This window comes from Urocitellus parryii, chromosome 2 (genome assembly GCF_045843805.1).
Source record: "Urocitellus parryii isolate mUroPar1 chromosome 2, mUroPar1.hap1, whole genome shotgun sequence".
Taxonomy (NCBI): Eukaryota; Metazoa; Chordata; class Mammalia; order Rodentia; family Sciuridae; genus Urocitellus; species Urocitellus parryii.
Genome location: NC_135532.1, coordinates 71,977,472 through 72,049,560, shown reverse-complemented (window position 1 = coordinate 72,049,560; position 72,089 = coordinate 71,977,472). Strand labels below are relative to the sequence as shown.

Below are 72,089 nucleotides of genomic sequence, written 5' to 3'. Positions count from 1 at the left end.
CCAGGCCGTATCTTCCACAGAGCTCTTCAGAGGCTTCTGTGCTTCCCTCAGCATTCTGTATCACATAACTGAATGAAAGTAGTGTCTTCTCAGACACGGCAAAAGTTGACACATAATAAATCATTCCAACATTCTTATCTCCTATAATTTTAGATTCTTTCTTCTATATGACAGCAAGGAATTCCAAACATCTCATCTTTATTTAGCATAGATAGCACTAAATTCATTTCCTAAAAGGAAATGATTTCTAGTGGGAAATCATCTATCCACTCTCAACTCATATGAAGAAAAAACAACACAAAATTCAGAAGACATACATATCAACAAAGTTACATCCACCATCTTGGGTTCAGAAAATTACAGGAAAACATGGTCTACCAAGAAAATAAAAATACAAAAAGTCATATGACTCATCAAAGAAAATCAACACAGGGCTGGGGTTGTGGCTCAGTGGTAAAGCACTTGCCTAGCATGTGTGAGGCACTGGGTTCGATTCTCAGCACCACATAAAATTAATGAAATAAAGGTCCATCAACAACTAAAAAAAAAGAAAAGAAAATCAACACAGGAAAATGGTAAAGAAAATACTAAGCCTGATGACAATGGTAGAGATAGAAGCAAATAATTGGCCAACTATAGGGAGAAACTTCCCCAGATTTAAGCAGACCAGAAAGCTCTAAGAGATTTCTTCAAAAATATGAAGTCAAGAGCCAGACACTGTGGTGCATGCCTGTAATCCCAGCAACTTGGGTGGCTGAGGCAGGAGGATGGCAAGTTCAAGACCAGCCTCAGCAACTTAGCAGGACACTGTCTCAAAAAAAAGGATGAGTCAGGGCCCTTGCCTACGGTGCATGAAGCCCTGGGTTCAATCCCCAGCACCACAAAATAAAACAAAAAGAATATAAAATTAACATATCACCTGAACATTTAATGGAGATTTGGGGCTACAATTACTACTAAGTATACCCAAACTAAATCAAGAAGAGAAAAGAAGATATTTAGTGACTCCAGAGAAAATAGCAATTCATTGCTGGAAAGAAAAATAATTATAGTGTATTCTTAAGTGTCATCACCTGTGGCTCGTGTTTACACAACGGTAAGGATGTAAATCCTGAATACTGATCTACCTAAAATTATTATATAACTTCAAGAAGAGATTGGCAGCATGGGAAGAGAGTATTCAGGAGGTGGTGTGCATGCACATTTGTTGAGGATAATAGCACATTACAGAGTTAAGCTTTAGCCTCATCTCCATATAGACAAATACCACATAAAACTACAGGATCAAATAGTCACAGGATAAGATTTTTAAGGTATCTGGAAGTAGATACAAAAAGAAAGAGCTAAACATTGAATTGGTTACCTGCAGCAAGAGTGCAGAGAACCAATGTGTGTCACAAGCAAGCCTCACATAATAATAAGGTTATTTCAATCATAGACTTGAATAAACTTGATATGAATAAATTCCCTTTTGCATAAGGGGAACATTAGCATAAATGAGAATGATATAGGTATCTAAAAGTTGAGTGCCAGGCAAATTTCATTTCATCTAATCTTTACAAAAGCTCTGTGGGATAGGCATTATTTCTATGTTACACATGAGAAAACCGCCACTCAGAAAGATGGAGTAACTTGCCTGATGCCTCTCATTAGTCAGTTGTGGATCCAGAAATCAAACCTGGAATCATCTACCGCCAAAATCCTTTAATTTGTGTTGCAAATGTACTGCCCTCCGTAAAATGTCTTAACAGAATGACTAAAGACGCCTCAGACTGGGCCTAGAATCAATGACCTTTAAATGCATTGCAAGGAAAACAAGTGCATCTCTAGCACAAGGTACAAAGGAAAGTATGCAGAGGAAAGCAAAGGAGAACTGGCCTGCTCCACATGAGGCAGATTGATGGTGGTTGGCTCCGATGTAGGGAGAGCCGAAGGATTTTCTCATTAATATTAGAATTCAGAGAGGAAGAAAGAATACTTTGGCCATTTTGTTACTTCCTTCATAAAATTAGATTTTTCTGACAGTGCAACAAACACACATTCATCTGGAAAACTCATATGTCATAAGAACAGATGTTTAAATGGCCCACAACAAAAAGAGTAAATGCAGAATAACGTTTCTTGCCAAACCAAAGTATTATAACAGGAGCATCAATTTCTAATGGCATGCGCAGGAGACAATTTGCTTAACTGAGATACGGGCATGAACATAGGCCTCCTGTGCCAGACCTGGCCCACATTTATGCCTCAGATTTATCTTTGCAGGGAGCACAAATGCAAAACAAAACAACCAATGAAAACAAATGATTTTATCTTCTATAGAAATTCTAATCTGTTACTTAAAATTATTCAGAGAAGCAACTGAGCTTTTTTCAAAACATTCTTGTCAGGTTTAACTTGAGGTTTACTGAATAATAAAACCATCTGAGTTCCTTCCAATAAGCTCTTACAGCCTAAGAACTGTTTTAAATGTGGTATCTTAAGTCTCTTTGACCTTAACTGGACTCCATGACATCATCTTTATGAAAAAGAATGCTACATAACTGTCAGGTTAGTCTATATTATTTGAGACAATATTCTCTGTGGATATATATTATGAAAACAGTACTTAAATGTGTTCATATAATTGTAACCTAAATGGTAACACAAAAAAACACTGCTGTTAACAGAGCAGCGTCAAAGCAAATTGCAAGAATGGAGAAGCGCTGCAGATGTCCCACCAATTATCCTAAGTACTATTATAATGAAAATCTAATGACTTGGGTAGTTAGGTTAATAACACACTAAAAGAAAACATTTGTTTTTTAAAAGGAGTTAGTTTGAAGTTACATTATACTTTCGTGCAATACCATGATAATCTAACAAAGACTCTGTTTTATATTCTCAGATTCTGACTTGGCACGCTCAATGAGAATGTATTATTCAAAGTTTTTGCCTATGGCCAAGTTTTAAAGAAGGTAATTATGGTTCCAGGTACTTGAGCAAAAGACAGATCCATCTGTTTACATGTTAGACACAATAGGTGAGCTGTTACCTCACTTTGAAATAGAAGTCTCAAATAGAAAAGAAGATGATGTATGTTAGCTAAAAAAACAAAAAGTCATAATTCTGTCTCTACCAAGGCATATGAAGAATCATAACAGCCAAAATAAGTGCACGACAGAGGTGTATTGTAAATTATTGGTTTCTAATAAAAACTGTTTGGCTGTGAAATTCTGTCATGCTGGTAGTTCCACGCCTGCGCAGATGTGCTGTGGAAGATAGAGATGCTGAATGCCAGGGTCATTCAAAGCTTCAGCAAAAGAAGAGAAAAATGAATGTGTCCTCTTCCACCCTATAACAGAACTGAGTCAGGAACATGGAGCTTCTCTTTCACTCTTCCAGGTAATCGATGCACACAACTGGAAGATGATGATGGGTGGATCTTAGTTATGTCTCCAGGCTGACAAAACAGTCTCTGACTCATAAAGAAGTTCAAGGATACGTTTTTAATTTTCCACACCCTTACATACATAACTCATTGGCTGCTCTGAAGATTATATCATCCAGGCTCTTTGAGATGACAAGAAACATAGATAGGACAAGTTTGCCCTAAGTGACAGGAGATTTTGTAGGAAAACACCCAGGAGTAGATGAGTAAAGAAAACCATATCTATAGCAGTACACGGATTTCTGCTTTTTTGTGTGTCTATTCAAGTTTCTAAGCAATCTGCAATCTGGTTAATATGTTTGAAAAATCTTTGTAAGAAAATGTCCAGTTAAGTCAATTAAACAGAACTCACTGAAAAACATCCCTACAGATAGAATTGTAAATCCAGACCACTTTTTAAATCACTAAATTCCCAGGCACCCAGACTGTACCTAGATGCCACTGGCCATCAATAGGAAAAGAATTGACTGTGGCTGCAACAGGATTGTGATACTCAAATACTTGGAGTGATAACTGGGCCCAAGGATGTTATCAGAGGGTCTGAATTAAACCCTGTATTTACTATATCCAAGCTTACACACATAGTCAAAGTTATTTGGTCTTCCTAAGCCTCTGTAAAAGAAGTAGAATAGCATTATGTATCTCATATCTGGCTATACAGATTAAATTGTAGAATCTAAAACCGGAAGTGGTGGCACATGCCTGTAACTCAGGAGGCTGAGGTAGGAGGATCGCAAATTCAAAGCCAGCCTCAGCAACTTAGTAAGGCCCTAAGCAATTTAGCAAGACCCTGTCTCACAATAAAAAATATCTAAAAGGGCTAAAGATGTAGCTCAGGGTAAAGTGCCCCTTGGCTAAATCCCCAGTTCCAAAAATGAATAAATAAATAAATTATAGAATCCATGCAAAGCACCTGGCAGAGGGATCAGATGGTATTATTGCTTAGAAAAAAAATGATGAAATAATGCATAACTATCAATCATCTGATAGTTGATATATTCACTTGTATACCACCAAAAATCTCAAAAGCATACAAAACTAGTCATATATTTACTATATGATCCAGCGATTGTACACCTTGATATTGTTTATCCAAAGGAGTTGCAATCTTATATCTGTACAAAATCCTGCATATGGATCTTTATTACAGCTTTATTTATCACTATCAAAACTTGGAAGCAGCTGAGACACCCTTCTGTTGGTGAATGGATAAATTCAATGTGGCAAATTCAGACAGTGAAATATTACTAAGCACTACAAGATGCCAGCTATGAAGTCATAAAAAGACACTGAGAAAACATAAACGATTACTAAGTGAAACAAGTCAATCTGGAAAAGATACATTCTGTATAATTTCAACTGTATACATTCTGGGAAAGAAAAATAATGAAGAGAGAAAAAAGGTCAGTGGGGGAGGGAAGGATAAATAAGCAGAAGAGAGAGGATTTTTTAGAGCAGAGATTAGTATGATGCTATAATGAAGGTGCAAGCCATTACACATTTACCAAATTCATAGAATGTACACCCCTCAAGAGTGACTCTAATGCAAACTATGTATTCTGCATGACAATGATGTTTCATGGGGGTTTATCAATTATAACAAATATGCCACTCCGGGGAAAGATGTTGATAATGGGGGAAGCTAGGAGTGGGTTAGGCCAAGGGGCATATGGGTACTCCTGTACCTCTCATTCATGCTATGGACTTAAAACTTCTCTAAGAAATAAAGTCTAAAACCAGATGAAGAGGTGCATACCTATAATCCCAGCAGCTTTAGTTGCTGAGGCAGGAGGATCACAAGTTCAAAGCCAGTCTCAGCACTTAGAGAGGCCCTAAGCAATTCAATGAGACCCTGTCTCTAAATAAAATACAAAAGAGGGTTGGGGATGTGGCTCAGAGGTTGAGCGCCCATGGGGTCAATCCCCAGTGCCAAAAAAAAAAAAAGGAAAGAAAAAGAATGTGTGTAAAAAACTCAGGGGCCATCAATAGCACTTACCAACATAATCTTTGGGTGAACCCTGCAACTGAGAACCTTGGAAATTTATGTAAAGCCTTTTGCTAAATGAAAATATTTCTGTGTTTGAGGGTGATCTTAGGGGGTTCTAGGTAAAATTTCTATATATTAGTTTTGTTGAAAATAAGGATAGATTATAGGAAGTCTAAGTAGTTCATGTATTTATAAACAAAAGTACTTTTAAAAACCAACATAAACTGGGCACAGTGGCTCATGCCTGTAATCCCAGCAGTTCAAGAGGCTAAAACAGGAGGCTCATGAGTTCAAAGCCAGCCTCAGCAAAAGCATGGCACTAAGCAACTCATTGAGACCCTATCATTAAATAAAATACAAAATAGGGCTGGGGATGTGGCTCAGTGGTTGAGTGCCCCTGTGTTCAATCCCCAGTACCACCCCCACCCCACCCCACCCCCCAAAAAAAAAACAACATGAAACAAGCAGAGCTAAGGTATACTCATACCTCTTCATATACAAAGTCTCATCTTTCAACATCATTATTCAAAGATTCTTACTTTTGAGGCAACAGAAATAAATAAGAGGCCTTTTACAATGACTCCAGGAGTTTATGGCAAAGGCTGCCCTGTCTCATAGAAGCAGACTATGAGATTCAAAGGTCTATGCAACAAAGTGGACAGATATGAACCTTGGTGTCATATTTGACTGAACCAGGCATTAATTCATACCTATCATCTCTGACATGAATGGAATTACTCAATGTCTAAGAGTCTCAATTTCTGAAGACCAATTCAATCAGATCTTCTAGAATGGGGCCCAGGTATCATATTTTTAAATTCCCAGATGATTCTCATGTGAAGGTAAGTTTGAAAGCCCACATTCTAAAGCTGGCATTCTCAACCTATAGCATGTGCCAGGGTTACCTGGAGGGCGTGTTAAATTCCAGACTGCTGGTGCCCAGCTCAGAGTTTCCAATTCTGCAGATCTAGGATTAGGCATAGGGTTTTGCATTTTTAATAAAGTTCTACATGATGCACCAGAGCCTGGGCTTTGAGAACCATGAATGTAAGCTCATAGATTACTTACTGTCCCCTTTGCATGGCATCTATGAATCCCCAACCACCTCTGCCTCAAGTTATTCAAAACTTCTTCTCTTAATCTTTCACTCCTAATTTCTATTAGCCCCTGACAGTATTAATATCCTCTATGTCAATTAGATACAAGAATAATAATAATAATAATAATAATTTCTTTCACAGAACCAAAATCATGATGTTACACAATATTTATTTATAATTCTGATTCTTCCCAGCCTCTAAATTCTCCAAAGGCAAAAATCATGCTGTATCAATAATGATGCAAAACTCATTTTTGTGTCTCTGACTTTAAGCAAAATGCCTGGTACATCACAAGGATCTAATAAGTGTTTTGTTGAATGCAAATCATCTGTAAGCCAAAAAATATTCTCCAAGTATCAGACCCATTTCTCTGAAAGAGACCAACTTGGATTAGTGATGATGTGTACTTCATCACCATCTATCAGGCCTTTTCCATTTCTTAAAGAAATACATGCAGTGCTTGACTTTGTAAGAAGTGTCATGTATTTTTATAGCCTTATTCTGGTGAGCACCTTTCCATACTTCAGTACCTAAGTCTGACCACACTCATCCTCCCTCATCCTACGCACACTAAACATGATAACCACAAACCCCTAACACTCTAGCACTGAGACTAAAAATACTTAATTTTCCATATGAGGTTTTCTCACTTTTTATAGAACATGAAAACAGAAAATAGCAAGGTAAGGTGGGCCCCGTTTAGAGCTGCAATCTGGGGAAGTAAATATGGATGGAAAGCACAAAGAGAAGTTTGAAATCACTGAGATGGGTGCCACTGATGTCACTAGCTTGTCTGTGGAAGTCTCCTTAATCGAGTGGAGGCTGACACTGAGCTGGCCATCCTTGAACCCGAGGGCCAGCTGGTAACCTCTTCTTCATTAGCCTAGGAATGCTTTGCTAGGAGACCAGATGCTGGCTCTGTTTGCTGTGATGTGCTGTCATCAGTCCTGTTGCTGCTTGTTCCACCCTCCCTTCAAAATATTACCAATGGGCTCAAGCAACAGAAGCCTGCAAAAAAGAGGAAGCAAAGACTGCGAAATTCAGTGTGTCAAAAGGCCAGCAAAGGACTGGAAAAGTCTCTGATGAAACAGGGTCTCGGTCATCGGGTGCCAGATGGATGGAAGGGGAAGGCTCTGTTGTTGGTTTACTTGTTTTTGAGTGTTTATGATGGTTACAGCTGCGGTGAGGATGAGAGGCAAGAATGGGTAGTGGAAACATCTGGGTGAAAAAAATTTCAGAGTGCAAGAAATTCAGAAAAATGTCAAAAAGAGGCAAGTGTCTGAAATAAAGGGCCAGGACAACAACAACAACAACAAAAAAAAAAAAAAAATGTTAGCTGAGTGGCCTAATCTTAAGAAAGAGAATTTTAAAAGACTTACACTTCCATTTAAATTTAGGGAAAGAATGTGAATTTACCTGCTTAAAATGCAACTGCTTTAAACCCTGCCTATTAAAGTTTCCCCTAAAGAACTATACATTAGTAATTCTCATTTGACTACTATTTTTCCATAATCTTTATGAATCCTATCTCTGAATCCCCGGGCATATTTCCTTAGTCTTAATAATGCTTCCATCTGAAGCTTCAGTCACTTGGCAAATATTTTCTGCATGCCTGCTATACTTAAAACTCTAGTGCTGGGGTGTAGTTCAGTGACACAGCATTTGTTTAACATGCAGGAGGTTCTGGGTTCAATCCCCAGCACCACAAAACAAAAACAAAAACAAACACAGATTTTGTTAGGCATTGGTGGTGCGGGCCTGTAATCCCAGCAATTTGGGAGACTGAAGCTAGAAGATTGCAAGTTCGAAGCCAGCCTTGATCGCTTAGTGAGAACCTGTCTCAAAATAAAAAATAAGCTGGGCATGGTGGCATACACCTGTAATCCCAACAGCTCAGGAGGCTGAGACAGGAGGCTCAGGAGTTCAAAACCAGCATCAGCATTGGCGAGGTGCCAAGCAATCCAGTGAGACCCTGCAAATATAAAAATAGGTCTGGGGATGTGGCTCAGTGGTTGAGTGCCCCTGAGTTCAGTCCCTGGTACCCAAAAAATTAAATAGAGAGGGATGGGTTGTATCTCAGTGGTAAAGTTAAAGTGTCCCTAGATTCAATCTCTAGTAACACACACACACACACACACAAGCAATTCTGCAGTGATTAAAGAAGCATGCTTCAACCACACAAACGTGCATGCACACATGCACGTACACACACACACACACACACACACACACACGATTCTAATTCTCTCCTCAAACAGCTGTTAGGTTCCAAAAGACCTGATAATAAAATTTTGCTTTAAATGCTAGATCATCTGAATTAAGACATTTAGAATGAAGATAAAAAAACGAAAACATTAATCTAAGCAAGTTTCTACAATCTTGGGATGCTGAGAGAATAGTAGAGATGCAGAAAGATAGTCTCTGTGTGCTGAATAAACACTGCTTCACAAAGAAGCATCTACGATTCATATAATCTCCTTTGAAAAGAAGTTTCTAACGCCAGTGGAGACAGTAAGAACAAAACTTTAAAGTACTACTTTAGAGTCATGAAAGGAGATAAATTTACAGGGATTATTCCTATGTATGTTCTTTATTTTCATAATGTAAATCAGGATAAGAAATTAGAGAATGAATCTCTTAAGAATTTTTCAAGAATGCTATTTAGACTCCATTGCTTTGTAGACAACAGAAGTAATCTTTTTTTGCTCTCATTGAAGACAATCACCCTCCTTTTTCAAAGTTTAAGTCTGATCTTCACAAATTACTGTATCATCAACCAATTCAAATCTATATTACACAAAAAAAATGTTGCTATAAAAGCAATTTTCGCTCATCAGAAATCATCTGCCTGTGCAGCTCTTTGTAGAGTTGTGCTCTTCTCTTAACCCATTTAGATCACCTTCCGTTCACTCTGAAAATGGGTTTTGGACATTTCTGTTTCACTTTTAGAAAATGTCTGCCTGATCCTAATTATCACTGTGCCATACCTTGAGTTCAGCAGTTTTTTAATGTCACCAAAACTTAGTACACTGTACTCCAGTATGATGCATGTCGAACTATATCATACTATACATAGCAAGTAGTCAAGAGTGGCTTTATCAAAACAGAACAAAAAAAATTCTCTGTTATTTTGGGATATTTTGTAAACGTGCCTCTGAGCACAGGGCTTGATTAATGCATGATTTCCTTTTTAAAATTAGAAACAGGAATTGAGGGTGCAGCTTAATACTTTTCATTTGCTCTTCTTTTGCAAGCATCCTAATTAAGGCCTGGTTCTGACATCTGAGTAAGTGACTCCTACATCCGACTGCAGTTGGCAGTTAACCCTGCAAGACAGGAACTCAAGCTTAGTTTGCATGAATGGAAACAATGGAGGAAGGAAGGACATACTGTGAGAGAGGAGGTTACTTGGTTTGGTTTTGCTTTTGTATTTAGAATTTACCGTGTTCATTGCAGAATGCATCAACAGGAATTAACAACAAATGTCAGAAATGTCAAGCTAAGTCAAAAAACATTAATTGATGATCTGTAGAGCACCCTCTAAGGAATATTCCAGTTCCTGCTGCTTTTTTATCTTTGAATTCCTCAGCTAAGTAATACAAGAGCAAGATATATTTCATTTTTCATTTTATATTGAAATATTCAGAGTATCTGTGTTTTCCCTGTCCAATATTCTTAATCATAATTAATACATTGTACTTGTAAAATTAAATGAAGTACATATTATTTTCTTATTTATTTATTTTTGCAATGCTGGAGATTGAACCCAGGATCTCATACATACTAGGCCAGTGCTCTACCACTGAGCTACACAGCCAGTCCTGAAGCATATGTTTTGCTGACTTTAGTGGGGGGAAAAAAGAATTTAAAAAACAGTAATTGTAAATCATGAAAAATTTCAAAACTTCTTTTAATTTAAAGATAACATGCCTAAATTATTTCAAGATATCAATTTTTAAAACATTAAAAAGTTGGGCGGGGGTTGTGGCTCTATGGTAGAGCACTCACCTAGCACGTGTGAGGGCCTGGGTTCGATCCTCAGAACCACATAAAAATAAAATAAAGATATGATGTCCATCTACAACTAAAAAATAAATACTAAAAAAAACATTAAAAAGTTATGCTGTATTATAGATAACACTCATTAAATTGTTCTTGTTAATATTTGAAAAATATATATTCAAGTATTCCTTTCTAACACAAAAGTAGGGTAAAACCTATTTCTTAGGTGCTCTAGAGACAAATCCCCCACCCCCTCCCCCAATATTTTAAATGAAATTTTTATCTACTACTATTTTTATGTAAGGAAGTTCCAGGACCCAGGACTGTCATATATTTGACTGAATGTGGTGGGAACAGAAGATATGGAGAACTTGTTTTCATGATCTCTCCATATTACTTTATTCTCTGCATTATACCTATTACTTAAATGAACAAATTCAGAATGCCTCCATTCTGAAATGACCTTATCCTTTATTGTTTATTTTTTAGGAAGTGTCCCAAATCCTAGGGACACTTTCAGTCACTAGTAGATCCTGTTCAAATGCCAATTCCAACTCAGTAGGTGTGGAGTGGAGCCTGCTGTGACACCATCACTAATAGTACAAGAACTACACTTCAAGAAACAAAGCTTTAGAGATATTTTCTTTTTGTCAGAGAAATATAGGTCTCAGAAAGAGCTTATGTAAAGGGCCAGGAAAGAGAATTATATAAAATAAAATGTTCCATATATGATTGAATCAGCTTATGAGCTAGTTCATTTCAAGAATAGCGCCTGGCTAATTGATAACTTCATACCCAAATATCAAAGAATTGTCTGTGTCAAAGTGAATGAATGAATCCAAATAGGACAACTCAAATTTCTGAAACCATTTTCAAAAGTGTTTAGATGCTCTATAAGGCTCAATACTAGCCCAAATAACAGCCAGACTTTGAATACTGTACTTCTGTCCTCCAGGGCTGTGCAACAAGTGTTTATTTTCTTTTCCTCAGTCACTGCTCTCCTGTCTGCAGTGATCCATGAGCTGGATTCTCTCCATCTGTTCCACTACCTGGTGCCCAGCACCCTGGAGTCAATAGTAATCCTGTCTTGTCTTTAATCTCTGCACCGTTTGTAAAGCTGAAATAAAGCACTAAAAAGTGCTTGTGGTCCTGGCATCTAGGGATTATATGTTTTTATTTAAAGCACATTGGTGTTTTAAGAAAATCATATTTCTAATTTGTTTTCTGTATGGAATGTTGATGGAGGTCAATAATACAACAGAACAATCTTTAAAGTAGGCATAATGATAGCTCTTAATTACACTCAGCAGAAAAATAGATGGAAAGTGAAACCAATCTAATTTGCACATTGTTTCAAATACAACATTATTAAATATATAGCATTATTTTTTTAGTTTATTTTCATGATAAAAGCTTGAATCCTCTGAACCCTGGGGACCAAACAAGGCTTTTTATCTTGTGGAAGATAGATTTAGTACTTCTGTAATTCTACATAAATATAATTCAGGTTTTATATAATGGAAAAACATTATTGATAAAATAAGCATTGCCAAATAATTTTCATACTTCTTTTCCATGTATTTCATTGTATTATTTAATCAACCATAAAGCCTGCCTATTATACCACATCCACATAGGACATGTTTAATCCACTGAGTTTTGGGATTTTTCTTGTTTTGAGAGGGGCCTTTTGGAGGCTTTTTTCTGATTGTTTACCAATTGCTGGGATTTTTTTTTCCCCATCTGCTCACTTCCAGCTGGGGGTGCAATGTTTGTGTGTTTCTGTAGCTATTCTTCATGGTCTTGTTCTATCTGGTAAGAAGTACCCAATTTCATGAGGGCATGTGGAAAAATAGAATTGGCAAAAATTTGAACCATATAACAAAGGAAGAATATTTTGTCTGATTCTTTCTGTTCATATTGTATCTGAAGTCAAGAGAAAGAGAAGATATCTTCCTTTTCCTCTCTTAGATTCTCCAAATGCCTATATTGGAAAATACAACAATATGTTGGTATGCCAAAAATCTCAAAAGGCTAAAGACTTGCTCAATGTTGCACAGCACTCAGCAATTTTACCATGAAGACAACTTGAGGAATATACTTGTCAACTTTTATGAGCCTTCCTGAGGAAAGATATAAACTCACAGTCAATGAGGATTCCCCAAATTGCTGCTTCTATGATGACTGCAAAATTTAAGATCCTTTCCTTTCTAAGGAGGGTAACCTAACATGAAGCATGGGAGCAAAGTCAGATTCCCTAAATACACAGAAGAGATGTAATAGAGAACAGCAGCATCTTACACCCAAGATGGCGACATCACTATGGAGCTACATTTAAGAATTCAAACCCCAATTAGGAAGAGAATACCAAACATAATGAGCGTTGTACATTTGTTTTAATTTGGAGAAAAGTACAGTGGTTGACCCTAAAACCTCTCTCTAAAATATGAATCAAGTTAATTCTATCACACCTTCCTTGAGGTTATTAAATTTTAAAAAATCATCTTCTAATGGCGTCTCTCCTTCTAGCAGCTTCACAAATTTAAACCATTCTCTATCAAGTCCTGTCTTTTCATTATAATATGCATTCTCTCTGGGAGAGAGTAAATCTTCATAGAATTGGTGGAGAAGAAAGAGTTGAGGCAGTGGAATTTTCCAGCACACACATCACACCAGTGTCACTCCTCAGAGGCGGAGTCCACCATCAATGAGCCCCAGCAACAGAACCTCATCCCCAGACATTGAGTCCTACCTCGGCCTCTCTTCCTGTGCTACATTCCAGTGCCCAGCCCCCTTCTCAGGGACCACACTCTTGCTTTCTGGAATTCTCCTCCCTTGCTATAGGAAGAACTTCCAAATCCTTTGGTGTTTGTTTGTTTGCCTCAAAAAAGACAGTGAACCTGATTCTAATGTTTCATGAAAGATTTTCTCCATTATGATACAAATGTATTCTCAAGTCTCAGTGGAGGGAAAATAGTATAGTATAATCCTCAGAGCATGAACCACCTCTCTCTGCCCCTTAATAGCCATGTTACCTTAGCCTGTCTTTGCCTCAGTTTTCTCAGATGTAAAATGGAGACAGCGATAATACCTCCAGTGTGTGGGTATGATAGATTAATATATGTAGAATTCAAACTGTTCTTGACACATGAGAAGTGCTATAGAAATGGGTGCTGTCATTGTTGCTTCCAGCACTTTCCCTTTGATTATGCCCTGTCCTTTACATCTTCCCTTTACTCCTTTTTACTCATTTCAGACACATGCACATGCTTACATGCACACTCACACACACACACACACACACCTCAAAAGAAGTTAAATACTTAATTGTTACCCAATTGGCATTTTACTGCTAAATAGTTTTCTGCCACCTTGAGAATTTGTGTGTTTGTGTGCTTGTGTGTGTGCGTTTTACCAATAAATCAAAAATTCACACATTTAAGAATGTTTTCTGGGCTGGGGATATAGCTCAGTTGGTAGAGTTTCTGCCCCGTATGCACAAGGCCCTGGGTTCAATCCCCAGCATAAGAGAGAGAGAGAGAGAGAGAGAGAGAGAGAGATTTGTTGGGTTATTATGATGTTAAATTTGGCTCTGTTCTTTTAAAGAGGAAGACAGGAAGGAAAGAGAGAAGGAGGGAGGGAGGGAGAGAGAGACAGAGGGAAGAAAATAGAAAAAAGAAGAGACAATGCTCAGGAAAATCATGAAACAACATTAAAATTCCTTGTAAAACAATCCCATTTCGTATCCTATTGAACTCCACAGGAAATGCCATCTGCCACAGTAAGCAAAACGGATGATGGAAGGAGAAAAGAATATAAGACTCTTTGAAAACTGAGAATAAAAATACCACTGCTGACATTTTGGGTTCCTCTGACGTGTTCCTGTATCGGGTTATAGCCTCCCTCCGAGACAGTCCCTTTCTTTCTTATACACATGCCTTCCAGCCAAAAATAGTTTCACAGAGCTTCTAAAGTCAGAAATGAGCGGTGCTCTGGGTGTGTGTTTGTGCGAGGTTGCATGTGAGCTGGTGAGCAGGGATGGGAACAGTGAGGGTCATTCAGACCCGTGAGACAGGCAACCCTGACCCGCGAGGCCTCGCCAGCAGCACAGTGATTCATCTTCCTCTCAGGCACAAGCACATTAAGTCCTCTCTTTTGCTCTTAGTTCACATTTGTCCTCTTTAAACCAATGAGTCACAGGTTGGAAATATGCATGAAATAAGCAAGAAGAATATGTCACCGAGTTATTTCTGGTGGTTCAATATACACATCCTAGGACATCATGTGTTTGAAAGGCAAATTTTTTAATATGAGAGGCTGATACATAGCAGATACAGTTGATTACTGTGATAAAAAGAAAATGGGAAAGGGAACAGGAGAGAGAAATAAATAAACCAGGTGCAAGAAAAAAACAGATCTTGGTAAAATGATTAAGTTTAGGTGAAAGGGGATAAAATATTTCTTCCTGATCTCTAACGGATCATTTTATTCAGAGGAAATTGCATAAATTATTGGTCATTCCAATTAGTAGAGAATTATTCTTGCCAAAGTTTAGTCCTGGGGAACAAATGGCATTTGGTCTGTTGTAAAGCTGTCCCACCTCTCCATGGCAAACATGAGTTTCATACCTGGGAGCAAACAAAACGCTTCTATTCACACTTCCTCAGCCAAATCTTAATTACCTGAGAAATAGAAGATGAAATAATTGAGGAGTTTTATTATGAGAAAATAGGAACCTGAAAACAGCCACCTATAACCACTGGCCAGATAATTACCCAGGCAGGACCTTGTCACTCATTCATTTGTTCAGCAATTACCTCTTGGGCACCTACCATGTGTCAGGTTGTAAATACCTGAGACACTGAGGAGACAGCAGTGCACAAAGGCAACACTGCTCTTCTCTTTGTGAAGCAGTGGGGCAAGACGGGCATTAATTAATGAAGGAAGCAAGACAGGCATTTACCAAGTAGTAACAGAAATAACGTCTGACAATCAGGTGTATGAGGAGCAGGAGGGGGGTCCTTCCTTGCCTGGGGTCTGAGGCAATGTGGGATAGAGACCTAAAGATTTGAAGTTCAGTGGAGACCCAAGGAACTGAAGGAAAACAAGGGGGTGGCAAGAACCCTCTCAATGTCATTGCCAAGTCCTTCCTGAAGCAGGAAAGAGAAGAGAGCTCATGAGGTTGTGACAAAGAGAAATAACTGGAGCTCAAAGAGTGAGAAGAATAGGAACTGAGGAGGGGAAAGCAGAGGAGAAATAGGAAATGGTTTCTTAGCCATGTTGAGAACCAGGGCCTTTCTACAAAGAGTCATCACTGGAAGTCACTGGAAGTTGGGGACAGATGTGAACAGATGTACACCGTTAGCAATAACTAGCTTTTATGGAAAGATAAGGAGAAAGAGAAAATGTTCAGGGGCTTCTGAAGTTCTCTAGCATAAGGGTTATGGGTAAAGGAAAGGTAGAAATGGTCGGAATCAATTGAGAAAGACTTATCCGCAAGACAGTGATTGCTTTCAGGCATAGGTGAGACAGAGTCGGATGAAAGAGGGGACAGTAATAGAATAGGAGGGGAAGAGGGTCTCTATGAACCTCCTTTGTGAATTATTTGTTTGAAAAACTTCCTCTTAAGCAGTAACGGATAATGTGGCATATATACACAATGGAGTTGTATTCAGCCGTAAGGAAAAATGAAATTATGTCATTTGCAAAACAAAAAGAAAGAAAGAAAGAAAGAAAGAAAGAAAGAAAGAAAGGGATGGAACTAAAGACCATTATGTTAAGAGAAATACACCAAACTCAGAAGGTCAAATGTCACATGTTTTTTGTTTGTTTGTTTGTTTTTTGTTTTGTTTTGTTTTTCTCATTGTGAAAGCTAGAGAGGTAAAGGAAAAGAAAGTTGGCAGGTGGGAGACCTCATGAAAATCAAAGGGAGATGAGTAGAGGAAAGGAACCAAGGGACAGGAGGCTAGGTGGTGGAGGGAGTGCTGGGGAGTGATATTGACCAAATTATGTTGTTATGTTATGGGCACAAAGAAATATGTAACAACAAATCCCATCATTACATCTAACTATAATGCACCAATTAAAATGTAGAAAAAAATAATTAATTCTTTTAAAACTACTTCTTGGTATCACATGTCCACTGTACACTTTAACTAGTTTTCCTCTTATGATTCCCTTTTTTCCCTCCTATTCAATATAAAGTACTTCCCTTCACAGTGGAATTCATATTGAAAGACTCTGATTAGGGTCATGGCAGAATGAAGGGAGGAACTGATACCACCCAGAAAATGTGGTCTGGACTAATGCAATGACTGATAAGATTTGGGTTATCTCCCTATTGGCAGGCAGTAAGTGCATTCTCCGTTTTATATAAAATAATTTATTAGGATACATGGAAATCATTTTCTTCGGGAAGGGCAAGGGTAAAAGGAAATCTATGTTGGTTTCAGGCAGCCAAAGGATGGTATGCTATTACAGACATTCATCATTTTTTTTGGCTGCCCAGTGTCTGACCTTCTTTTGTACATTTAGGATATTTCACAAGACCTATCCTACTACAGAAGGAAAAGATGTTAAATACTCACTATCCCAGATTTTCTTGCAAAGAGGAAAATGAACTCATTTTCAAGGCTGAATCAGTTCAGATGCACCCACCCGGTATTATAAATAAAAAAATTAATGACAAAAAGAAGAGTCAGATGAAAGTGTGCTCTGATGCTAGGGTGGCAGCTGTATTCACATCTGCCTTTCAGGAATGGCAGAACACACAGTCCCAGCTGCTAAATACAAGGATCACCAGCAACAGGGCAGGGAGAACACACATCGAATTAGAGTTCTCGGAGTTGTAGCAACTGTGTTTTCTCCAGAGCAGTCATATGACGTTCTTTGGGGTTGTGGTTTTTTTTTGCTTCATCAAATCTGAACCTCTTTGTTCTGTCTTCTCAGTAATTCCGGGACTTATAATAGTCATTCAGTAGATTTCTTTTCTGATTTCTATCTGGCATTTAAACTAAAACCCTTCACTAATAATCACTCTGTAGCAATAAAAGATGAGAAAGTGGGAGAAGTTAAAGGGTTGTATGGCTAAGCAGAGTGTAGGACAGTGGCCTGCAAAGGGTTTTGAGACAGACAGGGTGTCACTGAAGATGTAGACAAAGTCTAAACAGCAATGAAAGGAGAAAAGTTAATGTTCCCACAAGCCAAGGTGGAGAAGACCAATCCCACATAATTCCAGGCTCCAGTTCTCACATATTCCTCATGTGATTCTCCTTTGATATAAAACAAAGGTCCATCAGCGAGCTGGACTTGTCATCCTCCATGAGTCTAGCCTAGCTGAATAATCCTGCAGGTTTTGCCACAAAGGGTTTGACAGTCAAGGCAACCAGCAGTACGACCTTGCACTGTTAATGCTTTTCATCCTCCCACTCTCTTCCCAGGAGGGCAGCCATTAAAAAAAGATTTGGCAAAACTTTATAGCAAGATTTTGGCCCTTTAAAATTACCTTCTACTCTCTGTAACCAAATCGATCGCATTTGCTCCTGAACTAGAACATTTCTGCAGTCCATGGGTTTTAGCTCCAGTGCATACTGGGTGCCAGAGGTATCATGGGCTCCATGCTGATCTCACATGGTTGAATCAGTCAGATGCACCCACCCTGTATTATAAATAAACCACCGTGGTTGACATTGCTGTGTCTCAAGGCAGCAATAGGAGTAAACTGAGAGTGAAGAATACCGGATTCAGTGGGACCACCTCTACTGGAAAAAAAAAATGTACAGGGATAAGGGCTCAGACTTATTAACTCATTCATGGACTCCCTACTGATCTCACTCTCTCCTCTCTCCTCTAGTTCTATGACTTTCAATATCATCTGACCACAGCCAAATGCATATTCAAAGCATGGATTTGTCCCTTAAACTCCAGAATCACAGACCCACTTACTTTCTTGAAGTATATGCTTAGAGATCTAATGATTGAGTGATACTTAAAATGAGCACAACCGAACTCCTGATTAGCCTGACATCTCTCCTTAAGTGCATATCATCCAGTCATTGCGATTTCAGTTAATGACAACACCACCCTATCAACCTAGAATTATTTTTTTTTTACCTTCTCCTTTCACTTCAGATATATTGCCCTCCTTGCTTTCCTTATACATTACACCAGGGATTCTTCTACATAGAGCTCTTCGCATATTTTTGTTTCATTTTCCCAAAGTGATCACTTTCAATTATAACCTGTAACCTCCCCCTTCCTTATTCGTTCAAGAACGTCCCTGATATCTACATAGAATGCCTCCTCTACTGAGTTATTCTTCTACCCTCTCATCATGCCTTATTTCTCTTCCTCCTTTTACCTTTATTTCTTTTGGTGTGTATTTTCAGTTGATTCCCACTAGATTGTACTTCATTTAAACAAATTCTGCTTTTTTTGGCTCACCACTACATCCCCAAACTTTTGTTAATGTCCTCCTGTAATAAATCCTTTCTCTGTGTTTGTGAAACACATAATGGAATGAAAGAATAAAGAAGAACTCTAATGAGAGATCCCTGAAGGAACCATCATGTTTAGGAATTAAGAATACAGAACTCTGAGTCGTCTCAAAGAAGACACAATTAAACCAAAAGAACTGGAGTCGCTGAAGCCAGTGGAAGCAACTGTTTGAAGCTAGAGGAAGTGGTTAGCACTGTAAAATGCCGCAGAGGAGGGGCCAGTGAAGTGAGAGGACAACAGAGAGTGGTAAAGAATCAGGGTCAAGTGAGGAAAGAGTTTCCAAAAGCAGACAGTGACCAACAATGTCAAACATATTTGAAGAGTCAAGTAAGATCAAATGGCCATTGAGCTTGTGAAACAGAGATTAACAAGAGCAGTTTTGGTGGAGTGTCGGAAACGAGAATCTAATTGCAATAGGCACAAGGAGCTGCAAAGAAAAGAGGGAAAGGAAATAATGAGTACATAAAATTCTTTGAAGAAATTTTTCTCTAAATAGAAACTGAAATGGAGCAATTGGAGTGGATATTCAGATACTTGGGGCATTTTAGTTTTTCAGATAGAAGATATTATACCATCTTGGTATTTGGATGAGAATAATCTTGTAAGTAAGGAACAGTGATTATAGAGGAAAAAGACATAACAGTAACAGTAAAATATATATATATATATATATATATATATATATATACTGAATTCCATCCCTCTTTGCATACTCTTGCATACGCAAATACATGATTCCTATTTTTGTCTCATTTCTTAATATTGTGCTTTTTAAATTCAGGAAGAAATGCAAAATAATACTACAAAAACTTGCCATTCTGCTTTTTATCTGCTTTTTCTCCTTTTCCAAATGTGACCAATCGTAAATCCTGCATACAATCAATACAGTCAATATAGAAGCCATTTTGGACACTAAGCATCTGCTAAGCATGCTGGTATTGACTGTTACATTTCCTTGAAAAGAAATGCTGTTTATGACAATTGGACTGCTAAAGAGTCATGATAGAAACACAGCAGTTCAGGGTCTGCCAATGGAAAGTGGGTGAAGGATCTTTGGAAATGGGAAGGTCAAGAATTTGAGAGTCCAAGGTAGAGAAAACACACTTAGTAGAAGTATATTATTACCATTTGGATTTTAAATGTCCCCCAAATGTTCATATGGTAAAAGCCTAATCACCAGCCTATGGCACTATCAAGAGGTGCTGGAACATTTAATAGGTGGGGCCTACTAGAAAAAAGGTAGGTCAGTGGGGCCATGCCCTTGAAGTGCATGTTGGGACCCTGTTCCTCCTCTTTTTTCCTTCCCTGCCAACATCAGAAAGGCAGCCTCCATTGCCATGTACTTCTATCATAATGGCACTGTACTGCCATAGTCCAAAGGCAACTGGGGCAAATGTTCACAGGCTGAAATTTCTAACACTGAGCCAAAATAAACTTTTTCTCCTTTCAATTGATTTTGTCAGGTATTTTGTCACAGCAACAGAAAGCTGACTAACACATATATTGAAATCACCAACAGTTGGATAGATTGATGAACCAAGTGCTGAGCCTTTAGGTTGCATGGTCCAAACATCCACAAGAGGATGAGTGGAGGAACCTATGTTTGAGTTTCACTGGAGTTGAACATTCATACTTCCCATAGCATTCCTGGGCGATCTCAATAGCTCCTGCCACTTTAATGATGAGATATATTTTAGTGTATACATTAGTAACAAAGAAATATCTACCTTTAGACTCCAGACTCTCATAGCCAGCTACTTACAATATCTTCACTAAGGTAGAAATTAAAAATGTCCAAAATTAAAAGAATTTCTCATTTCTTCCCAATTGCTTAAGAAAGAAGTATCAATAGCCACTTTAATCTATATCATCTGACACATCTATAAATTGAATACATATTGTTTCTACTTCCTATCTCTCTGCCAGCTCTGACCATTTCTTCAAACTCATCTGTTATAACTCTATTTCCAAAGGCCATAATTTTTTTTTCATGGATGTGTCCAACAGCTTCCTGATTAGTACCTACTTTCTTTCTTCTCCTTGGTTTCCACACACACAATTGATTAGAGAGGAGATGGCTGGAAAACACTACCGATTGAACATTCTTTTTTATTATCTTTGTAATTATCATTGTTCTTCTTTTATCCAATTCTTTTTAAGTATTTTCAGCTTAAGAGAAATGGCCCATTGTGTGAAGCTTGAGGAAAGCAAACTCCATTCCCCACTATAGTAACTGAAAGAGAACAGAGCCTTCCGTCCCCCATCTTCTGGTATCTAAGACACCAAAGTCCAATGTAGGCTTGGCCAATTTGATACTTGCACTCAGCACTTTGAATCTGGAGTAAATGATGCTAAAGATCATGTAGCTGTGTTACTTAACAACAGCTCTCTAGAGTGGGTAGAGTATCCCAAGGGCCAAAGGAGGGAACTGTTCACCTATCAGAAGTGCCACCCTAATAGGTTGTTCTGATCCATCACCTTGGCTGTGGCACAAGCTGACTAGACTCCATTAGTTCTCAGATTTTCTGGATCTCCAACTTGTCCTATAAGTATTTCTAAGCCAATGTGAAAAGTTAATATTCTGCTTGACCCAGCCCATATAATGTTCTATTGCTCACAGTGCAAATTCTGACAGGCACAGGTTGGTAAAGAGGTTGTCATAATAGTTTAGGATAAAAGACGAGTGGCCTCAACTAAAATCAGGGCAGCATAATGGAAAGGACTGAAAAATAGGAGTTAAAATTCATAGGAATTTGTTGGATCCTGAGATAAAGAGAAGCCGAAGTCAACAAGAATAGTTTTTAGCCTGAGCGAATGAAGTGGTTGTGAAGTTTTTAGCCTGAGCGAATGAAGTGGTGGTGAGTACTTGGAAACAGCAAAGAATAGAGAAATAATAATTATAAAGGAGGTGGGCAGATGGCTGCGGTGAGTGGGATTTGTGGCAGTGGGAATAATTACTATTTGATAAAAGTTGAGTCTGAGACTTTAAGATAATGTTATGAGAGCCATGAAGTAGACAGATGGATGAATCTGTGGTAAATGTTAGGGATAAAGATAGAGAATTGAAGTCATCAGGAACTGAAATCATGAGAGGAAATGAGATCACTCTGGAAGAGTTCATAGCATGAGAACAGTGGGTTGAGGATGGACATCTGGAGAATGCTATAATTTAAGAGATGAGCTTAGGAAGAAGTCTAGAAAATAAATCAGAGCATTTTGGACCAGTCTGTTTCTTATGAGATAGTTTGACTTTAATTATTCCACCTTCTTGTTTCCTTAGACATCTAATGCCATTTGAAAATCATATTCTTCCTCCCTTCCTTCCTTCTTTCCTTCCTTCCTCTTCCTCCTCTTCTTCCTTCTCCTCCTCCTCCTCTTCTTCTTCTTTTAATTTTTTGAATTTCCTTCCCCATGAGCTACAATTTTGAATAGTTATTATCTACCTCAAGTTTCTAAGCAAAGATTAGAGTTCCACATTCTTTTCTAGAAACCTCTTCCTTTAAGCTCTGAAGAAAAATAAATATCTCTCCATTTTAAGCAAATCTATCAGAGGGGAAAATTTCTAAAAGTCACAGAATAAAGGAATTTGCTTGTAACTAATACTCCCACATAGATCCCTAAGTGCAGGTTTTCTCCATCCCCAAACCCCCAAGCCCCCATAGCCATCCTGAGTTTACAAGTTCTAATTAAATACAGTCCTAATTCAGTCACCAAGTGAGGACCTGTTTGACCTACAAGAAACTCAATCAATTATTCCCCCATGTTTTTAGCATTATTCTTTGGTTTTGATGCCTTATATCAAATAAATGCTGCTGGTTACATAGGGACTGTGTTGACATAAAAAATTATCTTATAGTTAGTTATAAATCCACTGCTCTTATATTCTCAGATTTTACTGTTTCTTGAATGCAGGCATCTCTGATAGTGTGCATGTACGAATATGTAACAGCAAATGGCATCAGTATATACTATAATGCACCCATTTTAAAAATATGGGGGAAAAGTAAATATGTACATTAAACTATATATTAGAAAAAAACTATATGATGAGAATAGTTCATCTTTATTCTTAATAAATAAAAAGGCCAAATTGGCTCTTTAAAAAAATCTCTAGTAGATGGAAAAGAGGTAGTGAAAAAGGAAATAAATATATATGCGATTCCTCCATCTTTTCTTTGTCTTAGGGTTGGGGGAGGATAGAAAAAGGGAATTATTCTATAGTCCCAAGACAGGAAAAGGAATTCCTAACAAATGCCACAGAAAAAAAATTGAGAAAGACGGTGATACATAGCCTGAAGGTAATTTTATACAATATTTTAAACAACTTTGTGCATGAAACAAGAGAAAAGCAGTGATACATGGAGATCCAGATAATGCCAATACATTAAAATAAAAATACCAAGTTCAGAGTATCAGAGGTTAAACTAAAGGTTCAAGTCCCAGAGCAAAGAGTTTAGATTAGAAACAAAAGAGGTAGAAATACCAGGTATGGTCCTGAACCTAAGAAGGGAAGTGTTAATGATTTACATAAAGTTGTATAGTAAGATTTGACTTGAAGACAGGGGAAAAGGGAAAGCACATCAGTGACACTCTGGGAAACATCATTTAACTAAAAGGCAGAAGAAAAAGAACAGAGATTGACCAGAAGCTTTTGAGTTTTATTTTTTAAAGTGTTGAGACAAGGTCTCTAATAAGGCCAAAAGAGAAAATATAGAATAAAAAAAGGAAACTTGTGTCAACTGAAACCAATGGAGACCTTAAATCCCTATAATATTCTCTGGAATTCAATTGAATCTATGAGGTGGTGTGTGCACCATGGAGCCAGTCCCTGGGGAGGCCCTAGGTAAAGCTTGTAGAGGACATGAGCTGAACGGCAAAGCCTCTTCTAGTTTCCTGAGAACTAAATCCATTCAAGAGCTGCCTGGATTCTTAAAATAAGAAACCAGAAGATGAAGGGAGTTTTAAGAAAACAGGAAGCTTGGGGTATAATCAAGTAAAGGAAGAAACTGGAACACATGGTAAAGCAGAAATTATTCTGAGAAAGAAGACCCTGTAATTGAAAACATTATAAATTAGCAGTAAAACATGAGAAATTACCTTTAGGCAGGAGAAAGATATACTGTATTGCAATATATTAAGTAATTAATAATGGAAACTATATCTAATATTAACCCTCACCACTACCTGCCTTTCCCAATGGACTTCTGCCTGCAGATAGACCTCTTTTGGTTTTGAAGGCAATAAAAACTTTACGAAAATAATTGTAGGCTCATATACAGTTTTAAAAATAACAATACAGAGAGATGTAGTGTGTTCCTTACCCCGTTTCACCCAATAGTAACTTTTTTTTTATTTGATACTAGGGATTCAATCTCTGACCTATATTCTCTGAGCTATATCCTCAGACCTTTTTTAGTTTTTTTTTAATTTTGAAACAGGTTCTTGCTAAATTGCTGAGAGTTTGGTAAATTTGGGGGGCTGATCTCAAACTTGCAATCCTTCTGCCTTAGCCTCCCAAGTCACCAGGATTACAGATATGCACCGCCACCACATCTGGCAGCAATCAGGATTGACATTATATCACCATTTTTTTTAAGGGGCGTGTTGTCAAACAAATTTAAAGACTGTGGGATTAATATGCTCTTATCATAATTTAGAAGGTAAAAGCAATGAGTTGAGAAGAGGTTTTAAACGTCTGACAGTGTCAGACCAATAGCATCTCTTCATCTAATGTGAAATTGAGAAATTACAGAAAGTATCATGTTGCTTCATTAAAGGATCTGCATGCATCTATAGAACCATCAGTTCTAGGACTGTAATAAAAATTTTAATGAAATTTTAACTTTAAGAGGAAGTCGAAAGTGCAGGGCAGTGATACTGGCCAAATTACATTGTTATATTATTTGCATATAGGACTATGTAACAAAAAATTCCACCATTATGCACAAGTACAATGCCCAATAAAAGTATATTGAAAAATAAATTTAAATTTTAAAGATAAATTTAAAATATCTTTTAGTGTCAGAATAAAAGATCTCATAACTTCTCAATTTCATCTTTAGAATTCATTTCTAAATTACTTTTAATCACTCAAAAAGTATTTATTGATGTTTATTAGAAGACTGATATTGTTTAAATTCTGAGAACCTACTGGCAAACAAAAGAGACAATGTGCCCACCATGTATCATAGTGTATATATATATATATATATATATATATATATATATATATATATATATTAAAAGTAAGTTTTAAGGGGAAAAAAAGCTTTTCCAAATTGTTGTTATTGTTGTTACTGAGAATGGAACTCAGTGGCACTTTACCACTGAGCTACATCTCCAACCATATATATGTATATGTGTGTGTGTGTGTGTGTGTGTGTGTGTGTGTGTGTTTTGAGACAGTTATCTCAATAAATTGCTCAGGTTGGCCTTAAACTTGGGGAAATCTAGCCTCCACTTTACAAATGACTGGTACTACAGGTATGCACTACCATGTCTGGCTCACACAGCTCTTCAAGGCACATATCTCTGTGATTTCCAGGAAGCCCTAGAACAGAGGCTCTGCACGGTGGTTTCAAAACTGAATTCATGGCATCCTGCTTTTTCAAGACCTATCTGACATGGTGTTGAGCCAAAGATGACTGCCAGACTCTTCCACTTAGTTCTGCCCCCAAAATCATTGAGGAATGTAGAACATTTAACATAAGATAGAAAAGAAAGGCTGAGCGAAGTGGCGTACACCTATAATCCCAGAAGTTCAGGAGGCTGAGGCACGAGGATTATGAGTTCAAAGCCAGCTTCAGCAAACTAGAGAGGCCCTAAGCAACTCATAGAGACCCTGTCTCTAAATAAAATATAAAAAAAGAGCTGGGGATGTGACTCACTGGTTGAGTGTCCCTGGATTCAATCCCCAGTACAAAAAAAAAAAAAAGATTAAAAAGACAAAAGTGGTTTAACATTCCAGCAAAATATTCATTCAAACTAAATAATGCATCTACATGATTTTAAAAGAAGAAGAAGGATGAGGAGGAGGAGGAAGAGGAGGAGGAGGAGAAGAAGAAGAAGAAAGTCTTTTGGTGACCCTAAGAGCTATCATTTCCCCCACCCCCCACCCATGAACCATTTGATTCAGTTCAGAACCCCAGACTGCACCTTGTCTCTGGTCTTTCTTTTCTTATCCCTTTCTCTTCTTTATCAGTCCCTCCCATACAATCCCATGTTCTTCATACTCTTGAGTCCCTTATTCAAATTTGACTTACCAAAACCCAACATCATCTTTACTTCCCTGAAATATGATAATGGCTCTAAATAGCAAATTTCCTTCTCTGTTATTACGTCCTAAGTTATTTTCATTATACTCTGGTTGTATGTGTGAAAATAGCTATTTCAATAAACTTCTGGGTGGAACAAGTGAAAACACATGTTATATAACTATGATGGCATTAGGCAGAGACAGTGGAGAGAGGAAATTACTCTCTGACCATAAAAGTTAAAAAATAGATGAATGGGGCTGGGGATGTGGCTCAAGCAGTAACGCGCTCGCCTGGCACGCGTTTGGCCTGGGTTCGATCCTCAGCACCACATACAAACAAAAGATGTTGTGTCCGCCGAGAACTAAAAAATAAATATTAAAAAAAATTCTCTCTCTCTCTCTTCTCTCTCTCTTTCTCTCTTCTCTCTCCCTCTTTAAAAAAAAATAGATGAATGAAGGACATCAGATGAGAGTAAAATTTGCCTTCACCATGATCCCAGTCACTCCACTGTTTTTTGTGCATTGTGTACCTTTAGTGGAAAATGAGACTAGAAAGACATCCTTGTGTCAGGCAACTCCTCAGAACAGGGGAGGTGAAGATGGGACGACAAAATTTTACAAGAGAACAAGTGACAGTGTAAAAAGAGGTGAAAGCAAGACTAGTGAGATAAGGTTGATCTTAGTTGCAAATAACAGAAAACCCAACAGTGATCAAAGGAAATGGTGTGTGTCGATCAAATAACAAGAATCCAGACCAGGTGCGGTGGTGCACACTTGTAATCTCAGTGGCTCAGAGGCTGAGGCAGGAGAATTTCAAATTCAAAGCCAGCCTCAGCAACTCAGCAAGCCCCTAAGCAACTCAGGGAGACCCTGTCTCTAAATAAAATACAAAATAGGGATAGGGATGTGGCTCAGTTGTTGAGTGCCCCTGAGTTCAATCCCTGGTACCCACCCTGACTCCCCCCACCACCACCAAAAAAAGAAAGCAACACTTCTGAAATACAGATGCTTCTAGTTTTCCTGTTCTGAATTTTACAGAATGGTGAATTTCATTCGTATGGCACAAGACAGTCTCTACACCACTTTGCATTGACAAAAGTAGGGTGAAGGGCAAGGTGAAGGGCAAATTCTCCTTCTTTACCTAGCTGTGCTTTATTTGGCAAGACAAGAAGGGAAAGTGTCTCCTCAGAATTTCTTTCAATAGCTCATTGCCCAGAATCATGTTACACAGTCACTTTGACTTAGAAGAGGAGATATCCTGAGTACTCCCCCCCCTACAATTATAGGAGAAGAAATCAAGGAAGAATGAGTTTGGGTGTTGAGAGAATCAATCTACAATATCTGCAACAACTGGAGTGGAGATGAATGAGAATTCCTAACTGCTTCTAAGATTCAGGGAAGATGGATCACAGAGAAACATTAAGCAATGTTGAGATAATTTGCTGCTCACCAGAACAGCAAATTACCTCAAGGATTTACATGTTTAGTTAAAAATAATAATTTTAAAATATCAGTGATATCAAGTGAGATGAAAAGAAAATTCCCCCTTTAAGTTATTTGAGAAGTTCCTAAGTTAATACAATATCCACTCAATTATTGGTGTGTGTGTGTGTGTGTGTGTGTGTGTGTGCGCGTGTGTGTGTGTGTTTGTGGAGAGAGAGAGAGAGTGAAAGAAAGAGGAGACAAGTCTCACACCAAAGTAGAAAAATTTTTTAAATTTGTTTAGTAAAAAGAGAACTAAACTATATTTCAAATACTTCCAAAAGTATTAAGAAATAGAAACACGAAACTGGGCTGTATTCCATACAAGTTAATCTAGGTAACATGAAAGAATTAATGGATTATGATTTTACATTAATAATCATGTTAGTGTCAACCTACAACAGATTTGATCACACATTTGCTGGTTAAGCAACTTAATTTAGAGAGAGAAAAAAAATAGATTCTTCCAGAAATTTTTTTGATACATAAAGCATTTATCCAAATGGTGAGCATGGGTTAGTGGGTATATATTAGTAAGCATTTTAGTAGTGTATTCCCAAGTATTTTGAAAATTGTCCTGTTTCAAATATTTAATCTTTACATTTAGACTACATGAATCCATGTCAAAACCAAAGTAGAAAAATTGTGTTAAAGTATAAGATTTCTGATTACTTTCTGCTTTTGAAAGAAAACTGATAATAGACCCACAACTCTAAAAAATACTTTTTATAGGAGAAACTATCCCAATTTTTCTTTAAAAAAAATGTTTCAACAGCTCTAAATTTAACCGTGAATCTGGATACTTTCATAATGTCAATACTGGGTTTGGTTTGATTTGGTTTGGTAATGCAGATTGAACCAGAGGCACTTTACCACTGAGCACAACCCCAGTCCTTTTTATTTTTTATTTTGAGAGAGGGTCTCACAAAGTGGCTTAGGGCCTTGCTAAATTGCTAAGACTGACCTCAAAATTGTGATCCTCCTGCTTCAGCCTCCCAAGTTGTTTACAGATGTATGCCACCATGCCCTGGGCCAACACTGTTTTTGATACAGATATATATACAATAACTTGTCATGACACATGAAAAGTAAAGTGTCACACTACTATTCTGGGATCTCACCATTGTGATATCATTCTGTCATTGCATGCTAAAGAGGATATAGCCAGTACCTCGAAGAATATACTTGGTTGTATCCCAGTATAACAGGAGGCAGGCTAGATTTGGTCTGTGAGCCAGACCTCTGCATTAAATATTTAAATCAAGGCGACCCACTGGCAGAACAGGCCCAGAAACCCGCAGAGGGGCAGAGCCGCCCCCCGTGCCTGCAAGGTAGACGGACCTGCGACCCACAGGCAGAACAGGCCCAGCCACCTGCCAGCGTGGTAGACACATCGTCCCGGTTGAGGAAGGGGCAAAGCCGCCACCCGCGCCTGCAAGGTAGACAGACCTGCAACTGACAAACAGAACAGGCCCAGCAGCCTGCACCTACAAAGTAGGCAGACCTGCTACCGACTGGCAGAACAGGCCCAGCGGCCTGCCAGCATGATAGGCATATTGCCCCAATTGGAGTAGGGGCAGAGCCGCCAGCCGCGCCTGCGAGGGAGACTTTCCAACTATACAAGAGCAATATAAATATATAGGGGGAAAATTCAATAACACAACAGTTTCACCAAGCAGAAAGAAACGCAAACAGTATGAAAAGACAAGGAAAGAAAGGACCACAAGCAATGCAGGTCAACTCAACGTTAGAAGAGGTAATATCTGCAGCAGATGGAATGTCAGATAAAGAATTCAGGATATACATGCTTCAGATGATCTGGAGTCTCAAGGAAGACATTAGACAGCAAAATCAGACAATGAAAGATCACTTCGACAATGAATTACATAAACAAATCCAAGAAGCAAAAGTCAACTATACAGGGAGGTAGAGGTTATAAAAAACAAACAGAAATCCTAGAAATGCAGGAAGCAATAAACCAACTTAAAAACTCAATTGAGAATACTACCAGCAGAGTAGAACACTTAGAAGATAGAACATCAGACAATGAAGACAAAGTATTTCAACTTGAAAAGAACATAGACAGCTCAGCAAGACTGTTAAGAAACCATGAGCAGAACATCCAAGAAATATGGGATAACATAAAGAGACCAAACTTAAGAGTCATTGGAATACAGGAAGGTATAGAGGTCCAAACCAAAGGAATGAGCAATCTATTCAATGAAATAATATGAGAAAACTTCCCAGACTTGAAGAATGAGACAGAATCCCAAATCCTAGAAGCCTACAGGATGTCGAATGTGCAAAATCATAAGAGATCCACACCTAGACACATTATAATGAAGATGCCCAACATACAGAATAAGGAGAGAATTTTAAAAGCTACAAGAGAAAGGAAGCAGATTACATTTAGGGGTAAACCAATCAGGATAACAGCTGATCTTTCAACACAGACTCTGAAAGCTACAAGACCCTGGAATAACATATTTCAAACACTGAAAGAAAATGGGTTCCAACCAAGAATTGTGTATCCCGCGAAATTAAGCTTCAGGATGGAAGATGAAATTAAAACCTTCCACGATAAGCAAAAGTTAAAAGAATTTGCTGCTAGAAAACCATCTCTCAAAAAAATCCTTGGCAAAACATTACAGGAAGAGGAAATGAAAAATAACAATGAAAACCAACAGTGGGAGGTAGTACAGTAAAGGGGGGAAAAATAATCAAAGAGGAAAACAAACCATGTTTAGTAACATAAATAAACAAATATGGCTGGAAGAACAACCCATATCTCAATAATAACCCTAATGTTAATGGCTTAAACTCACCAATTAAGAGACACAGGCTAGTAGAATGGATCACAAAACAAGATCCAACAATATGCTGCCTACAGGAGACACATTGGATAGGAAAAGACATACATAGACTGAAGGTGAAAGGTTGGGAAAAATCATATCACTCATATGGACTGCGGAAACAAGCAGGAGTGTCCATACTCATATCAAATAAAATAGATTTCAAGCCAAAGTTAATCAAAAGGGATAAAGAGGGACACTACATACTGCTCAAGGGAACCATACACCAACAAGACATAACAATCATAAATATATATGCCCCAAACAATGGTGCAGCTATGTTCATCAAACAAACTCTTCTCAAGTTCAAGAGTCTAATAGACCACCATACAATAATCATGGGAGACTTGAACACACCTCTCTCACCACTGGACAGATCTTCCAAACAAAAGTTGAATAAGGAAACTATAGAACTCAATAACACAATTAATAACCTAGACTTAATTGACATATATAGAATATACCACCCAACATCAAGCAGTTACACTTTTTTCTCAGTAGCACATGGATCCTTCTCAAAAATAGATCATATATTATGTCACAGGGCAACTCTTAGACAGTACAAAGGAGTAGAGATAATACCATGCATCTTATCTGATCATAATGGAATGAAACTGAAAATCAACGATAAAAGAAGGAAGGAAAAATCATGCATCACTTGGAGAATGAAGAATAGGTTACTGAATGATCAATGGGATCAATGGGTTATAGAAGACATCACGGAGGAAATTTAAAAATTCTTAGAGATAAATGAAAACACAGACACAACATATCGGAAACTATGGGACACATTGAAAGCAGTTCTAAGAGGAAAATTCATTGCTTGGAGTTCATTCCTTAAAAAAAGAAAAAAAAACAACAAATAAATGATCTCATACTTCATCTCAAAATCCTAGAAAAAGAAGAGCAAAACAACAGCAAAAGAAGTAGAAGGCAAGAAATAATTAAAATCAGAGCTGAAATTAATGAAATCGAAACAAAAGAAACAATTGAAAAAATTGACAAAACTAAAAGTTGGTTCTTTGAAAAAATAAATAAGATTGACAGACCCTTAGCCATGCTAACGAAGAGAAGAAGAGAGAGAACCCAAATTACTAGCATACGGGATGAAAAAGGCAATATCACAACAGACACTTCAGAAATACAGAAGATAATCAGAAATTATTTTGAATCCTTATACTCCAATAAAATAGAAGATAGTGAAGGCATCGATAAATTTCTTAAGTCATATGATCTGCCCAGATTGAGTCAGGAGGATATAGACAACCTAAACAGACCAATATCAATTGAGGAAATAGAAGAAACCATCAAAAGACTACCAACTAAGAAAAGCCCAGGACCGGATGGGTATACAGCAGAGTTTTAAAAAACCTTTAAAGAGGAACTAATACCAATACTTTTCAAGCTATTTCAGGAAATAGAAAAAGAGGGAGAACTTCCAAATTCATTCTACGAGGCCAACATCACCCTGATTCATAAACCAGACAAAGACACTTCAAAGAAAGAAAACTACAGACCAATATCTCTAATGAACCTAGATGCAAAAATCCTCAATAAAATTCTGGCGAATTGGATACAAAAACATATCAAAAAAATTGTGCACCATGATCAAGTAGGATTCATCCCTGGGATGCAAGTCTGGTTCAATATATGGAAATAAATAAATGTTATTCACCACATCAATAGACTTAAAAATAAGAACCATATGATCATCTCAATAGATACAGAAAAAGCATTTGACAAAGTACAGCATCCCTTTATGTTCAAAACTCTAGAAAAACTAGGGATAACAGGAACATACCTCAATATTGTAAAAGCAATCTATGCTAAGCCTAAGGCTAGCATCATTCTGAATGGAGAAAAATTGAAGGCATTCCCTCTAAAATCTGGAACAAGACAGGGATGCCCTCTCTCACCACTTCTGTTCAACATAGTTCTCGAAACACTGGCCAGATGAATTAGACAGTCGAAAGAAATTAAAGGCATAAAAATAGGAAAAGAAGAACTTAAATTATCACTATTTGCAGCTGACATGATTCTATACCTAGCAGACCCAAAAAGGTCTACAAAGAAACTATTAGAGCTAATAAATGAATTCAGCAAAGTGGCAGGATATAAAATCAACACGCATAAATCAAAGGCATTCCTGTATATCAGTGACAAATCCTCTGAAATGGAAATGAGGACAACCACTCCATTCACAATATCCTCAAAAAAAAAATAATAATAAAATACTTGGAAATCAACCTAACAAAAGAGGTGAAAGACTTATACAATGAAAACTACAGAACCCTAAAGAGAGAAGTAGAAGAAGATCTTAGAAGATGGAAAAATATACCCTGTTCATGGATAGTCAGAACTAACATCATCAAAATGGCGATATTACCAAAAGTTCTCTATAGGTTTAATGCAATGCCAATCAAAATCCCAAAGGCATTTCTTGTAGAAATAGATAAAGCAATTATGAAATTCATATGAAAAAATAAAAGACCCAGATTAGCAAAAACAACTCTAAGCAGGAAGTGTGAATCAGGCAGTATAGGGATACCAGACTTCAAACTACACTACAGAGCAATAGTAACAAAAACAGCATGGTACTGGTACCAAAACAGGAGGGTGGACCAATGGTACAGAATAGAGGACACAGAAACCAATCCACAAAACTACAACTATCTTATATTTGATAAAGGGGCTAAAAGCATGCAATGGAGGAAGGATAGCATCTTCAACAAATGGTGCTGGGAAAACTGGAAATCCATATGCAACAAAATGAAACTGAATCCCTTTCTCTCGCCATGCACAAAAGTTAACTCAAAATGGATCAAGGAGCTTGATGTCAAATTAGAGACACGGCGTTTGATACAAGAAAAAGTTGGCTACGATCTACATACTGTGGGGTGGGGCTCCAAATTCCTTAATAGGACACCCATAGCACAAGAGTTAATAACTAGAATCAACAAATGGGACTTACTCAAACTAAAAAGTTTTTTCTCAGCAAAAGAAACAATAATAGAGGTAAATAGGAAGCCTACATCCTGGGAACAAATCTTTACTCCTCACACTTCAGATAGAGCCCTAATATCCAGAGTATACAAAGAACTCAAAAAATTAAACAATAAGAAAACAAATAACCCAATCAACAAATGGGCCAAGGACCTGAACAGACACTTCTCAGAGGAGGACATACAATCAATCAATAAGTACATGAAAAAATGCTCACCATCTCTAGCAGTCAGAGAAATGCAAATCAAAACCACCCTAAGATACCATCTCACTCCAGTAAGATTGGCAGCCATTATGAAGTCAAACAACAACAAGTGCTGGCGAGGATGTGGGGAAAAGGGCACTCTTGTACATTGCTGGTGGGGCTGCAAACTGGTGCAGCCAATTTGGAAAGCAGTATGGAGATTTCTTAGAACGCTGGGAATGGAACCACCATTTGACCCAGCTATTCCCCTTCTCGGTCTATTCCCTAAAGACCTAAAAATAGCATGCTACAGGGACACTGCTACATCGATGTTCATAGCAGCACAATTCACAATAGCAAGACTGTGGAACCAACCTAGATGCCCTTCAATAGACGAATGGATAAAAAAAATGTGGCATTTATACACAATGGAGTACTACTCTGCATTAAAAAATTACAAAATCATAGAATTTGCAGGGAAATAGATGGCATTAGAGCAGATTATGCTAAGTGAAGCTAGCCAATCCCTAAAAAACAAATGCCAAATGTTTTCTTTGATATAAGGAGAGTAACTAAGAACAGAGTTGGGAGGAAAAGCATGAGAAGAAGATTAACATTAAACAGGGGTGAGAGGTGGGAGGGAAAAGGAAAGAGAAGGGAAATTGCATGGAAATGGAAGGAGATCCTCATGGTTATACAAAATTATATACAAGAGGAAGTGAGGGGAAAGGGGGAAAAAAGGGGGGTGAAATGAATTATAGTAGATGGGTTAGAGAGAGAAGATGGGAGGGGAGGGGACAGGGGATAGTAGAGGATGGAAAAGTGTTAAGGTCTGTAAATAAGTCAAAAATAACACCTGGTATTTTGCCAGACAAATGTTAGAGTTCGTAAACAAGTCTGGATGGTGCCTGGCAAAATGTCAGAGGGAGTGGTTTGAGAAGTAACAAAAGTGAGCCATTAAGTGTGGAGATTCCTTATTGGCTGATTGATGTATCTAGTTTATGCTAATTAAGATAAGCTGTGCAAAATGTATAAATAGCTCTGTTGCCCTACAATAAATGGCTCCTACTCCTGCTGTATCAACGTACACAAGTTATTCGTCACCCCCCAGCTAGTTTGCTGCAGCGGCCAGCGGCAGAAAAGGCAGCAGAATACAACAGACACTAGTATGGCAATATGTAAATCAGTGGATGTGTAACCGATGTGATGCTGCAATCTGTATACGGGGTAAAAATGGGAGTTCATAACCCACTTTAATCAAAGTGTGAAATATGCTATGTCAATAACTATGTAATGTTTTGAACAACCAACAATAAAAATTAAAGGAAAAAATATTTATATCAAATCATGTTCTTTCAGAAAAAGTAGATAGTAGTTTGTTATCATTATATAATGAATTTATTCTGTACATGGTGTTACATCTCTTTCTCATTAGTAACACAAACAATGAATTATACCAATTTCTCCCTATAAATCTACATTGTTATAAAGATAAAAATATGTATACCATGGTGTTTGAACTAATCATTTTTAACATAAAACTAATATAAAAATATCTACAGGAAACTTACTTCTGCATGACTAATTTCCAAGTAAAAATAATAGACAAAATATAACATACACAACAAAAATAATTGAAACTACCTAAAAATTATGGGTTTAAAAAATATTCCTAACCCTTAATCTAACCATTCCACTTCTAGTATTTTAAGAAAGTATCCCATAACGATGGTAGCCCAATTCATAAACACCTTTACAGCAGTGTGTATTTTTAATTCACTGATTATACACATACTAATTGAGCACTAAGAATCTAATCTTATTCAATGCATCAAGAATATAGAAGTAGCAAAAGAGAAAAGTTTGTGTTCATGGACTTAAATTCTGAGGGTAAAAGAAATAGACATAAAAAAATGTCATGTTAGATGATGACAGATACTGTGGAGATTGGAAGGAAGGAAGGAAGGAAGGAAGGAAGGAAGGAAGGAAGGAAGGAAGGAAGGAAGGGAAGGAAGGAAGAGGTGAGCAGATAACCAGTCTGAGAGTTGAAATTTTAGTGTTGCCATAAGAAGAGTTGAGAAGGTCAAGTTTACTCAAAGATGGAAGAAGGTGAGGGAGCCAACTGTGAAGCTTTTTGGGAAAGAACACTTCAGACCAAAAGCAAGAGCAAATGCCTGATGTACAAAGAGACTAGAAAGTTCCACTACCAAGGGAGAGAATAATCTGACCAAAAAAGAATGAGAAGAGACAGAGTAATAGGAGATGAAATCAGAGAGATTCCCAGTCACCAAATTACATAGAGTTTTGTTGATCATTATTAGGATGTGGACTTATAATTAAAATTCAAGTATAATAAACTCTCAAAATTATGTAAATACTAAATATATTAATGAAGAATTAATACTTCTTTGGAATGATGGGATGTAATGCAGATATTTTAAATATTTATTAATTTTTCCTAGTGAATAGGAAAACCTGGCGATAGAATATCAAGTGAATGAAGCATCATATGGCATTGTAAACGCATGGGTGCCCCTCCACCTAGGATGGCATTAAATCCTGAGAAGCTCATTGTAATTTTCAAATGTAGTGAGTAGGAAGTGCAGTGGATACGCCTCACCTACCAGCATCATCTTCTAACAACCAGTACTCAGTGGAGTGTTGGTTGTTTACCCCATGACCCCGTGGTTGATGGGAACTTCAGCCCATTAGGAACCCTCCACTCTCACCAAAGAGCATCCCACCACATAATGCTAACTTGGGAAACAATCAAAATTTGAAGTGTGATTTCTCTAGTTGTATCACTTTTATATCTTTGTAAAATCAAGGAATAAGTTGTGCCATCATAATTCAAGAATGGTCTGTGGTGAGATTCCAAATACTAAAGTAGACTAGATCATGGAAAAGGAACTTATTGATGTGTCGATCTCAAGTTGTAAAACAGTGGATGTATTGTTTTCATTCCTTTCTTCATTTCTCAACTTTCCTTCAACAAGTGCCTAGATCTTTTATAACGTGAAAACAATTACAAGTACCTTTTGTTAAATTAGATGAATATTTTGAAAAGGTGAAAAACCCAAGGTGACTTCCAGAGCCAGATATCAAGAGAAGCCACTGAGGTGTGGCCCTCACCTTGATGCTCTGGACTCACTCTTCTTATATAATATGCATTGTCTCTCTCTTCCTAGTGACCACCTGTGCTACTGTTTGAGTCTGTAGAGAAATAGCTGAGAGAAAATTTGGAACTAGGTCCTTGGCAAAGATACTATTTTGTGCTAGAGGCAAGCACAGGCTTAGTTCAGAGGCTAGATCTGAGGTAAATGCTGCTTCACTGTTTGGAGAATGCAAGATTCCTGGCATGGAACTGCTTATTTTTCTAAATAAATTGAATTTGTTGTAGGAGATGGTTTAGAATCTGGCACAGACCAAAGGAGGAGGTTTCAAATGAAAATTTTTACCTACTGACTCCGTAGGCTTACATGTGCAATAGCTGTAACCTCTTTGTTTCAGAGCTTTTTGATCTCTGAGATGAGAAGAGTAAGGTCAAGGGCAGTAGAAGAAGAGAAAACACTGAACAGTGTTCCTTCCACGTGCAGATATTGCTCAAATCCAGGGTGTGTTCACATCACCCCAAGTTCAGGCTGGTAATAGATCTTGCCAACCACCCTTCTCAAAGGATAGAGAGTAGCCAGGTTGGGGAACACTGCAAGTATATTTTTGAAAAATAAGTTCTGGAAAATAATAAAGAAAAAATTATGTCTAATAATGAAGACATATTTTTCCATGATTTTACATCAGCAAAATGTTCAACCATCCCTCAGAATCGTTCAGAAGGTTCAGTTCCAGGAGCTCCACAGATTCCAAAATCTACAGAAGCTACTGTCCCTTATATAAAAATAATAGCATAGTATTTGCATATAATCTATGCACATTTTCTGTATACTTTAAGTCATGTCTAGGTTACTTTTGATTCCTAATACAATGCAAAAGCCATGGAAATAGTTGCTATACTCTGTTGTTTGGGGAATGATGAAAAGGAAGAAAAAGTCTGTACACGTTTAGTAAAGGTGCAAATGTTTCCCAAATATTTCCAACCTACAGTTGGTTGAATCCATGGATTTAGAACCCACAAACAAGGAGGGCTGACTGCACATTAGGTGGAATGTGACCATTCAAAAGGGAAGTACCTAATAAAAGGCAGAAATGTGGCATAAAGAAGGCCAGAGACATGACATGATGGCAATTCCCCAATTCTGCATGTCATTCCAAGGGAATATACACACAGTGTACAGTTTAATTCAATCTTCTACCTCACTTGCATGAATCAATGTAGCATTAGGGTCTTTTGATCTTCCATTTCGCTGACAACTACAAATTCAGAACTGCAAAATATGCAGAACCCAAGAAAACAAAGGAGATTCCTATTTTAAAATAGACACAATTTTATGGTTGACTCACAAAACTAAAGGAAACAAATGCGTTCCCCACATAACATCAGTAAGTCTTATACTCCAACCCACAAGGTGCTAAGCGAAACTTCACAGATCTGATGAATCAATCTCCATATGTCCCTGTAGGAAGAAGGGCTTCCTTTTGTATGCAACAGTGAACAAATCAGCACTCACCAACCAAAAGACATGGGGGGGGGTGCTCTATTCATGACCATCAGCTTAGCCAGAAATACCAGGGATGAAAATTGAATGACATCCAATTATAAACTGAATTGTCACACAGGATTCTGGAAGGGCAGAGAAATTCTTCTCTTTTTCAGTTTTCAGCCCATTTTATGCAGCTATTAACAGATGGCCAAAGACTAGATAATTAATAATGAACAGAAATTTAGAGTAGAGGAAGGGAATTGAAAGGGAGAGAAGAGGGAGAGGCATGAGGTAGTGCTGGGGAACAAAGTCTACGAAGTTATGGTATGTATGAATATACCACAATGAATCTTGCTTGTATCTATCATTATAATGTACTAGTTGAAATAATAATAGACAAGAGGTTATTAGAGTAAAAAAGAGCCCATGTGGAAGTGGTGCAGAGCGTTTCAGCTCTGAGCAGCTGGGCAACCCCAAAGTCCTATGAGGCTGCGGCACAGCCTCCAGAGAGAGGACACAAGAGATTGGCAACTTGGACTGTAGCCCCACAAGCGTCGATGTCAGCCAGGAGCCAGGTGCAAAGGCAGACAGCAGGTTAATGTTGAAGAAGGAAAATGCTGAAGTTGTCATTTGACAAATTTTAATAAATGAGTATTTGAAGCTCAGGAATAAGTGAAGCTGAAATATGAAAAACAAATGAAAGAATGCATTCTAACTATCAGACCAGAAGTCCTACTTAGATGAGCAATATGTGTGCAATGGGCAAGATCAAAGAAGTCAGAATTTGAAACAGAAGAATTTTAAAAATAAATAAAAATGAAGTTCAGATAAGAAGATCTGGAATGAGAAAGCACTACTCTGAAGAATCCCCTCCTGCTTCAGGAAGTGGAAGCACTCACTGGCGGGGAAATCTGCCAGGCATACCCCTGCAAGGTCTCACACCAAGGAAGAATCCAAGTGCTCCAGATGAAGGTCCAGGTCGAGATCTGAATCTAGGTCTAGGTCCACCGAGTCTCTCGGAGGCATTCTACAAGGTCCTGCTCCGATAGCTGTTCCAGTCTAGGTCTTAGGGTAGAGATCATAGCAGAGGCACAGCCACAGTTATTCTCCCGTATCTCCTCGAAGACACCCTGTTGGCAATCAGGCAAATGCTGACCCCAACTGTTGAGTGTTTGAGTTGAGTTTATGGACCACAAAAAGAGATCTGAGCGAAGTATTCTTTAAATATGGCCCCATGACTGATGTGTCTCTTGTATAGGACCAGCAGTCCAGACGTTCAAGTGGGTTAGCTTTCGTATATTTGGAAAATGTAGATGATGCCAAGGAAGCTAAAGAACGGGCCAGTGGAATGGAGCTTGATAGAGGTAGAATCAGAGTTGATTTCTCTATAACAAAAAGACCATAGATACCCAACACCAGGAATTTACATGGAAGATCAATCTATGGCAGCTCACATCGTGGGGATTATTATGACAGGATATGATGATGTAGGCTATGATGATCAGGACTACTATAGCATATCATACAGAGAGGAGGTGGAGGGGGAGGTAGATGGAGAGCTTCTCAAGACCAGGATCAGGTTTACAGAAGGTGTGGAGCCATCCATGGGTTGTGTGTGTGAGCTATGCGCATTTGAGCATATAAGGGGATTGGTCTGGCCTGGCACGCTGATTGGGCCTCTCCCTCTGCCTGTGACCCCACACAGCACCTGAGATGGGTGTGACTTGCTAAAATGTCAATCAATCTGCTGACCACAAGCCATCACCAAGCAAGACTCCACCTTTCGAAACCCTATCCCTTGCCTTATTTGGGTGGAATATTCTATTGAATATTTTTTTCCCCCAGTAAATAGAGAGGTTCCTGGTGCACTCTCTCACTTTTGCTCCTTCCAGACCTATCCAGCAGAGGGCTGACCCTGGGGGTCGCAGAGCAGCTCCACCCTCAAAACTCATGTTCATGGGTTGCATGGTTTCTTTGCAGTTTTCTTAGTTTATTGTTGCAGTCAGCTCCTTTGAACCCAGCTCATCTCTTCAGCCGAGTCAGCTGGCAGAAGGTGTTACCTTCTCCTTACTGTTAGTTGTGGCAGATACAGGTCACATTCCAGATTTTGATCCTCCTCACCTCGTTGCTATTAAAGCATGAAGTTGAGGACTTTCTGAAACTTGCCGTAGACCTGGGATATTGTTTGTGGACAATATTTTTTATTGTTTTCTGTTTAAAAAAGTGAAGAGTTCCTAGTGAAATTAGGGAACTTTTATACCTTTTATGATGACTACTTTTGTTGGACTTGAAATGCTGTTTGTCATACTGCTAATGTGTAATTTGGTGCTTTGTTCAAAGTTAAGTGTTTTCAGAAAAGTGTGTTTTGCATGTATTTTTCTACACACTAAATTTTGACTGCTGAGAAGTTTCTATTGTACAAAACTTTATTCAAAAGATTTTTCTACTGAATCCAGGGTATTCTGAAGATCAAAGCCTGTGTGTAAAATGCTACCAAGTGGCAAAGAGCAACAATAAACAATTTTATTTTTAAAAAAGAGGGTGGGCTGGAGATAACTTGTACAAGGCCCTAGGTTCAATCCCCAGCACCACAAAAAAATAAAAGAGGTTATTAGAGTAGAGCAAGAATATTGAAAGGAGAAAGAGAGGGAAAGGGGAGGTACAGTAAAATGAGATTGAACAGTTGTGTCATGTATGATTATGGCATAATGAATCCCACTATTATGTATATTTTTAATGCACCAACTATAAAAAGAAAGGAAGAAATTTATTTGATTCAAGGTTCCAAAACCTTGGAAGTCTAAGATCCGGGGAACCACATCTGGTGAGGGCCTTCCTACTGTGTCATACATGGTAGAAGGTATCATACTGTTGAGAAAAATGAGAAGGCCAAATTCATTCTTTATATACCCCACTCCCCAAGATAACAAATCCATTCCTTCAATAATAACATTAGTCTACCCATTGCTTATTACATGCCCCACCTCTCAACATTGTTGCATTGGGAATTAAGTGTTCCACATATAAATTTTGGGGAATTCATTTACATTGCAGTAACACCCAGGTATAGAGAAAACTGGAAAAAATTAACAATTTCAGCTGCAAGAAGATAGTGACCTTAATTTTTTTTGCATCCAGGGCTGGGTTCCCAAAAAAAGTTCAACAGAGAAAAAGTCCACTTCCAAGATGGTTCAGGTTATTGGTATATCATATCTGTAAGACTCATGGCAACTTGCTTTTCCAATACCAATAATTGTGAGAAAGAAACACCACTGAGACAGGTGAGAGACACTGTTCTGTAATCGTGTTCAGGTTATGAATAAATGCTATCACATTCACCACTTTCTGTGGTTTAGGAGCAATATCGGGTCTTGTGTAAATAAGACATGAATACTTCAAGGCATGAATACCAGGAGGTGGAGATGATGTAGGTGGACCTTAAATTCTGTCACCACCATCTTCCCTGTGATCCCCAATTCTTTAAGTTCCTCCCACATGAAAAACAAGGTTTTAAGAATCTCATCCCATTGCAGACAAAGCTCAACAACCAAAATCTTATCATCTAAATCAAATCCAGGTACAGATAAAGTTCCTGGAATAATCCTTTCAATACAGGTTTTGAGGCACAATTTTTTTTTTCCATTTTGGAGCTATAAAACTAAAGAAACAAGTTATCTACCTTCAACATACCCAAAATAGAATGCAGAGCATAATAGCTTATGGACGTGTGTTTTTATAAAAGGAAAAAAATGGAAAGATGAAAGGAATCAGTGATCCATACAGTTTTGAAATCTAGCCAGGCTGATATTGGGAGCTCCTTTATTGTGTGTGTTTCAAGGCCTAGAAATAACCTTAGCAGAAAGTACCACTCCCTCTTTCTTATGGCTTCTACTTTGTGTATCACATACACAAATATGACTGCACCTTCCCAGCTTCCAGGTCCACTTCCTGTTTCAAGTTTGCATGAGTGGTCCGATAATCTTACTTACTGCTGTGGAATTTGGGGATCTGACAGCCTCCTTTCATCTTGCACTCTTTCCATTTGAGTCCAAGATGGTAGTGTTCTGGTGAAATACTTTTTCCTAAAAATTATGCAGATCTCTTGTAGATTTTAATGGGATTAACTCTGAGAAAAATCTATACCTGCAGATTTGTACGTGGTAAACTCTTCTCTACCTGAGCTTCCTGCTAGATGACATCGCCCTTAAGACTCCTAAAACTAGGGCTGGGGATGTGGCTCAAGCGGTAGCGCGCTCCCCTGGCATGCATGAGGCCCGGGTTCGATCTTCAGCACCACATACCAACAAAGATGTTGAGTCCACTAAAAACTAAAAAATAAATATTAAAAAAATTCTCTAAAAAAGAAGTTTAAAAAAAAAAAGACTCCTAAAAGTCCCATGGTTTGAAAAAGAGGATCTGTGTGGCACATTCTTAATATCTTAAAAACACCCTTTGTGTGTCCCAATATTCTATATTTTTAATAGGTCTGGGGCTTCAACAAAAAGTTATAATGTCACACACAAAAAAAGTTATGATGTCACACCTCTGCCTTCTCACTACAGCATGCTTTTCTGACACTGCTCAGAAACCGTATTTTATCCTAGTACTTGCGCCATTGGGAAACAAATTTTAAGATCAATTCCCATTTCTTGTGTTTAATAGTCTTTGCCTCGATACATCTCTCCTCTTTCCTACTATTATAAACAACAGAATAAGTACTAGATACACAATTCCCAAAATTTTCATCTATTTCAACTAAAGTAGTAGATATTGACAACACTTATTTTCCAAACTATGTTCTTCTGAGACAATGAACATAGTATCTTTCAAGTACAAAATCATCAATGTTGTCACACCTGCAAGTTAAGACACTCAATGTAGCCATCACTAATTGAATTCTTATTGTCACTATAAGGATTTCATTACAATATACTTCCAACAAATTTTCAAAAATATTTAAAGGTCAGGCATGATGTGACCTGCATGTAATTCTAGCAACCAGGGAGGCCAAGACAAGAGGACTTCAAGTTTGAGACCAGCCTCAGGAATTTAGTGAGGCCCTAGGAAGCTTATTGAGACACTGTCTCAAAATAAAATTAAAAAAAAATAAGAAGGGCTGGAGATGTAGCTCAGTGGTAGAGTGTCCCTTGGTTAAATCCCCACTACCAAAATAAATAAATAAATAAATAGATAGATAAATAAATAAATAAAACAGTTTTTAAAAAAATACTGAAAAATCGTAAGCTAGGTATATAGCTCATTGGCAGAGTATGTTAAACTTAAAACAGATGATGATGGTCACAATCTGATCCTGAAGCTTGTTAATGAGTATTTGGTGCTGAATTCATGATACTGAAGTTAAGTGCTCATGCTGTGTCTAGTCAAGGTTTGCTTTAGAGGAGTCAGTGAGAATTCAATGAGCTTCTAGACGAAGTAGTTGCATGTTTTTTTCAGTTAGCATGGATTAACTCTGGATTGTCTTTAGTAGGAGCAGTAAAGTTTTATTTAATTATCACTTCAACTATAAGAAGCAAAGTTGGCATTCATTAATTTAAATATTATATATGTGTGTATGTATTTTTTGCCATCTATATACATATATATATATATTATTTATTATTATTATTATTATTATTATTATTATTATTATTATTTTGCTATAGTGGGGCTCAAACCAAAGACCTTGCACATATTAGGCAATTACTTCACCACTGAGCTATATCCCCAGGCCACACATATAATTTTGTATCATTGCATTCTAACATAATCAACTGTAGAAAGGATCATTATATTATATACAAATAAGAAAAAAGTTTCCAACTAAACTATAACACAATGCCTTATTATCAGTTAGAATTTTTAATACTTTTCAGAAGAGATTATTTTAGACTTTAGATACAGATTTTATTGTATATTACCCTTATACATTTTTTTAAAAGTAATAAATTAGCAAAATAAATCAGTAAGGTATTTTCAGACTACTTTTCACATTCACAGAATGTGTTTTGGTCAGCTTTTTCACTGCTAAGATGAAGGACCCAACCAGAACAACTGTCAAGGAGGAAAGATTTATTAAGTTACCAGTTCCATTCCTCAGGGCGCAAAATGAGGCAGAACATCGCAGCAGAAGAGTATAGCAGAGGGAAGCAGCACACCTCATGATCAAAAAGCAAAGATAGAGACTCCGCTGGCCAAATACAAATATATACCCCATAGCCATACCCCCAGTAAACTACTTCCTCCAGCCACACCCCACCTGTCTCCAGTTCCCACTCAGTTAATCCTGTCAGGGATTAATTAACTGATTAGGTTAAGGCTATAACTCAATCATTTCTCTTCCAAACCTTCTGGCATTGTCTCACCCCTGAGCTGTTGGAGGACACCACATCTAAATGGTAACAGGCTGCTTTTTTGACTCACGTTTTGATTAAGCATCACTGATATCTATGCACTTTCCACATGAGACCCTTTTGCAGCTTCAAGGTTAATGCTATGCACATTCTTCAAAAAAGCACTCCACTATCATCTCAGAATTTCCTCTACTGGTCTTCATACCATGAATTTTCATGTTGACTATCTGGATCCTATCATAATGTTCCAAGAGAGGGTTTAGAGATCATTTTCACTCAACGTAATTACAACTGTGTCATGACTACAAACCTGGCAGACAGCAATTTGTAAGATATCATCCATCATTAGAAGAACCTTGACTTCAGAGAGGTCAAAATATGTGCATCTTAGAATTAACAAAATATAGAAAATATGGGCTGAGGTTGTAGTTCAGTGGTTGTGTGCTTGTTTCACATGCATGAGACACTAGGTTCAATCTTCAGCATCACATAAAAACATAAATAAATAAAACAAAGATATTTTACAACTAAAAAAAAGTTTAAAAAATACGGAAAATTCATTTTCTTATTTGGTACAATCATCACATTTAGGAAGCAAATCAGGATTGGTCCCAAAGTGATTTTTTTATAGCTACCTAATAAGTGCTTAAACAAAAAGGGATATAATAGAAATATTAAATGTTATATTACAAATATAATCCTCTACCTGAAGGTTTTCCAAGTTTTTCAGCTCATAAAAAGTTTCATGTTTCAATTGAGACATATTTCAAATGTCAAGTAATAATGGCATATTCTCATGACTGCAAGCATTACAAATAAAAGAAGAAATTTGCTCCCAACATATGTTGCCAGCAACCATTCTGTCCCAGAAGTAAAACAGGCAAGAAGTTAGATAGGCCCACATCCTGTGAAAAACACATTGATTCCAAAGATTCATATTAGATTTGAATTCCAATGAATGCTATGTTCATTCCTCAAAATCCTGAGAAACTTTTTAACATAAAATAAGCAGCGCAACTGAAAACACTTTTCAATAATGAAAATACTTTAATTGTGGCTGTTTTTACTCAAGAATTACCATTTTAAACTTCTATTTACTGTATTTAATAACCAAACTACTTATCGAACGGTTTCTATAAATTAATTCTTAAATTACTTGAGAACGCTTCTAAATGCAAGTAACATCAAATTTATTTGACATTTCACTATATGAGCTTCTTTGACATGCACTGTGCATGTCAGGGTTGATAAACTTACACACACACCCTGCATGTGTAAGTAAAGTTTTATTGGAACATGATCACACCCATCATTTACATATTGTCTATTGTTGCTTGGCCATCTCAAGTGCGAAGTTGAATGCCCCACAAAGCCAAAATCTTTTTTTTTTTTTTACCATATACAGAAAAAAAATAAATTGTGCAAACCCTGGTGTAGAGCAAGGCAATGGTTTTATGTATCCCTTTCCACCCTATACCCTTCAGCTTTAAGCCAACCTGTTTTCCACTTTAGTAATGAGAAAAATCAGATTATTACTGAACAATAATGTACTATAAGTAATACTATCCTATGGAGTAATACTTAGAAAAACAAACTCTTCAAAATGATCCTTAGAGTAGAAGGAGAGCTTAACCTCAATATAATTATAAAATTTTCTTGAGCTCATATGTCAAGAACTATAAACACTACTTCTTTTGTAATTCAGTTGACCATCTCCTGCCTCCCAATGTTACAATTGAAATCCACTTGGCATTTTCAGTTCTACTATATTTTCAGAGAAGAATTTCAATGTCTCAACTGGTGGCAGTGCCAAATGACAAATACTAGTTTCAGTGGATAAACTAAGGGACAAAGACAGAAAATTTTAATGGCTCTCATTTTTATTCTTCCCTCATTCTGGATACATGGACCCTGACCTTGGTCTCAGGGTCAAGGATGGGTTTTGCAACCTAGGCTGGATCAGTTATAATGTCTTATTTCAATGCTCAAAGTGATTGGTTTAAGAGAAGAAAAATGCCCATAGCTAGCCAAATCCCAATACTTTCCTAGGTAATCTGGAGTTGGGAGGAACCTAGTCTTTTTCATATTTTTTTTATTTCACAGCTGTCATTGAGGCTGAAAATTTCATTAGCCATATTTTAGCTGTGGTTCCCAGTGGTCCAGTAAAAAAAAAAAAAAAAGAAAAAAAAAGAAAAGAAAAGAAAGAAAAAGTCAAGCCAAATAAGAATCAGAGATGAGCATGAGTAAAGGAAAAGAATATGCTGACAAGGACCAGGGTCCCTCATTTCAGATGTCCCTCAAGAGAGTTTTGCTGCTGTCCTAAGATAGAGCAGCCTCAAATCCTTCTGTTAGCATAAACTGTGTTGCTTGCAACCAAGATTTCTGACTAACAGGGCCAGATAATTCAGTGAAAGCAGCCAGCAAACCAACTTGGCAGATGTGACATCTTTACATTTTAAAGGCATTAAAGGGAAGGAAAAAAAATGGAAATATCATTACTGTTTTCTTATGGAAACTTTTTTTTTTGTTCTAGTGAGTTAAGAAACCAGTTTGGAAAAAAATAAGCAATAGTACTAACACAACAATTCTTAGCCCAATTTAACATTAACGTGCAGTGACTTAATCTTCCATTTACTTTTCAAAACAGATTAACAAATCACACAGCCTTACTCTCCATTTACTTCTCCTATCCTTATATCTCTGCTTCACTTCTCATAAAAAATTTTATGTCTAAAGTATAAAAAGCAATTTATGTAAGATCTGCTATAAGCATTTAGCTCGAATATCGAACTCATTCACATGCTGTTAGATATAAAAACAGTAAACACTTTTTTGGTTTTAAGTAAAGCAAAACTGTAAGGTGATGCAAAAGGTAATATACATAAGAACTAAACTTTAAAAAAAAAAAAAAAAAGAACTTGGCTGATCCACCCCTGCTGTGTGCATCTAATGTTTTTCCTCTGAGAATAGAACTTATTAGCAATCCTAAAGTAAAAAGGACAGGATATTTTTCAACAAGGGCCTCTGCTTTGCCAAACATCCCAGAGTTTGTCTCCAAGGACTTGAAAAGAAAGGAAAGAATGAAGAACGGAAACCATAAAGCATGCACTACGGCTATCATCTAATTACTGAATGAATGGTACAGTTGTTTTGTCTGATTGCACTAAGCTAGTTATCCACTGCTAGCTTCATTGACAAAAAGGGAATCTACACAAATTATAGGGAAATTCAAGCACTAAAGGAATGTTTTGGTTCAGAGGTTTGCAATGACTATTGGCTTTGGTTTTTGGCAAAGCCTGTCTTTGCTATATGAACTCGGCTGTGCTGGGTCAGCCTGAAGCATTCCCAAAAGCCTAGAAGGGGACAGACTTCCTTGTCATCTGTATCCCATCAATAAATTAAAGTGATGTTCTCCAGTTCATGTTTGTTTCTTGGCAGGCTAATCTACAATCAGAAAAAGAAAAGCCTTTCATTTGTGGACTCCAGCTAAAGGAAGGAAGCTTTTGTATGTGGAATCACCGGAGACCAAAATATTAAAAAGTGGAAGAGGAAAACCATATGTTGCAATTCTTGTAAGCAAAACATCCCAAAGTCTTGGTTAAAGAAATGCTTGAGTTCATTATACCAAAAAAAAAAAAAAGTAAATATTTTACTAGGAGAAAAGAGTATACGAATAACAATATTGATACCTCTGTTTCAAACATGGACATTGTAAGTCATGTTTGGTTTTCTCTGATTTTTTTTTAACCAGAAAAAAACAAAAAGTTAGATATCTCTGAGAAACCTGAAATGATTAAAAATTTTAGCATCATCTTTTAAGACTTGCACTTTATTTAAGAAGAAATGAATCAATAGAAGAGAAGTTTTAGAAGCTCATGGTTTGCTCTTTTATAAGTAGTCACAGCAAGATTAGCTCATGCTCTAAAATTGCAGCAATTGAATGCAGATCAAAGTAGAAGTGAGACATCACTGTGCTGATTATCTGTACCCTATATCATAGTTGCAAAGTTAACACACCCCTCTTATTTCTCTTGGTTGATGAGGAGTTATCCTCAACCTTGTTTCATTTGTGAACAAGAACATCAAGGAGAAAAAAACTGGTGAGGTCCTCTTCCAAAACCCCATCATAGAAAATGCATAAGGTTCTTTCCATTCCTTTTATCCTAACCACATTTGTGTTTGGTTTCCTTATTTTCTCTCTGAAGAAGACAAGCAATAAATCTTATGTTAATAAATATTTTTTAAAAGAATATGGCTTGCAACACAAAGCTTTGGTACTTCCTGACTTCATTTACCAGTGATTCAGCTCCTAATAGAAGTAAATTGCTATTATTTTTCTTTTGTGCCAGGGGTCACTTAAAAAACCAACAGCAGATCCAATGCAAGAAGTATGATTGGTAAGAACCGTGGAAGTTCTTAGAATGAAAATGGAGTCACTGTGTCAACCCTTACCAAAAAAAAAAAAAAAAAATTTAACCAGGAGGAATGAAAGAACAGTTTTCATGCATGATTGCCTGATAGTAGCTACCACAAAAGCCACAACCAGAACCACAATCTTGCACAGAGGCCACCACAATCTTACACAGAAAAATACTTCTGTGAGGACATTCACCCAGTAACTGTCTGTTCAATCTCAGACTGGCGCCATCCTTGTTATTAATCCTTGTGGCCAAGGATAATTGTTTCAAAATATCTTATGTAAGCCTCCCATTTTTGCCTTTAAAAACTTCCCCTGGCCTCAACTTCTTTGAACGTACTCGTAGTTTACAATGACATGTGTATTCCCACTTCGATGCTGCACTATTCCCAGATAAATTTAATTAGTCTTTAAAGAATCTCTCTCAGCTTATTATTGAGGTTGATAGAATTGATAGAGTAGGTACTGATGAAGCTTAAGACACAACAGTTTGAAATATGACTGTAGAAAACTAGAATATACCACCCTGAAATATGTGTCTTTGGCATATTGATTATTTTAAGCTGGTTGTTTTAAGAAACTGCATTTGCAAAAGCTCAGAATAGTTATGCTTTTATAAGAGAGTATTACATCTATTCAGGAAATCCTCATTTGAAAGTGTGTCTTCTGCATAAGGAGGAGAAGACGCAATAATCCACTAAAGACTCCTCATCAAGGGCTGGGCTTGTGGCTCAGTGGCAGAGTGCTTGCCTCACACATGTGAGGCACTGGGTTTGATCCTCGGCATCACATAAAAATGAATAAACAAGATGAAGATATGGTGAAAAAAAAAGTGTAAAAAAAAGTTTAAAAAAAAAAGACTCCTAATCAGTAGAGAAGGCATCAACTTAAATCCGCACCACAAACTTGATCTTTGCTTGTTTCTTTCCCCATCACCTCATGTTAATGAGGACTTTCCCCACTCCATCTCCCAAAAGCCCAAATTCCTCTTTTTTTCTATAGCTCAAGATGACATAAAAAGTCTGAATCATTGTGAATCATTGAGTTCCTCTTGTTTCGGGGGGGGGGGGGGGCTCCACTCTGTACATACCTAATTTAACTTTGTTTTTCTCCTGTTTCTCTGTCCTATGTCAATTGATTTCATAGATCAGCCAAAGTACCTAGAAAAGTAGAAGGTAATTTTTCCTCCCCAGACAGAAACGTAAACATCTTTTGATACTCAGTAGATAACTACATGTTCATTTATCTAACTTAACTGGAAAGAAGATTAACCTCAAAAGCCAGAGGACTTTGTTCCTGATTGTAGCATACAGAGCAGTGAATCTTTGGAGCCAGTCTGTGTAACTTGGGATAGTTATTTGACTTCTCTGGGCATTAGCTTCCTCATCTTAAAATGGGGATAAAAATAATGCTCACCTTTCAGGACTATAATATACCTAGCACATAATAACCACTTGATGTATATTCCCTAAAATAAATTACTCTCCACAGAAAGTCTTAGTTTTTCTATGCTCAATTTATCTGATTAGTAAATAGAGACAATGACTCACGTTTCCTACATCATGGTGATATAGGCTCAGAAGGAATTTTTCTTTCACTATCCGAGGGTTCAATATTTGAGCCTATGAAATAACCTGACAATTGACAGGCTAACAAGGTAGAAGATGCACAAATTTATTGTGTGTACATGTGCATGGGAGTCAAACAAAATATGAGACACAAAGAAGAGCCAGATGGTGGAAGCCTAAATAGCCTTTTGAACTACGGAAAGAAGAAGAGGGTTTTAGTGGGCAGGTGGCAACACAAGCTATGGGAAAGGAAAGGGAGGAAGTGCATGATGAACAAAGGGAGTCTCATTATGCAGATGGAGCCTCTTAGGTAGCAGTCCTCAGAAGAATATATGATAGTGATCAGTGAAATTACAGGACAAGGGCTCAAAATAATTGCTTTCCTTCTAGAGAAATTTCTCTTAGTTAGGGATATTTCAGAAAAAGCCCCTTCCTGTACTTCTGGGGAAAGAGAAGGTCAGTAGGTCAGGGAGATTTGGGTTCTACGGATGTTTCTGAGGCATTTCAATCTCTTTTATTGGAAAGTATCGCTCCAAAGTGCCACATTTGGGGTATCATTTTCTGTGCTACAATCGAGGTTTCCAATGAGTAAGTTATCTATTGCCTCGTCCCACTTCCAAATGCAGGTATAGCAAGATACAAATAGATCTCCTTCTTTTCATAGTTCTTAAATGGGACCCACTATAACAACAGATTAACAAAAGAAAAATAAAAGTTTACTAATATGCATGTCTGCTATATATCCAATAACATATGTATCTTCCTAGGAGAAGTTCATTGGAGATAATCCAGAGAAATGAGTGAATCTCTACAGAAGATCTCAAAGAGACAGTTTAAACTCCAGGTTTAAAACTCTTGTTCTCTGAAACAAAGAAAACAGGACTGGGACAGTCCCACTTAGGACAAGAATATTAGGGCTGTGGGTGTTACTCAATGGTGGAGTGCTAGGATCCCATTTGTTGGCACTGCGAAAAATAAATAAATAAATGCAAAATAAAGGCAAGATGGCCAGAAAAAGCACCTTAAACAAAGGTAATATTTCTTATGCCCATTTAAATCACTGCTTTGATTATTGATTAAGAGCCTCTTAGAGTTAAGGCTGGGACTGTAGTTCAGTGGCAGAGTGCTTACCTAGCACATATGAAGCACTGAATTTGATTCTTAGCACCACATAAAAATAAACAAATAAAATAAAGGCATTCTGTCCATATTTAAATAATTTTTTAAAAAAGAGTCTCTTAGGATGTGGTTCAGTGGTAGAGAGGAGAGAGGCTCTCACAGATGAAAATTTCCTTTGCAGATATAATCGTCCCTTCTGAGACAGTAACTTTTCAATCATATTTTGGGGCAGCATATTTTCGTACCCAACAACAGTATCAAAAATGTGTTAATGTGAGGCTCTGAAGACGGCTCTACAAAACATGCTTCCTCTCCATTGTGTCAGGCCTCAAGCAGCAACACTGACTGTGAAACTTAAAGACCTAAAAATGGTCCATCAGCAACAGCTTTAGGTTGTGAACAACCAAGTACTACTTTCCACTGAATAGGGATTTGTGCCTGACTGAGTGAAAGAATTCATTTAAAGATCCAAGAAAGCTTCCTCTCCAGATGCCCAAAAGGTGAAGCATAAGCTTCTTCTCTGAGACCCAAACAGTGGAGGGGGAAAAGTGATCATTTCCAAGAGTCACTTGTAATGACTAACATCAGACCAAGTGTGAGGAGGTGGCTTATCAATTTAGGGAGATGTTTTAGTCAGCTTTATTTTTGCTGTGACCAAAAAGACCTGACAAGAACAATTTTAGGAGGAAAAGTTGATTTGGAGGCTCCTGATTTCAGAGGTCTCGGTTCATAGACAACTGACTCCATTGCTCTGTGTTGAGGTGAGGCAGAACATCATGGTGGAAGAGTATGGCAAAGAGAAGCAGCTCAGAACATGGGACCAAGAAGCAGAGAGAGCAAGCTCCAAAGGCCTAACCCAAAAGCATGTTCCAGGGACCTACCTCCTCCAGCCACATGCCACCTGCCTATGCTACCATTCAGTCAATCCTTATCAATGGGTTAAAACACGGATTACACCGTGGCACATGGCTGTAATCCCAGCAGCTAGGGAGGCTGATGCAGGAGGATCATGAGTTCAAAACCAGCCTCAGCAAAAGCAAAGCCCTAAGCAACTCAGTGAGACCCTACCTCTAAATAAAATGCAAAATATGGTTGGAAATGTGGCTCAGTGGTCAAGGGCCCCTGAATTCAATCCCCAGTTTAAAAAATAAAAACTAATTAGATTAAGGCTCTCATAACCCAATTATTTCCTCTCTAAGCTTCCTTGCATTGTCTCACACATGTAGCTTTGTCACCTGTCACAAGGTTGATGACTAAAAGGAGAGAAATATTCCAATATCCACATTAAAGTGATGGGGTTAGTAACAATCGTTTTCTTTTTATTTATTTTTTAAAATATCATTATAATTATTCAGGGTGGGGGGAAGTACCAGGGATTGAACCCAGGGTTGTTTACCACTAAGCCCATCCCCGGTCCTTTTTAATATTTTATTTAGAGACAAAGTATCTTAGTCAGCTTTTTCACTGCTGTAACTAAATGATTCAACCAGAACAACTGAAGAAGAGGAAGAGTTCATTTGAGGGCTCAGGGTTTTAGATGTGTTAGTCCATAGAAGATGGGTTCCATTCCTCAGGGCTCAAGGTGAGGCAGAACATCATGGTGGAAGAGTGTGGCGAAGGATGCAGCTCACAGGGTGGTAAGGAAGCAGAGAGACTCCAATCGCCAAAAACAAATACATACCCAAAGTCACACCCCAATTCCCATCTCCTCCAGCCACACCCTTCCACTTCCTTTGTCACTCAGTTAATCCCTTTTAGGGGATTAATTCACTGATTGGGTTAAGACTCTTACAACTCAATCATCTCCTCTGAACCGTCTTGTGCTGTCTCAGGTGAGTTTTTGTGGGACGTCTCATATCCCAACTGTAACACAGGGTCTCACCAAGTTGCTCAGAACCTTGATAAATTGCTAAGGCTGGCTCTGAACTCGCTATCCTCCTGCCTCAGCTTTGCCAGCTACTGGGATGACAGGTGTGCACCTTGTTAAATATTATTGAATTATTTTTTTTTTACAATACTGAGTAGAAAGCTATGCTGTTGGCTGGTAGTAACCAGGTTCTCTAACACATGGATGTGGACTTGAAGGACAGGAAGAAGATGTGTACATGAGGAAGAAAGAGAGAAGGAACAAGAGACCTCAAACTCCTTTTCTGAGTTTTTATATCCTCTTCCATGAAATTCAATAACACTTTCTTATATATTGCCTTCTTTTTTTGGAAATTGAAATTCATTTCTTCTATCTCAGTAAATAGCTCCTGCTTTTTAAATATTAGCCTACAATCTTAATAGGAAGAATAAATTATTATTACAGAGAACACTGTATTCTGAGAGCTTGAGGTCCTGTTATATACAAATTGGAAACTACAAGAAAGACAGAGCAGGTTTCCTTTTTCTTGAAGTCTAAAGGAGGAAAATTGCTGACACTTACTAAGTTCGTGTTCATCACTGTTGATTTTTGTACTGGAAATTGAACCCAAGGGTTCTTTACTACTGAGCTACAACCCCAGTACTTTTATTTTATTCTTTTAATTTTTCATTTCGAGACAGAGTCTCGCTAAATTGTTGAGAGTATCACTAAATTGCTTAGGCTGACCTCAGATCTTGCGATCCTCCCGCCCCAGTCTCCTGGAGTTGCTGGGATTAAAGGCATGCACCACCAACATCTGACTTCCAATAATTTTTTTAGGACTTTTTCCGTTTTTGTTTTTGTTTTTTTTTTCCTTTTGAGACAGGTTCTTACTGTGGTTAAGATCCTCCTGCCTCAGTCTCCCAAGGATCTGAGTGTATAACTCAGCTTTTCATTGCTGTCACCAAAATACCTGACAAGAACAACTTAGAGGGAGATACATTGTTGGCTCACGGTTTCAGAGGTCTCAGTCCATGACCAGTGGGGCTCCACCGCTCTGCCTCACCTCATGAGGCAGACCATCATGGTGGAAGGGTGTGGTGGTAGAAGAAAGTTGCTCTGTTCATAGCAGCCAGGAAGCAGAGAAAGTGAGTAAGGACACAGGGATAAGATACAGTCTCTAAGAGCACAACCCTAGTGATACCTTCAGCCGTGCCCACTTACTAATAGCTACCACTCAATAGTATATTCAAATTATTAATCCATCAAATGGATGAATCCACTAATGGATTGCAGCCCTTGTGATCTAATAACCTTGCTGCCTTGTCTAACATATGAGCTTTTAAGGGGATATTCCAGATCCAAACCACAACACTGGTATTATAGGTATATGGCACCAGATCAGTCCCTCCTTCCTAACATTTCAGAGCCTCTTTTTCTAGAAACTCAGTATCTCTTGAGTTCCCTCACCCCAAATGAAGCAACTGACTTGGTCTCTTCTTTTACTAATCCGAATTCCTAATTCTTCAGTTTTTTTTTTTTTCTAATGCTATAGTAGGGATTGAACCCTGAGGGCTCTGCCCCTGAGCTACAACCCCCATCCTCTTTTACTGTATTTTCAGACAGTTTTGGAAAGTTGCTGATGCTGGCTTCAAACTTGCAATCCTTCTGCCTCAGCCTCACTAGTAGCTGGGATTATAGGCATGCATCACCATACCCAGCTCAGCTCAATTCTTCAGAACTAAGGTGTTACTGGAAAGAAATCAAATCCAATGTGCAAAAAGAAATTTATTTCTTCAGTTTGTCAAGCTCTGCAGAAATTAACTAATCTCCCTTCTTTATCTGGACTATGATTCAAATATAAGCAGGATGTAAAAGAAGGGTCTGTATAAAAATTAATTTAGTAGTGAAATAACACTATTATAGAACTAAGAAAATAGAAACAAATAGAATAGGCATGCTAAAAACATAATTTCTAACATTAAATAAAGTGCTTAAAAAGTCGTACTTATGTACAATAAAAAAATAGATCAAAGAAAATAGAGAAAAGAACATAAACCCTAATAATAAAGACATTCCAGGAAAAGATTAATTAGAATTTCTGAAATGAAAACGCAACTGTTGAATTCTCTTTGAGAAACAGATTTAATCATTCCCATCTGAAACAAAATGAGAAATAAAGTAGATCAATGATAATGAATCAAAATATTACTGCTATTGTTGATAAAGGCTTATTTAGACATGCCTCTAAATCACAGTATTTGGCATGCTTACCTTGCCCATTAGGCAATGCTAAATCAAGGTGGACCACTCACCTGGAGATAGAAGGATGAGGTAATTAATCAGTGGAACATGATAAAGGAAAGATGAACATTTGCTCCCTAAAGCCCAGTTACCTCATAAGGCAGTACTGACCTGAGAAGTCCCAATTTATTTTTCCAGAATTTTCAATGATAATTCACTTACCTTCATTGGATAGAGTAAAGAGGTAAAGAAAGACTATCATTAAACTAGCTGAGCACACATTATAAGAGAGTGCTCACTCTCAGTGAGAGGGATCTTACAATGTGCGTGCTGTGGAATTTTCAAAAATCTACTTGTATCATGTGTCTTCACATTTGCTGTACTGTACATCTCAGAGGCATCCTTTACCAAGTGGGAAAGCTTATTGCAATTATCCTACCCCAGTACCATCTTTGCATATTGGATGGATAAAAGACCATACCATTTAGCCCTAAAATCTCTGGATAATATCAAGACCTGATGTAGAGACGGCAGCATATCACCAGCTATCCTGACCTAGGAATTTGCTGTCATTATTTTATGGGGCTCTTTGGTTGTTTCCTTCTGGATGGAGTAAGTGTATTTCACACATGAAAATGAGGCTGAATCAAATATTTCCTTGCACAGAACCACCACGGAAGACATTAGGCTATGTTCTGCTTTCCTTCTCCTTCCAGGAAAACAGGATTGTATTTCTCTCTTCCATGTAACTTTCTTAGGCCAATAAAATGTGGATGGAAGTGCCATATGTTTCTTCCATGTGGTAGCTTTAAGAGTCAGTGTGCAATTCTCCACATTCCTTCTTTTATGCTTGTATTTTCTTGCCTTAGTGATTATGGAAGCAAGTGTTGAGATGGAGCATCTGTCAGCCTATGTCCCTGAGAGACTTCTGTGGGTAGAGGCCTTGTAAACCACAGATAAAATGTAGGCAGTGGGGTGGGGGGGGGTGAGTTGTCTTGTGTTAAGTGCCACTGAAATTCAGGGGTTGTTACTGCAGCAAAATCCAGAGCCTCCTGATGTGTGTGCTGCTTCTTGAAAAGACAGAAATTTACAGTGAGGCAGTGCCAATCTCCTGGTCTCCATTAGGTGCCATTTTTTCTCTTTCATATACACCTAAAGCCTTTTAATTTTCATTCACCTCAGTTCCGAATGTCTTATTCTTTGATGAGCTAAAATCCACAATAGTGAACAGGCATTTTCATCCTTAAATCTCAGTGGATGTTGTCTCTTTTTACAGAATGACTTAGGATTTTTAAAATTCTTGATATGTTTTCATCTTGCCTTTACATCTAACTGGAAAAACCAATTTTAAGAGATTTCTGATCTGAAGTAGCTGGTGATGGTTCTTAAAACTGAGCCCTGAGGAGTCGAGCAAGGAAAAATAGCCATGCAACGTTCCAAACCTTGAAAATGTTTATTTCTCCAATGTCTTTTTCTCAAGTATGTTTTTCCCCCTCTTCTCCTTTCAGAAAGATTCAGCTCAATTTTTGGCAGACTGTGTAGCACTAATTACTTAAGTCTGAAATTAAGAATGAAAAGTTAGGGACTGGGGTTGTGGCTCAGTGGTAGAGCGCTAGCCTCGCACATGTGAGGCCCTGGGTTCCATCCTCAGCACCACATATAAAAAAAATAAATAAATAAAATAAAGGTATTGTGTCTATCTACAACTAAAAAAAAATATTTTTTAAAAAAGAAGAAGAATGAAAAGTTAAAGCCAGGTGCAGTGGCTTTTTCATGTAATACCAGTAGCTTGAGAGGCTGAGGCAGGAGGATCACAAGTTCAAAGCCAGCCTAAGCAAGTTAGTGAGATCCTAATGCAACTTAGAGAGATCCTGCTCTCAGTAAAATATAAAAATGAACTTGGGATATTGCTCAATGGTTAAGCACCCCTAGATTCAATTCCCAGTACAAAAAAAAAAAAAAAGAAAGAAAAAAAGAAAAGACAAGAAAATGTTAAAAGAATATAAAACTAAAATCTCAGGTTTAAGTTTAGGCAAACCAATTATAGCTCTAAATAGGTGATTATACTAGTCATTTTTCCATCACTATAACAAAATACCCAAGGAAAACAACTTACAAGGAAGAAATGTTTATTTTAGCTCATAGTTTCAGATGATTCAGTGTATGGGTTGCTTGGCCCAGTTGCCTTTGGGCCTGTGGTAAGGAAGAATATCATGGCATAAAAGTGTAGACAGAGAAACTGCTCATTTCATTGTGGGCAGGAAGCAAAGAGAGAGAAAAGTACCTGGATCCTAATATACCTTCAAGGGCATGTCCCCAGTGACCTACTTCCCCCGACTAGATCCCACCTCCTAAAGGTTCCACCGGTCAATAATACCACCAGCTGGGGACAAAGTCTTCAATGCATGAGCCTTTGGGGGACATTCCAGATCCCAAACCATAACAGTACCCAAATTTAAAAGGAGGTCTCTAAAGAACCTCTTTTCTCTATTTTGCAGTATGATCCTATGTAGCAGTTAGTTCCTGTTGTGTAACAAATTACCCTAAAATTTAGGGGCTTAAGACAAGAACTATTTATTAGTTTTTATGAGTTTACATGTCAGCTGGACTGTTTCATTGATCATGAGTTGAGTTATATGCTCTCATTTTTATTCCTCCATGTGGTAACAGTCAACTGAAAAAAAATAGAGGCTAGGGGACTTAGGCTAGTGTCACTAGGATGGTATTTCTGCTTTACATGGCTTCATTAAACTATACAGGCTTGTTTTCATAGAAAAGCTCAGAATTCCAAAAGAGGAAGCAGAATCAATTAACTACTTTCTGAAATCTCTACTTGTATTATGTCCCTTATTATTTCATTGGCCAAAGACATTCATTTGGAAAAAGCCCAGGATCAGGTATAGAACTATCAATGTCATGGGTACAGGAGGCAATAGGATATTTGTAGAATTAATATATCACACTGCAGCTAATATGCTTAGAAAAAGCTAAGTTTGCATAAAAAAGCTCTATCAGTCTATATTCTAAGACCATTCCTGAAATCTGCTCACAGGTGTGGTTCTGGTCACCTTTATGGTTGTTATCTAAGATTGCCAGTTCACAGCCTACTTGCTAGAATCTGTGCAATTTTGTCAAGGTTCTCTTTGCCTTTGTGTGCTCCTATTAAACAACTCTGGTTCCCACAAGCTTCATCAATGGTCTTATATCCCTGCAAATCCTTGAATCTACAGAAACTACCACTTGTGCATCAAGCTCCTATAAGCTACAGTCCTATAAGCTACAGACCAAGTGCTCAAAGGCAATAGCAATGGAAAGTTAGTGTACTGTATCCTTCCACAAAGTGAAAGCAATCTGCCCACACACTACAAATGACTAAAACCATATCAAAAGTTTCTGTATCTCTTACTTTGGCAAATTCTGCAAACTGCAAACTCTACTTTTTGCTATATCTCTCAATGCTTCTGACTCATATATTAAATGCTGGGATTTTAGAAGGGCCTCAAAAATTAGCATCCCTCTCTCTTGCTGAGACTATGAAAAATGAAAAATAAGATATCACCAACAGATAGGCAACCAAAATACCACATCTATGGTTAATAAAGGCAGAGCCGGAGTGAGACTTAAGCATGCCTGCTAACTGAAGCATTCTTATTTATCCAGGTACTGGCAGCACTCAAAGAGCTAGGCAGAACATACTCTATGAATCTGCATAAGGTTTAAGTGTGTGGCTAAAATCAATCTGAACCTATATAGTGATACTATGTTTTCTCTATACTTTGGTGATATAGTAATACTTCATGAGACTAGAGAAAGATTAACTGATGGGTAAAGAACAATGACTAATGTGTTATACACACACACACACACACACAAAAAAAAAAAAAAAAAAAAAACCTCCCAAGCTCACTAAAGCTCAATTCCCACAAGACAACAGAACAACTTTGTTGAACACACAAGGCATTTTTTAGAGACCTCAGAATGGGCATACCTTTGCAGAGGGACTAACTTACAGCTATAGTAAATACTAGTCTGGACTGGCTCCCCACAAAGCTTTAAAAAATTTTTCCAAAAGATCAATCTTGTCTGCAAAAAGAACTCAATCAATTACCACAATAAATTCCAACATCTTTGAATCAATGCAACAAAAGCCAGAGGCAAGAGAGCCATTCTCCTGAAGCAACCAAGCAGTGCCTCACTCATGGTGACTGTACCCCATTCCCTCAGCCAAGTTCCTCTGTATAGAACACACGAGGAATCTGTCATCACCACCTCCACAAAAATTATATCAAGAACATGAAAACCCAAAACACCTCACCAACATATACTTCAAAAAGCAGCAGCATGCCAGGCATGGTGGCACATGCCTGTGATCTCAGCAACTCAAGAGGCTGAGGCAGGAGAATTGCAAATTCCAAGTCAGCCTCAGCAACTTAGTGAGACCCTGAGCAATTTAGTGATACCTGCCTCAAAATTTAAAAAAAAAAATGAAAAGGGCTGGAGATGTAGCTCAGTGGTTAAGTGCCCCTGGGTTCAATCCTTGGTGAAAGAGGAGGCGGATGAGGAGGAGCGGAAGAGGAGAAGGAGGAGGAGGAGGAGGAGGAGGAGGAGGAAGAGGAGGAAGAGGAGGAGGAGGAAGAAAAAGAAGGATAAAGTGGAGGAGGAAGAGGAGGGGTGTGGGCAGGAAGGAAGAGGAGGAGGAGGAGGAGGAGAAGTATCTCAGACACCAGAAATTAAAGATCTTTGAAACAAAAACAAGAAGTATAAGATGTCAGAGCAGTATTAGGTTGACCAGGTTGTAAATTTTATCAAAAATCAAAGCTATTCCTCAGCTCCAGGACCAAGTACAATTAATGGAATTTATTACAGGTGCAGTGGTGCACACTTATAATCCAAGCTACTTGGGAGGCTGAAACAGGGAACCACCAATTCTAGACCAACCTGGGGCAACTTAGTCTCAAAATAAAAAATGGGCTGGGGCTATTGCTCAGTAATAGAGTGCCCCTAGGGTCAATCCTCAGTACCAAAAAAACTAATTTACCCTCATAAACTATATTCTAAATTTCTTACCAAGAATTCTAATTAGTTAGGGGCTGGGGATGTAGCTCAGTCTGAGATTGAGTCCCTGGGGGAGAACCTAATTACTTAAATGACATATTTTTTTAAAAAAAGAATTTCTTCTACTCTTTAAAAGGCACTGTTTAGAAGAATGAATCACAACCCAAAGACCAAGAAAATATATTGGCAAAGCATATATCTACTAAAGGACTTGTATCCAGAATATATAAAGATTATAAAAATTCACTAATAAAACAAATTTCAATAAGAAGATGGACAAAATAATCGAGCAAATATTTCACCCACAAAGATATACAGATGGACAATAAGCACATGGAAAGATACTTGATATCATTAGCTATTACAGAAATGCAAATTAAAGCCCCCCCAAAGACATCAATATATACCTATTAAATTGACTAAAATTAAAAGACCATACTCAGGAAAAACTGAAACTCTCATATTCAGCTAGTGAGGATGCAAAATGGTACACTACTTTGGAAACCAGTTTAGCTATTTCTTAAATGTTAATCATGCACAAAACTTATCTTAAAAATTGACTTAAGCCAAGAATGAGAGAGTATATGTTCACTCACATAACTGCAAAATCTGTTGGGAGTCGGCCTGCTCCAAAGACTAACTTCCCCATCCCGAGAAGAGCCATCCAATGGTGAGCCATCCAATGGTGAGCCATCCAATGGTGAGCCTTGCTGGCTCACATGATCCTTACCCACCAATCAGACTAGCTCTGCTGGCTCATATGATCCTTACCCACCAATCAAACTAGCCCTGCTAATTCACATGATCCTTACCCACCAATCAGAAAGCACCCCATGCTAACTGTCAAACCATTCAACCATTAAACTGTCATAACTGTCAAACCACCCTTGGCTCTATAAATATGTAGAGCTGTTCCTCTCAATAAACGGGCATTTTCTCTGATGATGAGCCTTGTTAGTTCTTTCAAAATCAAGATTAGTTTTATGTCAAACACTTCTAATTCCAGTGCTCAAGAAATATCTTCAAGACTCAAGTCACCTTTTCTCTTGCTTTGTTGTCTCCTGAAATAGAATCTTGCACAGCTCTCCCTACATGAGGATTTCCAGCAGTATCAGGTTTACATTCTACTAACCTAAAAACCTCATCAAAGGAGCTTTTCTTTTCTGATGGTTCTGGAGAAAGTCCTGGAATTGGTATCATTAACCTGGTTCATATGCACATTTCTAAAATAATCACTTAACCATGAGAATAAAATGCTCTGAATGACTAGAATTCAAGCACACCCCCATACTCCCACTTGGCATTGCCCCCACTCATTGCACATGAACTGACCGAGGGGAAGGCCAGAAGTTTCCTTCAGAGTTAAACTGCTATTACCTTAAGATGGGCAATGGTCGGTGTGCAAACTTAGCTGCTGAAAAATCTATTTCACTAGCAACTGATTTGGAAATATCCTTTCTAGTCAAATTATCAGTGTCCTCTGGCATAGTTTTTTTTTTCTTTTTCTTTGTTCCCTTTGCTTGTTTTAGTCACTCCTGTTGAGAAAGCTCAATACATTAGAAACTAAAGGAAGTACATAAGTTTGCCCTTCATTTGCATGGGTTCTGCATCCTTACATTCAGCAAACCATGGATCAAATGTATCGGGAGAAAGAATTGCATCTGTACTGAACATGTACAGACTTTTCTTCTTTGTCATTATACTCTAACCAATGCAGTATAATATATATATATATATATATATATATATATATATATATATGTAAATATATATGTGTGAATATATAAATGTTTTTGTATATATATGTAAATAAAACATTTACATTGTATTAAGTATTATAGGTAATCTAGAGAGGTTTTAAAATGTTAAGAGACAGCAGGGCATGGTGGTGCACACCTGAAATCCCAGTGGCTTGGAAGGCTGAGGCAGGAGGATCTTAAGTTCAAAGTCAGCCTCAACGAAAGCAAGGCATCGGGCCGGGGCTGTAGCTCAGTGAAATATTTGCTCAATTAGAACTTGGACTTAGGTTTTCTGTACACTTGCCTAGCACATGTGAGGTACTGGGCTCGATCCTTAGCACTGCATAAAAATTTAAAAAGCCATGCTATCTATCTACAACTAAAATAAATAAATAAATAAATAAATAAATAAATAAAGCAAAGTATTAAGCAACTCAGTGAGACCCTATCTCTAAATAAAATGCAAAATATGGTTTGGGATGTGGCTCAGCGATTAAGCACCTCTGGGTTCAATCCCCAGTACCAAAAAAAAAAAAAAAATGTTAAAGAGAGTGTGAATAGGTTACATACAAATACTATTTCATTTCATATAAGGGAAACAGCGTCTGTGGATTTTAGCATGGGAGAGAGTCATGGAACCAATCCTAATAGACACAGAGGGATGGCTCTATTTCTTCTTCTTGGGCCACCACAACTGGTGATATGTAATAGTGTGAATTTAACTTAAAAAAAAAAATCTGTCAAAACAGGTAACACAAAGCCTCAGATGGAATGCACATCAACTGGGCACCTTGGAAGTCCACCATGCACACTGCCTTGGATGAATAATGAAAAGCTACCAGAGTTTCATGAATAGAGCCTTTGAATGTTTGGGATTCTTTGTAATTCTGCTTTCGTTTTAGTAATTTTTGTCACAAATAGAACAGAGAAAGTGGAGAAGAAAGCTGTAGCACTTTCACAACCATAAAAGGCTATCTAGCTGAAGACCTTCTGACTCTTTGCCTGCTTTCTATTGCTAAACAACACAACAGTTATTAAAACATACCCAAAGCCAAATAGGCTGGTTACTGGCACAAAGTTAATTTAAAGAGCTGAAGCAGGAAGATTACAGAGCTGGAGAGACACAAGAACTTTTTTCTGAGGAAAACTAAACAACCAGGAAAACACTGGAGCTTTCACAATCGTTTAAAAATCAGTGTGAATTAATGGGGCTGCTCAAATATCTCTCACAACAATCTTGGAATTTCCCATAGGAAAAGCAGCATTAGTAATGATTGAGTAACATAAAAAGTAGCATAAAAAAGTAGCATAAAACAGGTTTTCGAGAATCTATAATTATCAGATTGAAAAAACGGCTATGTCGATTTGTATTAACAACTACACGTTCTATTTCATAAAAAGAAATGAACGTTAAATATTTTCACTTCTATGTTCAATTTTTAAATCATCTCATAATAGGAGAAAGATCATCCTTTCATACGAAGCAATCCCAGGCCCCTCTGCCTGGCTTTTAACAGAGGGTCCCAGTTGTGACACCAAAGAGAATTAGTTGGTGACTTTCCCAGTTATCTCCAGCGGACTCCCTCCTTACCTGAGAGTCATTCTCAGGTGAAGAGCTATTCAGATGTTGTTTCATGCTCTGTCTCACCACTAGGTCATCCTACAGAGAAATGCAGAGGTTGTAAGCAAGAGTATTTGACATTTACAAGAAGTTTTTCACCTTTAAAAACTCTTTTATTGTTTTTACAGTTTAAAAAACACAGTAAGAGCCTGTACATGACCTCTTACTCAAATTCTTTCTTAACTTTAGCCTAATTTCATCTGTAATAAACAAGAAGAAAACTGGACTACCTTGAATTTGACAAAGATTTTATATGTTATGTATGCACTAGGCATTTTTATCCCTTTCTCAGAGAGATTGAAAAAGTCCTTACGAACATGCTCAACCCCTCCCAGCTAGTAAGTGGCAGAATTAATTAGAACTTGGACTTAGGTTTTCTGAGCAAGTCCACCAAGCTTTTCACAGCTTAAAAAATTAATAGCAATCTCTTATGTTTGCATAATATTTGGAAAAATGGAAAGTATTTCACTTGCATAATCTTATTTGACCTTAGAAGGGTGATATGAAGTAAGCAGAACAAGGTTGTGTCTTATTTTCAGTGCTGGGGATAGAACCCCAGGGCCTATTGCATACTAGGTAAGTGCTCTACAACTGAGCTACATCACAGTCCCCAAATAAGGAACTGAGGTTCTATGTCACATATAGGAAGTAGCTCAGTGGAACAGCACTTGCTTAGTATGCGCAGGCCCTGGGCTGAATCCCCAGGACTACAAAAGAGAGAGAGAGAGAAAGAAGGAAGGAAGGAAGGAAGGAAGGAAGGAAGGAAGGAAGGAAGGAAGATGATGTCCACTTCACACATGTGGAAACCAAAACTCTGAGCAATGGAGGTGGGAGGGTTAAATGGCTTACCTAAGATCAAACCATTTTAAACAGCAAAATCAAATCCAGAAGCCAGGCATTGGGACCCCTTATTCACATCATATTCCATTCTGTTATAACAACTTATATATTGCCTCTTGCTCAAATCCTTTCTATTTATCCAATTAAATTTATGATAAATAGTTTTGCCTTCATGTAGGAGGAAAAATGGACTACTGTAAAATTTTTTGAGCATTTTAAGATATTTTTGTAGGAAGGACGATTCTGCTGAAGAGTTTTACCTGACAGCACCTAAAATTAAGAATTTTGATAGTGTTTGTGATACTGATTATGACGGTGATGATGATGACAAAAAAATGATGACAATGATAATTATTTCCAGTTTGTGTAAATCTATTTACCTTTCCAATCACAGATATTAAATTTTGTTTTAGTAAAAGCTTCATTGATGCTGTGACTTAAAAACTAGATCAGCACATTGTAAAGTAGGAAAAAGTTTATTTGGGGGCTCACAGTTTCAGAGGTGTTAGCCCATAGAACGTGAGCTCCATTCCTCAGGACTAAGGGTGCTGCAGGGCATGGCGGAATAGTGTGGCAGAGGGAACCAGATCACATGATGATCAAGAAGTAGATAGAGCCAACAGCCTGCAGCAGGGCCCCGGAGATCCAGGCCAACTGATTCGCGTGGCCTGCCCTGCGGCTACAGAAGGCGTGGCGCCTCAGTGAAGCCATTAATTAGCAAGCAGGGAGGTTAGGGACTGCCATGAGGTGGAATCCCGCCAGCCAAGCCCACACGGACCCTTGGGCCGAGCACGGGATCTCAGAAGGGGAAGGAAGCGGTACAGTCCCATCCCCCACAGCGGACACTCCACCGAGGCAGTCAGTGGCCACCATCCGGGAAAGCTGAAGGATACACCGCCACTCTCCTTCAGAGTGCAACATCAAAACAGGTCGGTGTCATTCAGCTCACCCCCCAGACAGCGGGAATTCGCATAAAATCTCTCCTAGGCTTGCCGGGAGAAGGAGTATCAAGCTGAGCCTCCATAAAGACTAGGGGGAAACTAGAGACACCTGACCTCCAACCCCTCCTCCCACTAGCAGCCAAAACGAAACCTGGCTAGCCAGCGCTGGGGGAGGGGCAAGCAGAAAAAATCAAAGTGATAGAGTGCCAGGGATCCCAACAGCCTGCAGCAGGGCCCCGGAGATCCAGGCCAACTGATTCGCGTGGCCTGCCCTGCGGCTACAGAAGGCGTGGCGCCTCAGTGAAGCCATTAATTAGCAAGCAGGGAGGTTAGGGACTGCCATTAGGTGGAATCCCGCCAGCCAAGCCCACACGGACCCTTGGGCCGAGCACGGGATCTCAGAAGGGGAAGGAAGCGGTACAGTCCCATCCCCCACAGCGGACACTCCACCGAGGCAGTCAGCGGCCACCATCCGGGAAAGCTGAAGGATACACCGCCACTCTCCTTCAGAGTGCCAAATCAAAACTCGGACACTCCATCCAGGCAGTCAGCGGCCACCATCCGGGAAAGCTGAAGGATACACCACCACTCTCCAACAGCTTGCAACATCAAAACAGCCAGCAGCAGGACCCCGGAGATCCAGGCCAACTGATTCGCGCGGCCTGCCCCGCAGCTACAGAAGGCGTGGCGCCTCAGAGAAGCCATTAATTAGCAAGCAGGGAGGTTAGGGACTGCCATTAGGCGGAATCCCGCCAGCCAAGCCCACCGCCCACGCCCGGAACAGGCCCAGCGACCTGCCAGCATGGTAGTCACGACACCCCAATTGGAATAGGGACAGAGCAGAGCCGCCTTCCACTCCCGGAACAGGCCCAGAGAGCCGCCAGCGTGGTAGACACGTCACCCCAATTGGAGTAGGGGCACAGCCACCGCCCGCACCTGCAAGGGAGACTTTTCAAGTATACAAGAGCAACATAAATAAATAGGGGGTAAATTTCAAAACACAACAGTTGCACCAAGCAGAAAGAAACGCGAGCAGTATGAAAAGACAAGGAAAGAAAGGACCACAGGCAATGCAGGTCAACTCAACTTTAGAAGAGGTAATAGCTGCAACAGGTGGAATATCAGATAAAGAGTTCAGGATATATATGCTTCAGATGATCTGGAGTCTCAAGGAAGACATGAGACAGCAAAATCAGACAATGAAAGATCACATTGACAAACAAATCCAGGAAGTAAAAGATCAATTTCACAGGGAGATAGAGGTAATAAAAAACAAACAAATAGAAATTCTAGAAATGCAGGAAACAATAAACCAACTTAAAAACTCAATTGAGAATACTGCCAGCAGAGTAGATCACTTAGAAGAGAGAACATCAGACAATGAAGACAAAGTATTTCAACTGGAAAAGAACATAGACAGCTCAGCAAGTCTGCTAAGAAACCATGAGCAGAACATCCAAGAATTATGGGACAATATCAAAAGACCAAATTTAAGAGTCATTGGGATACAGGAAGGCACAGAGCTCCATTCCAAAGGAATAAACAGTCTATTCAGTGAAATAATATGAGAAAACTTCCCAGAATTGAAGATTGAGACAGAATCCCAAATCCTAGAAGCCTACAGGACGCCGAATGTGCAAAATCATAAGAGATCCACAACTAGACACATTATAATTAAGATGCCCAACATACAGAATAAGGAGAGAATTTTAAAAGCTACAAGAGAAAGAAAGCAGATTACATTTAGGGGTAAACCAATCAGGATAACAGCTGATCTCTCAACACAGACTCTGAAAGCTAGAAGATCCTGGAATAACATATTTCAAACACTGAAAGACAATGGGCTCCAACCAAGAATCGTGTATCCGGCGAAATTAAGCTTCAGGTTAGAAGATGAAATTAAAACCTTCCACAATAAACAAAAGTTAAAAGAATTCGCAGCTAGAAAACCATCTCTTCAAAAAATCCTTGGCAAAACATTACAGGAAGAGGAAATGGAAAATAACATTGAAAACCAACAATGGGAGGTAGGACAGTAAAGGGGGGAAAGTAGTCAAAGAGGATAACAAATCAGGTTTAGTAACATCAATAAACAAATATGGATAGAAGAACAAACCATATCTCAATAATAACCCTAAATGTTAATGGCTTAAACTCACCAATTAAGAGACACAGGCTAGTAGAATGGATCAAAAAACAAGACCCAACAATATGATGTCTACAGGAGACGCATTTGATAGGAAAAGATATACATAGACTGAAGGTGAAAGGTTGGGAAAAATCATATCACTCATATGGACCGCGGAAACAAGCAGGAGTGTCCATACTCATATCTAATAAAATAGATTTCAAGCCAAAGCTAATCAAAAGGGATATAGAAGGACACTTCATACTGCTCAAGGGAACCATACACCAACAAGACATAACAATCATAAATATATATGCCCCAAATAATGGTGCAGCTGTGTTCATCAAGCAAACTCTTCTCAAGTTCAAGAGTCTAATAGACCAACATACAATAATCATGGGAGACTTCAACACACCTCTCTCACCACTGGACAGATCTTCCAAACAAAAGTTAAATAAGGAAACTATAGAACTCAATAACACAATTAACAACCTAGACTTAATTGACATATATAGACTATACCACCCAACATCAAGTAGCTACACTTTTTTCTCAGCAGCACATGGAACCTTCTCAAAAATAGACCATATACTATGTCACAGGGCAACTCTTAGACAATACAAAGGGGTAGAGATAATACCATGCATCTTATCTGATCATAATGGAATGAAACTGAAAATCAATGATAAAAGAAGAAAGGAAAAATCAAGCATCACCTGGAGAATGAACAATAGGTTGCTGAGTGATCAATGGGTTTTAGAAGACATCAAGGAGGAAATTAAAAAATTCCTAGAGTTAAATGAAAACACAGACACAACATATTGGAAACTATGGGACACATTGAAAGCAGTTCTAAGAGGAAAATTCATTGCTTGGAGTTCATTCCTCAAAAAAAGAAAAAACCAACAAATAAATGATCTCATACTTCATCTCAAAATCCTAGAAAAAGAAGAGCAAAACAACAGCAAAAGAAGTAGAAGGCAAGAAATAATTAAAATCAGAGCTGAAATTAATGAAATTGAAACAAAAGAAACAATTGAAAAAATTGACAAAACTAAAAGCTGGTTCTTTGAAAAAATAAATAAAATTGACAGACCCTTAGCCATGCTAACGAAGAGAAGAAGAGAGAGAACCCAAATTACTAGCATACGGGATGAAAAAGGCAATATCACAACAGACACTTCAGAAATACAGAAGATAATCAGAAATTACTTTGAATCCTTATACTCCAATAAAATAGAAGATAGTGAAGGCATAGATAAATTCCTTGAGTCCTATGATCTGCCCAGATTGAGCCAGGAGGATATAGACAACCTAAACAGACCAATAACAATAGAGGAAATAGAAGAAACCATCAAAAGACTACCAACTAAGAAAAGCCCAGGACCGGATGGGTATACAGCAGAGTTTTACAAAACCTTTAAAGAGGAACTAACACCAATACTTTTCAAGCTATTTCAGGAAATAGAAAAAGAGGGAGAACTTCCAAATTCATTCTACGAGGCCAACATCACCCTGATTCCGAAACCAGACAAAGACACTTCAAAGAAGGAAAACTACAGACCAATATCTCTAATGAACCTTGACGCAAAAATCCTCAATAAAATTCTGGCGAATCGGATTCAAATACATATCAAAAAAATTATACATCATGATCAAGTAGGATTCATCCCTGGGATGCAAGGCTGGTTTAATATACGGAAATCAATAAATGTTATTCACCACATCAATAGACTTAAAAATAAGAACCATATGATCATCTCAATAGATGCAGAAAAAGCATTCGACAAAGTACAGCATCCCTTTATGTTCAAAACGCTAGAAAAATTAGGGATAACAGGATCATACCTCAACATTGTAAAAGCAATCTATGATAAGCCACAGGCTAGCATCATTCTGAATGGAGAAAAATTGAAGGCATTCCCTCTAAGATCTGGTACAAGACAGGGATGCCCTCTCTCACCACTTCTGTTCAACATAGTCCTCGAAACACTGGCCAGAGCAATTAGACAGTCAAAAGAAATTAAAGGCATAAAAATAGGAAAAGAAGAACTTAAATTATCACTATTTGCAGATGATATGATTCTATACCTAGCAGACCCAAAAGGGTCTACAAAGAAGCTATTAAAGCTAATAAATGAATTAAGCAAAGTGGCAGGATATAAAATCAACACGCATAAATCAAAGGCATTCCTGTATATCAGCGACAAATCCTCTGAAATGGAAATGAGGACAACTACTCCATTCACAATATCCCCCCAAAAAATAAAATACTTGGGAATCAACCTAACAAAAGAGGTGAAAGAATTATACAGTGAAAATTACAGAACCCTAAAGAAAGACATAGAAGAAGACCTTAGAAGATGGAAAAACATACCCTGCTCATGGACAGGCAGAACTAACATCATCAAAATGGCGATATTACCAAAAGTTCTCTATAAGTTCAATGCAATGCCAATCAAAATCCCAACAGCATATCTTGTAGAAATAGATAAAAGAATCATGAAATTCATATGGAATAATAAAAGACCCAGAATAGCAAAAACAATACTAAGCAGGAAGTGTGAATCAGGCGGTATAGCGATACCAGACTTCAAACTATACTACAGAGCAATAGTAACAAAAACAGCATGGTACTGGTACCAAAACAGGCGGGTGGACCAATGGTACAGAATAGAGGACACAGTAACCAATCCACAAAACTACAACTATCTTATATTTGATAAAGGGGCTAAAAGCATGCAATGGAGGAAGGATAGCATCTTCAACAAATGGTGCTGGGAAAACTGGAAATCCATTTGCACCAAAATGAATCTGAATCCCTATCTCTCGCCGTGCACAAAAGTTAACTCAAAATGGATCAAGGAGCTTGATATTAAATCAGAGACACGGCATCTGATAGAAGAAAAAGTTGGTTATGATCTACACGCTGTGGGATCGGGCTCCAAATTCCTCAATAGGACACCCATAGCGCTAGAGTTAACAAAGAGAATCAACAAATGGGACTTACTCAAACTAAAAAGTTTTTTCTCAGCAAAAGAAACAATAAGAGAGATAAACAGGGAGCCTACATCCTGGGAACAAATCTTTACTCCACACACTTCAGATAGAGCCCTAATAACCAGAATATACAAAGAACTCAAAAAATTAGACAATAAGATAACAAATAACCCAATCAATAAATGGGCCAAGGACCTGAACAGACACTTCTCAGAGGAGGACATACAATCAATCAACAAGTACATGAAAAAATGCTCACCATCGCTAGCAGTCAGAGAAATGCAAATCAAAACTACCCTAAGATACCATCTCACTCCAGTAAGACTGGCAGCCATTAGGAAGTCAAACAACAATAAGTGCTGGAGAGGATGCGGGGAAAAGGGCACTCTTGTTCATTGCTGGTGGGACTGCAAATTGGTGCAGCCAATTTGGAAAGCAGTATGGAGATTTCTTGGAAAGCTGGGAATGGAACCACCATTTGACCCAGCTATTCCCCTTCTCGGTCTATTCCCTAAAGCCCTAACAAGAGCATGCTACAGGGACACTGCTACATCGATGTTCATAGCAGCTCAATTCACGATAGCAAGACTGTGGAACCAGCCTAGATGCCCTTCAATAGATGAATGGATAAAAAAAAAATGTGGCATTTATACACTATGGAGTATTACTCTGCATTAAAAAATGACAGAATCATAGAATTTGGAGGGAAATGGATGGCATTAGAGCAGATTATGCTAAGTGAAGCTAGTCAATCTTTAAAAAACAAATACCAAATGACTCCTTTGATATAAGGGGTGTAAACAAGGACAGGGTAGGGACGAAGAGCTTGAGA

The 72,089-nt window shown here is 38.1% G+C and overlaps 1 pseudogene; it reads left to right on the top strand.

Annotated features, from left to right (window-relative positions):
* The first annotated feature begins 39,231 nt into the window (after positions 1 to 39,231).
* LOC113190767 (transformer-2 protein homolog beta pseudogene) lies at positions 39,232 to 40,010 on the top strand (annotated as a pseudogene).
* Positions 40,011 to 72,089: the final 32,079 nt, after the last annotated feature.